Consider the following 55,737-nt stretch of genomic DNA (forward strand, 5'->3'; position numbering starts at 1 on the left):
ACCACTCTTTCCTGCTCCCCCCACCCCCCGCCCCCATCCCCGAGGCCTGGGAAAAGACAGCATATTGAGGCGCGGGGCTCCCAGCATCAGGCCCCGGGATGCTAATGAGGGCGAGCGCGTTCCCACAGCCCGGACATTGTGCGGAGCGGCCCACCTGCTCCTCGGGGAGCGCCCATTGTGCCCGCGCCAATTCACAGGCAATTTAGCGTGCGCTAATGGGCCGGCGCCTTTGTGCGGCCCGCCCGGCCATTGGCCGCCGAGTGTGGGAACGGCCGCGGCGCCCGGGCCCCAGGCGCCTGCCCGCCGCCGCGCCTATATAGGGCCCGCCGGCCCGCCGGCCGCCACTGCCCGCTCGCCCGCCGCCTCTCCGCGCCAGGCATGGCCCCCAGCACCGTGGCCGTGGAGCTGCTCAGCCCCAAAGAGAAAAACCGCGTAAGTGTGCGCCGCCCGCCCCGCGCCCCGCGCCCCGCGCCCCGCGCCCCGCCGCCGGCTGACGCGCGTGTCCCCCGCAGCTCCGCAAGCCCGTGGTGGAGAAGATGCGCCGCGACCGCATCAACAGCAGCATCGAGCAGCTGAAGCTGCTGCTGGAGCAGGAGTTCGCGCGCCACCAGCCCAACTCCAAGCTGGAGAAGGCCGACATCCTGGAGATGGCCGTCAGCTACCTGAAGCACAGCAAAGGTGAGCCGCGCCCCCCGCCGCGCCCCGCCCCCGCGCCCCGCGCCCCGCCCCCGGTCACCGCCGCCGCGTCTCGCCGCAGCCTTCGCCGCCGCCGCCGCCGCCGCCGGCCCCAAGAGCCTGCACCAGGACTACAGCGAGGGCTACTCCTGGTGCCTGCAGGAGGCCGTGCAGTTCCTGACGCTGCACGCGGCCAGCGACACGCAGATGAAGCTGCTCTACCACTTCCAGCGACCCCCCGCCGCGCCCACGGTGCCCACCAAGGAACCCAAGGCCCCGGGCACCGCGCCCCCGCCCGTGCTCACCCCCGCCAAGGCCACCGCCGTCGCAGCGCGCCAGCCCACCTGCGGCCTCTGGCGGCCCTGGTGACCCTGCCGGCCTGGCGGGTGGCCACCCCCGAGGACCGGAGGGCCGGCCAGCCTGCTCCTCTGGCCATCCATCTGTCCCTCCTGGGGCTTGGACAGGCCCCCTTCTCCGGAAGGCTCTCTCTCCAGGCTGGCGGGCCAGCAGGAGGGTCATTCTCAAGAGAATGTGCTTGCAGAGTCCTTGTCACTTAGGACAATCAGGGCCCACCTTCTGCCAAGTGTCTGACTCCATGGGGTTGTTCTGTGTTTGCATTTCAGCAAGTGACTTCTGGGAAGTCCCCGCCGCCTGGGGTTCTATGATATTTGTAAGTGTCAGGGGCTCGGTCAGCCGGTGCCTCCACGTGTAGAAGACTTTCTTCAGGGCCTGCTGCGTCCGGGCCAGGGGCCCTGGCGGGCGGGCCGTGCCGTGGGCACATTTGCCTTTTGTGAAGGCGGAACTCAAGGTGTATCCTCATAGGAACGAGCGTCAGCCTGGACGGGCACGGAAGGGCCACGCGAAGCCGCGGCCACAAGGCCCCTGCGCACACTCGGTGGTCTAGCAGGGGCTCAGAGTGGGCTTTGGGGGTAGGGTGGAGGTCTCCACCATGATCCTCAAAGGGTCCCTGCGTGTGGGTGGGTGCGTGTGGGCAGGATCTGAATTCAGAATTTGAACCGTCGGTCCCGTGGGAGCCCACGGGCCGGCTCTGTGGATTTCCAATAAAACCTGACCAAGCAGCCCTCGGGTCTGTCTCTTGTGCTGTACGTGGGTTCTTGGCAGCGACGGGGGTGGGGGCGGTCTGCAGGGGCGGAGGAGAGCACGCACCGTCATGATCCCCAGCTGTGGGGGGAGGTGTCTCTGCCAGTCACCCTCTGGACAAGGCAGAAGTGCTGGTCCCGGCTGAGGGAAGGCAGGAATGAGGCCAGGAGGTGAGCGAGCAGGGGGGAGGCAGGCTGGAAGAAGAGCAGGCCCCATAGAACCCAGAGCCCCGTGTACAGCAGGAAGGGATGCTGGAGCTTCCGTCACGGGGGCGCCCCTCGCTAGCTCCCTGTAGGTGGGGGACAGGGCAGGGGGGCGCTAAAGTGACAGCTATGGGACTTTCCAGCTCCCTTTGGCTGAGGGGGATGCAGAGATCCTGGCCAGCAGAAAGGGTTCAGCTGGGCCACACCGCACGGGAGACGGTGTTTGCCTCCACCCTGGCCTTCCGGCATGGCCAGCGGCCCCTGCCCTGGAAGAGGTCCTGGGAGCAGCCGCTTGGCTAGTCCCCGGGCGGCTCTCCCGCGCTCCCTGCAGGCCGACTGCTCACCAGGGCTGCAAGAGGCAGGGCTGGTGACAAAGTTGCCAAGGACAGTCCCCCGCCTCGGAAAGGGCACCTATTTTTAGGCAGGGTACTGGACACTGGTTGAGTCCACAAGAGCCTAAAAGGGCGCAGGCTCCCCAAGGGACAAACCCACCCATGTTGGGGGGAGGGGAAGGAGCTGCACATGGGGCCAAAAGCCTTTCACGCGTCACTGGGGCCGTGGGGCCCAGGCCTGGCCGTCCTTTCTCTTCAGCATGCCTTGCCCCACTGCCCTCTGGAATCCTTCTGGCCTCTGGGAGCAGAATCCAAGGCGCCCTCTCCAGGCCAGCCCATCGCCCGCCCCATGGCTTTGCCCTGCATCCCACAGGCTTCCTGCATGTGGGCAGGCACGTCAATGAATGGGGAGGGGGGGTGTGCCTCCTGGCCAGGCCCACACCCCCCCCACACCCCGTGGCCCAGGGTCCTCGAAGCTCCAGGCCTGCGTCCTCTGGGACCAGGCCCTCTGCACTCTTCCCCTCCAGGCGCCCCCACCAGGCGCCCCCACCCCTTCGAAGATACTCGCAAGGCTGCCTCTCCAAGGCTGAAGCTCATGGCTCCCTCCCCCCATCACCCCCTGGAGCTCCCAGTTTCTGCTGCCCCACAGGCCTGTGCTCCGAAGGCCTTGCCAGGCGGCTGGAGACGGGTTCAACAGAGGCTGAGGTCCAGAGACACAAAGTAACCAGCCCAGAGTCACCCGGGAGTCCGTTGCCAAAGCCACCTTAGGGACCCTCTGTCTGCCATCGACACTGTCTGGGCTCTTTCCTAAAGCGCCTAGTGCCCCTGAGGGAGACGCATCCCTCAAGGGTCTCCCAGCCATCAGAAGCTTCCCAGCGACTGGCCCTGAAACCCACCCCGACCACCATCTGTACCCGCACTCCAGCTTCAGAAACCGTTTCAGCTAGTTCTCTGCAAATGCCTGTAGACCCTCCTCTTTGCCCAAAGGCAGCCTCCTCCAGGCAGCCTGCCGTGCTTTCTGCTGCACTCTCTGCAGGCCTCACCATCAGAGTGAGTGTCCTCCCCAGCTGCATGCAGGTGCACCGTCCACCCTGCACTGGTGGCGCCTGGACAGCAGCGTCCCCGACACCCTCATTTCCATGGGGCTCTCGCAGCCCACAATCCTTCGCTCCTAGAGAGCCGGGCTGGTGGGTCACACGCGCCTTGATTACAGCGGTACTCGTGGACAGAGGCAGGTCTCTGGAGCCCCAGGGGCCTCCTCTGCACTAGCTCACAGCACTGGACGCCAGCATCTGGCCAGCTCGCTGAAAGGGCAACAAAGACAACAGTCCAGATGTTTTGTGTTGGGCCAACGGCCTTGGGGACCCTGGCTCAGGCGAGCCCAGCGGCCCTCCAGCCGCCGGGACCACAGGGGCGGGCGGGGAGGGGCAGGCCCGGACGTCTCATTAGCATAATATATGCGCGGAGGGCGTTTAGCAGTCAAATATATGCGCATATATCTCCATAGATGATTAGGTTGGCCGGGCACATTCAAAATGGCGGAGTGTGGAGCGAGCGGCAGCGGGAGCAGCGGGGACAGCCTGGACAAGAGCATCACGCTGCCCCCCGACGAGATCTTCCGCAACCTGGAGAACGCCAAGCGCTTCGCCATTGACATTGGTAGCCGCGGGCGGGCGCCGGGAGCCGGGCGGCGCGCAGCGGGCGTGGGCGCCGGTGGCGGAGCCGGCGGGCCGGGGGCGGTGGCAAGGACGAAGGGCGGGGCGCGGGCCGCCGGCGCGCACAGCCTGTCGGACCTTGTAGTCCGCGGCCCGCCGGCGCCCGCGCTCGCCGTGGCGGCCGGACTACCACTCCCGGCAGGCGCTGCGCGGCCGCAGCGGGGCACGCCGGGCGTCGTAGTCCGGTGCGGAGAGGCCGGCGGCCCGGCAGCCCCTCGGTGGTCCATCTCCGTAGGGTCGGGCGCCGGGCGGGGCCTGTGCGGGCCACGAGAGGGGCCCGGGGCCCGCCGTCTAGGGCCGCGCCGAGGGTGGACAGCGGCCAGGCCTCGGGCCGCGGGAGTCCTCTGCGGGCTGCCCGCCCGGGCCCAGCCCGAGCCCTCCCGCGGCCGCCTCAGCTCCCGGACGGCTGACATTTGGCGGGAGTTTGGAGGACCTGGACGTGGACCTGGGGGCCCTGGCTGGCGGCCTTCAGAAGCCTCCCTGTGCCGCGCGGCCCGCAGCGGTGCCCCAGGGCCCCGCCCAGCCTCCGCCCTACCTTCCTGCGCCGGCCAGCCCCAGACCCGTACCCCGCCCTGGCGCCCCACACCTCCCAGCCGCCCCTGTCACAGCCGACAACGAAGTTGTTTCAGGCCACCGGCTGTGAGCGGCCAGGTGGGCCTGGCTCCCGGGCAGCGCGGCGCTCGGCGGCTCCGCCCGGGTCCACCCAGGGCATGGAAGGCTGTGTCCTGCTGCAGAGGACACCCCGGAGCAGGCCAGGGCGGGCGCAGGCTCAGATCCCTGCGGCGGCCTCAGCTGGCTTGTGCCTGCCAGCGGCCGAGAGTGGGCGCTTGCCGCGGCCCCAGCCACTGGTCACACGCCGACCTGTGGGAGCTGGGCAAGTGTGCTCCTCTCCTGGAACGAGCTGGGGCGTCCTGGCAGCCCCCGGGCGGCCCCTTGGAGCCGCGTGCATGGGAGGCTTTTGCCACCCCCTGCTCCCCAGAGTCGCTCTGCTGTCTGGGACTTGGGTGGGGAGGGCGTCCTCCAGGAGGTGGGAGCCGTGGGAGGTGGGGCTGGATCCCGGGTTCTCAGCCTGCAGACCACCGGGGTGGTGAGCGGCGCTGCTGTGGGGCCCTGACCTGGTGGCAGGTGTGCAAACGAGCCCGTGTGGAGCCCGGCACAGGGGGAGCGTGGGACCCGATGAAACGTCGTGCCCGGGTGCATGCTGGGCTGGCGAGGGGAAGCTTAGAGGCCCGGCGTGGGGGGTCCTCCACACCCAGGCTTCCCAGGAGGCCCCTCGAGGCCCTGCTCTGTGTGTCTTCGGAGACCCGCCCATGCCCTCAGGTGACCGGTCCCTCGGGTGTGCGCCCTCGGGCACCCACCCGGTTTTGCGGCCCGTACACTGGGGTGCTGCTACTGGGGAGCGATCTACACTATTAGCGTTTCTGAGGGGCAGCCAGAATCGGCTGGCCGCGGGGTTTACCTTTGATGTTCTGTGTGGCCCCCAGGGGCCAGCTTGTAGCCACAGGATGTGGCGGGCGGTCCAGGAAGGTGTCCTCCGGTGCCAGCCCAGGCAGGGCTCCTGGGCAGAGGACACGCGGGATATTTTTAGTGTCCGTGTTCATTTCCTCTCTTGGGAGGTTCCCTGGGTCTGGGTCCCATGTCCGTGTTTCTCCAACGGACACGGTCATTGTTCCGAAGGACAGACCTCATGTGCGTTCCCAGGGCTGGTGGGAGGTCACCCTCGGGTGCGGGTCCTCAGCCCTGAGTGCACCCGTCACCGTGCGTGTCTACAGGCTGCTTTAAAAACAGACTTCTCCTGCTTCCCTGGCCTCGCCCAGCCCTCTCGGTCCAGCAAAGCTCGGCTGCTCTGTGCTCTCGGCAGGCCTTTTTCTCTCTCGGACACTCGTGTCAGCCGAGTGGATCCCTCACTTGGAAAGCACTGGGGACATTTGTCAACACAGATTGGGGTGTCCTGCGCTCCTTGTTGCCCAAAATGGAAGGACAGGCCAAGAAGGCGGAGGAGAGGACGGCCCTGAGTCAGGCCCCGTAGGTCTGGATGAGTGGGGATGTCTTGGCTCAGGGGCTGGAGAAGGGGCACAGGGAGGCTGCTCTCACAGTCCGGTGCTCCTGGGCCTGGACTGGGGAGGCCGCAGTGCCCACCAGTGAGCACAGGGCTGCGTGCACTGCCCCCCTTAGGCTTGACGTGCCAGGACCTGTGGCTGGGGGCCGGGTTGGCGCTCACTAAATCCAGGGGATCCTGGGAACAGATGAGCTCTCCTGCTCTGCCTCGCCCCTGCTCCTGTTCGCTCTGTGAGCTCAGTCCAGTTCAGGCTGACGGCCCCGCTCCACACGTCCCCACTCACCTCCCAGACCCCTGACTCTTCCCTCCCCAGGGGGTGTGGGGAGACGTGTCTGGGCTGTTGGGCATTGCCCCGTGGGGGGCGAGTGGCGTGGGGCACACAGACCTGACTTCCCTCCCTCCGAACCCCAACACTCATATTTGCTTGTGATTTAAAGCTCATCCAAAGAACACACAACCTGAAACTGGGTTTCCGTGGCAGGGTGGAGGGGGGCTCATTTAGGGTCACTCTTTGAAAAGTCTCTCAAAGTGTGTCTTCATCCCTTTTCATTGCTGGTCTTTTTAGGAAACAGTAATACAGAGTGAAGGACTCTCTGGGCCAGGTGGGGATTGGGGGCAGGGAGAACAGATAAGGAGGCTTAAGACCAAGTTCTCCCTCTAAAGCCCTCGGTCTAGGGATGAGGGTAAGCCTGTGCCTGGGTGGCCTGAACAGGGCCCGCCAAGGGCAGGTCACCGCCATCCTCGCGGGCCCATCCACACTGCGGCGGGCTCCCAGCGCGTGCTCTCGGCAGCGGGTTTCTCTTCCCTGGACCAGCTTCAGCCCTCAGATGTCTCCCGCCTCACGTGTTTCTTGTATGTTCCCTTGGGATCGTGTCACAAAGCAACAGTCAGAGATGGGCCTCAGCCTCCCCCTCACACAGGGCTCTGCCTCACCTGGGCCAGCCCACCGAGCCGGGCCGGTTTCAAAGCGGCTCTCGGCCCTGAGCCTCCCGCCCCTCCTCCTCCTCGTCATCACCAGCTGCCGTGCGCGGATCCACTGGCCGCCTCACTCCGCACACTCGGAAGTGACCGCCCAGGACGGCTTTTTAAGTGGCCCTGAAACGTGTTTCAGGCAAATAAAGTCTCTTCTGCTTCCCGATACTGGGCTTCCCGGGGTGTTCACAGGGCTGGCTGGGAGGAGGAGGCCCTGCTGCCCCCCGTGTGGCCTCCCCACCCAGAGCCGTGAGAGGGTGGGCTGGTGAGAGCAGCCCCCTCCTCTGCCCGTCCGCTCCGGGACAATACTTCTTTTGTCGCTTTCCCCGTGTCATCACGGCCTGCCGGCTGCCGGTCAGTGAGAGCTGTGTCCTCGCCAGCTTCCTCTGTCAGGTCGTTTTCACGATCAGAGTCTGAAATGGAAGTTTTCTGAACCACTCATGATCGCTGAGGCTTCCCGGAAACAGGACGCTTTCCTTCCCCCCCCCCCCCCCGGGACTGGATGTGGGGGGAGGTGGACAGGCTCAGGCCTGGTGTGGTCTCAAAGACAGCGGAGTGTCGGGTCTCCCAGTTGATGCCCTTCCTCTGCTCGGGGCCCTGCGGAGTTTGGGGCTCAAGTTACACCAAGTGCCTCACGCACAGGGCAGTGTCGCAGAGGAGACCGTGCGCGGAAGAGCCTCGGGCCCTCCCGTCCGTCTCCTGACTTTGCCCGTCTGTGTCTCTGCCAGGGGGCTCGCTGACCAAGCTGGCCTACTACTCCACCGTGCAGCACAAAGTGGCCAGAGTGCGGTCCTTCGACTACTCGGGCAAGGTGAGCCACCTGGCGGGCTGGGTGGGCAGGCGACACGGTGCCCCCGCTGCGCGGTGCTCTCGTGCTCTCCTGGCCCCCACCGCCCCCCCCCCATCAGCTTAGCTTCCTGGATGTTCCTCACCGAAAATCCCTGCCTGCTCCCTCGCTGGGCCCTCCTTCCTCCTTCCATCGGGGACGCCAGCAGGAGCACCTGCTCCCTCCCCGCCCTCCCCGGCTCCGCCTCCCCCCTGAACTGGGCCTGGAGAGCTGTGCCTGTTTAGGGCCCTCCTGTCCGCGTCCTTCCCTCCCCGAGGGCAGCGCGCGCACCCAGACCCCCGCCCTCTACCTGCAGGACGCAGAGCAGGACCACGAGCCGCCCTACGAGGTGTCTGTCCAGGAGGAGGTCACCGCCAGGCTGCACTTCGTCAAGTTCGAGAACACCTACATTGAAGCCTGCCTGGACTTCATCAAAGACCACCTCGTCAACACGGAGACCAAGGTCATCCAGGCCACCGGTGGGGGGGCCTACAAGTTCAAGGACCTCATCGAAGAGAAGCTGCAGCTGAGGTCAGTGGGGCCACGGGCTGGGGGGGCGCAGGGGCCGCTGGCCTTGGGTCTCGGGGTCGGGCTCTGAAGGGGCTAGAGTCTGAGCTGGGCTGGCATCAGGCTTCTGGTGGCCGAAGCCTAGGACGGCCTGGGTGGCCGAGGAGAGAAGGGGGCTCTGCTCCTGCAGCAGTGCTCCCCGTCCTGCTGGGACAGAGGTCCCTGACGTCTTCGCCCGCGTGGGGAGTGAGGCTGGGGCCGTGCATGCAGCAGAGTTCCGGGTCTTCAGGTCGTGCGGCTGGCCCGTCCAAAGCCATTTGCAGGGCAGAGGGGAAGGGGCCGGTCTGAGTTGTGTCCGGTGCGTGTCTGGGAGCCATGCGTCCCTTGCGAGTGGGCGGCTGAGCGAGGCAGGGGGGAGCCCTGGAGGGAGCCCGGGGCTTGCCCAGCCCGAGCCGCCGCGCACAGCGGAGGCGCTGTAGCGCCCAGGCTCTGTCCCTTGCAGAGTGGACAAGGAAGACGTGATGACGTGCTTGATAAAAGGCTGCAACTTCGTGCTGAAGAACATCCCCCACGAGGCCTTTGCGTATCAGAAAGATTCCGACCCCGAGTTCCGATTCCAGACCAATCACCCCAACATCTTCCCATATCTGCTGGTCAACATCGGTTCTGGAGTCTCTATTGTGAAGGTGACGCACGCTGTGGGGGGTCGCGCTTGTGGCAGCCGGGCAGGGGTCGCCGTCTGCCGGAGCCGGCCAGGCGCGGGGGTGTGGCTGCCCGGGGGGCGCCAGCGTGGGCTGTCGGGGGCACGGCAGGCGGCCCGGGTGCGGCCCTGGGAACGGAGCTCCCCGTGTCTGGGGCACCCTGAGCCCCCACGCCCCGTGAGCCGCAGGGTAGGGCCGGGCCCATGCTGACTGGCCTCCCACGCCGTGCGTGCAGGTGGAGACCGAGGACAGATTCGAGTGGATCGGCGGCAGCTCCATTGGGGGCGGCACCTTCTGGGGACTTGGGGCTCTGCTCACCAAAACAAAGGTACTGCAGGGGCTACAGAGAGATGCCGCGGGCTCTGCTCCGGGTCCTGGGTCCCAGACCATCTCAGGAGGGGGGTGACAGCTGCGAGGTCTAAGGCTGGTGGCTGGGGGCCCCGCCAGGGACCCCGGGCCTCGTCCTGGCCATGGTTCTTGGTCGCTGCAGGATGGCCATCCGTACTGCCAGTGTCGCCCAGGGCAGGGGGCGGCCAGTGGAGCCATGACTGCCTCTCCTGCACTCAGCTTGACCCCCTCCCGGACTCAGGAGGGCCTCCTGGCCCGCCTGTGCCGCTCCGCGGGCTGTGGCAACGCCGGCAGTTCACACAGCTCCCCCTTCTGTCCCCCGTCCCCGCAGAAGTTCGACGAGCTGCTGCACTTGGCCTCCAAGGGCCAGCACAGGAACGTGGACATGCTGGTGCAGGACATCTACGGCGGGGCCCACCAGACGCTGGGGCTGGGCGGCAGCCTCATCGCCAGCAGCTTCGGGAAGTCGGCCATGGCCGACAGAGGTACCTGCTCCCCGCAACGCCCTCTGCGTGCCGCCAGCCCCCTCGCGGCCCGGCCCTGCCCAGCAGCGCCCGCCTGTGCCCCCCCAGAGTTCTCCAAGGAGGACATGGCCAAGAGCCTGCTGCACATGATCAGCAATGACATCGGGCAGCTCGCCTGCCTCTACGCCAGGCTGCACGCCCTCGACAGGGTGTACTTCGGCGGCTTCTTCATCCGCGGCCACCCCGTCACCATGCGCACCATCACCTACAGCATTAACTTCTTCTCCAAGGTGACCCCCGCGGGCCCCTGGGGCTGCCGCTCCTCCCGCCTTCCCCGACGCTCACTAGCTCGCCCTCCCGCCTTCCCTGATGCTCTGATGCCAGCCCTCCATGTCCTCGGAACCCGTCGACCAAAGGGCAGGGGTGCCCAGGGCAGGCTTTTCCCAGGCCCCTGCCTCTTTGCCCTGGCAGGTTCCAGCGCCGGGCGCCGTGGCCGTCTCAGAGTTGGTCGCGGTGGCAGCGGTGGGCACGCGGGTGCTGTCTCCCCCGTGGATGAGCTGAGCTCGGAGACGTCCTTCATTCCCCGGGACGCTCTGGACTGGGCCTGCGAGTGGGGTGGTTGGGTGGGTTTGAATTTCGTGGAAAAAGCTGGTCATTCTCTGATTTCTCTAAATGCCAAGCGTTTAACTTCAGCCCTGAATGTGGTTTTGTGGACGAGTGCGTCGCGGACTTTCCGGGAAGCCTCTGCCGCATAGGGAGGTGGACGGCGGGCGGCGGGTCGGTTCAGAGCTGCCCAGACTCCCCTGTGGCGGCGAGGCCGGCTCAGGCAGGGTCTTGGTGTGGCAGGGGGAGGTCCAGGCACTGTTTTTGAGACACGAGGGCTACCTGGGAGCCATCGGAGCGTTTCTTAAAGGAGCAGAACAAGACAGTGAGTCCAGCGGCTGGGGTGATGTCGCGTCCGGGTGGTGCGGGGCCCGTGGGGAGCAAGAGGCTGTGGAGGCTGTAGAAGCGGGTCTCTAACCTTCCCGGGAGGTGCCGGCCCGCCGCCTTCACTCTCCCTCCGGAGTCCAGCGCCTGCGTGGCGGTCTTGGTGGGCCGGGCGGGGGCGGGGGCTGGCCGGGGGGGGGGGGTGGGGGTGGGCGGGCAGGCGGGGGCAGGGGCAGGGGCGGGGGCTGGCCCTCGGCAGCAGTCCTTCCTTCTTCCGAGGGGTCGTCTGTGCGTGACAAGGGCGAGGAACGTGCCTTGGCGGCCTGCCTGTTGAAGTCCACTTGGAGGGTGTGATGGGGAGGGCGGGCAGGCTGCTTTAAGACGCTTGGAAAGGTCCAAGTAATCGTACAAACGTTCAGTACTAGCGAGAGAGACCACGGTGCCACGGCCCCAGGCTCCCTTGGTGTTGTGGGGACCTTCTGTGGCGGTCGGGCCATGCTGGGGTGTGGGCGCAGAATGGTACCCCCGGGGTGACTCCTGGTTTTCCCCTGTCCAGACCCTAACCAGTACAGCTGGGGAGAGAACTACGCAGGCAGCTCCGGACTGATGAGCTCGTCCCCAGAGCTCTGCCCGACGCAGCGGGCCAGGAGCGGCACCGTAAGTGCGGGGTCCTTGGTGGGGTCAGGTTCCAAGATCCCCTGTCCTGGGGCAGACTGGCCACTGACTGACCGTGGACATCCGGACGATAAGAACAGGGGTGCTGGCTTCCCTCCTCAGGCCCCGGCATTTCTGTGTTTTCCAAAAGTTCCATGGGAGCCCCAAGACCGTGCAGTCCAGGCCCCTATTTGCAGGGAGAATACAGTGTGTGCTTCCGCGGGACCGTGGGGCCACTGACAGCAGAACCGGGGTCGGCACCAACCCGGGCCCCTCCCCTTAGACCACGTTCTCTGCCTGATGGTTTCAAACCGGGCGGAAGCACAGAGTCTCTTGCCCTGGGAAGTTTCCTGCCCATTCCTCAACCCCCAGCTGGGGAGACACCTGTGTGACCGGGCAGGGGCGCCTCCATCCTGCTGGGTGGGCACAGAGGGTCTCCCACCAGGACCAGTGTCAGCCAGACGCAGGAGGCTCTTGTAAGTCTCTGAGCACTTAGCAGAGCTCGGGCACCGGGCTGGAGAACTAGCTGGACGAGTCCAGGCGGCCAGTCTGGGCACACGGGTCGGATTGCCTCCTTCAGGACCAGTCTTCTGGCTTTTCGGATGCAAAGCTGGTTTTCAGTTGTAGACGCAGGTTCTCTCGCAAGTCGGCGTAAGCACCGTGAGAACACGGGATCTAATCATGACTTCCCCACGAGAACCCCTCCCAGGGCCCCACGCGCTGGGCCCGGCCGTGCAAGTAGGTGGCATGTGCGGGGTCTCCGTATCTTTGATCCCCGCTTCTGATCTGTGGAGGCGCGACGTGGATTCCTGCCTCAGGGATCGCAAAGCCAAACAGATACGTGAGCGAGGAGCGCGAGTGTCAGAGCTGGCGTGCGTGCCGGCTTGTTCTGTGCCTCACGCATGCGTCCTGCCGGGTCTCCGTGCAGCCTGCAAGGCAGGGGTAGAATCCCCTTCACACATGGGCGTGCAGAGCCTATACAAGGCAAAGCTGAGGTTTGAACTGCGTGTCGGCTGGGCGGGGTGCCCCTGAACACCAGGCTGAGGCCCCAGACATGGGCGATCATCCACTTTCTTTCATCGCCCGGAAATGCACCAGCCATTTCCTGGCTGAGCGCCTTGTCATTCGGGCACCCCGCGAGCCAGGGCGTCCCCAGGTGCGGGCACCACAGCCCAGAGCACGCCTGCCTTCTGCCCTACCAGTTTGCTGGTCTGGCCGCCGGCAGACAAGAGCTGAGTCGGGTGCGCGGCCACAAGCAGGAAGAGGGCTGCCAGGCTCGTGCCGAGTGAGGTGTGAGCACGTCTCTGGGGACCAGGGCTGGTGTGACACCAGCCTTGTCTGGACAACATAAAACTTAAAGCGCCAGGTGGTCGAGGGACGGCTCCTCTGGAAACGACCGGAGCACGTGCTTATGGCTGGTGGTCCCAGGTAGCCTGTCGGGCAGGAAGGGGTTCTACCCCTCAGCGTAGCCGGGGAGTTGGTTCCGGACACGGCATGTGTGGTGGGCACCCATGCTGTGGAGAGAAAGGAGCCAGTGTGGGAGCCTGGACTGCCTGCCCCCACGGGGTCCCCGCGGCCTTGCTGTGGGCACAGTACCACGGGAGTCACAGAACAAGGGCCGGCTGGGCAGAGCGGGGACCACACCCGTGGGGGCTGGAGCGGCAGAGACGGGGCCAGAAGTGCAGCTAGCATGTGTGGGGAGAGCAGCACACGCTGGTGCAGGCGTCCCTGGCCACGGGGCCACCCCGTGGCAGGAACACCAGCAGAGTCACTGGGAGGGAGGTGGCCTCTGTGGGCTTGGGCGGACTCGGGATCCGGGGAGCCTGGCTCTGGGTGCCGAGGCCGGGAAGGGCTGCAAGGTGGGCGGGCAGGGCCTGGGAAGAAGGGGCCTGTCCACCCCGGCTTCGTCCGCCCCCCGAGAAGCTGCTTCTCAGACTGGCACAAGGGGTCTCCGTCTTCCAGAGCCGCTCAGCTGACGTGCACGTCACCTCTTGCCCTCCCAGTTTGACTTGCTGGAGATGGACCGGCTGGAGCGGCCGCTGGTCAACCTGCCCCTCCTTCTGGACCCTTCTTCCTACGTGCCTGACACGGTCGACCTGACGGACGACGCGCCAGCCCGCAAGTACTGGCTCACCTGCTTCGAGGAGGCCCTGGACGGGGTGAGGGCTTCAGGCGGGCCGGGCGCCCCCGGGTACGAGAGACGGGCATCTCTGGAAACCGTGGGGCTCCCAAGGAGCGAGCGACAGGTGTGGGGAGGGGTTGTTCGGTGGCCATGGGATCTGTGTCGGACTTTGAGGGTTGATTCCTGTTCCTTGGGTGTAAGTGCGACCCTAAGGGCTTCGTGTGTCCGCACACGGGACTGTGCCAAGTCGCCGCGCTGGTCCTGTGTTTGGGCAGAGGCACGCGGTTGACATGGGGTGGGGGGCAATGGCGGTGGGACTCTGGGCCCCGGTGGGTTGTTTCTCAGGCCTTCCCGGCCCCTGCGAACGTGCGTCTCTCTTCAGTCCTCACAGGCCTCCAGGCTCTGTCCTCTGAGTGAGGGGCCTCCAGGCCGGGACCTCGCCGTGGCCTCCGAGGATGGTCCCAGGCCACCTGTCCCCCACCCCCACCCCCGGTGCCGCAGGAGCTCTTCCCGGCCGACGTGGCTGAGCCCCGGGTGGGGGCCAGCGGTGACCCCATTCCCACCCCACAGGGGAGAGCCCGGGACCCCGATCACCAGCGTCCGTGGTGTGTGGGGACGTGCTTGGACCACGGCTCTGGCCGCGAGGAGGCCGGGGCCTTGCTAAGCGGCCTGTGCCCGGCAGGTGGTGAAGCGTGCTGTGGCCAGCCAGCCGGGCTCAGCGGACGCGGCCGAGAGGGCTGAGAAGTTCCGGCAGAAGTACTGGGGCAAACTGCAGACATTGCGGCATCAGCCGTTGTGAGTGTCCACGCCAGGCTCCCGAGGGCCGCCCCGGGCACCGTGTGCCTCTGCCTGGCCTCCCCGCGCACCTGTTCCGCGCCCGCTCTGCCGCGAGGACACCCTCTGGGGGCAGAGGCGGCAGTGGGGGGCCGTGTGCTTGGCGGTCGACCCCCTGAGCTGCCTTCTCCTGCCTCTTCCCCAGCGCCTACGGGACCCTGACCGTGCGCAGCCTTTTGGACACGAGGGAGCACTGTTTGAACGAGTTCAACTTCCCAGATCCCTACTCCAAAGTGAGTGCCACCTCCCTGTGCGGGGTTGGTGCCTGCGAGGGGGGCGCGGGCAGCAGGGGGCAGGGACGCGGCCTGGCCTGGCCTGCCTGGTGCGAGTGCGGGGTGGTCTCTCGGTGGGCGGTGCCTGTCTCTGGCCTGGTGGGGTCAGCGTCCGGCCTCAGAGTTGGCGTTTGTGGACACTAGTCCTGCTCTCGCAGGTGACAAGCCCCCTGAGCCCACCAGCCGGCCGAGAGGTACCACCCTCCTTCTTGGACCGTTGTGCCCAGGAGGCCATGTGCCCGGGGATGGCGGCCAGGGCTCTGAGCCAGCACTGCATACCCCGCCTCCTGCCTCCCCTGCCCTCAGACGGAGTGTCTGGGGATGGGGCGTGGGGCGCCTGCGAGGGTCTGAGTCTCCCACCGTGGCCCATCTCTGCCCTGCCTGGGGCCACAGAACGAGCTCCCCGCGGCCGTGTCTGAGTGTGCGCCCTGCGGCCGTGCTGTTCTCAGTCAGTAGATATCAGCATCCGGGTTTGCTGGAGCACCTGTGACAGCATGCTGGAGGCCTGTCCCCTCAGGGCGGCCTCCCTCTGCCTGGTCCGCCGAGGGCCTGAGGGAGGCAGGGCCGTGCCTTCACTCTGACCAGCGACTCGCCTCTCCCCGCAGGTCAAGCAGAAGGAAAACGGAGTCGCGCTGAAGTGTTTCCCGAGGGTGATCCGCTGTCTGGACGCCTTGGGCTGGGAGGAGAGGCAGCTGGCCCTGGTGAAGGGGTTGCTGGCGGGGAACGTCTTCGACTGGGGAGCGAAAGCCGTCTCCGAGTAGGTGCCTGCTGCCTTCGCGGCCCCTCCACGCTTCAGCCCTGCCCCTGCCTGCTCACTCCATCTCGGGCTCAGGGCCACGGCCTGTCCTGTCCCTCTCGGCCACGTGCAGTGCCCCAGCTCGGTCCCCGAGGAGGTGGCAGTGGGACGATGGGGTCCCAGCGCCCTCGCCCCAGGAGTGGGTGGCGGCTCTCCTTCTGGGCTGCCCCGAGCCTGTTCAGAGCAGGCACGCGGAGAGCTGGGCTGTGGGTTTGGGGCGTGACGTTTTCAGACATAGAAACCCAGATCTGGGCTTTGCACGTTACGGTGGGAATCAAACCATACTTAACGGTTGAAATTGGGAGACAGAAGTGCTTTTCGAAGGAGCTCGCAGACTCGGGTGGGAGCAGGTGGCCCCGGGGCCCCGAGGGAGTGGCACCCCCAGCCCAGCCCTGGGTCCCTTCCCTTGCTGGATGCTTGGTCTCCTGCCTGGTGTCCTGTCCTTGCCCTCGCGGGGTCCACGTTGAGAAGAGCCCTCGTGCCCTCCTCACCCTCGTCACTGGCTGTCCCTTTGAGTGGCACGTTGGGGCGTGGGCCGGGCGAGGCTGAGGCTGACCCAGCGCCGGAAGCGGCCACACACTCAGGACCCTCCACCCCTCGCCCCGCCCCCAGCTCCCCACCGCGCCCTGTGTCCTGGAGCGAGCTCGTCCAGACGCCGCTGCTCTGGGGCCTGTGAGGCTTGCGCGCTCCAGATCGTAGCGGGCTCGGCCCGTTCGGGCCCTGCAGCGAGTGCCGGAGGCTGAGGTTGGGTCCCGTGGCTTGTTTTCTCTCCCGTGCAGCGTTCTCGAGTCCGACCCCCAGTTCGGCTTCGAGGAAGCGAAGACGAAGCTGCAAGGTAGGGGCTCCTGCCCTGCAGGGGAGGGAAGGAGCGAGGGCACGGCTGCGGGAAGGGAGCGGGCCTGCCGGGGCCGGGGCGGCTGACTGGCTCCGTGTCCCGCAGAGCGGCCGTGGCTCGTGGACTCCTACAGCAAGTGGCTTCAGAGGCTGAAGGTACACACCGCCGCCCCCGCCTCCGCCCCAGGGCCGGGCCGTGCTCTCGAGGCCCCGGGGGAGGGGGGTGGGCGCGGGAGGTGGCACGGGGCCACTCCAGGGCGGTGCACCGAGGGCCCCCCCGGAGGCGGACACCACGGCCCTGCTCCCCCGGCCACTGCCCCCTGCAGGCTCTGCTGCTTAGGTCGGTGGCCGCGGCTCAGAAGGCGTTGGGGACACAGTTCTGGAAGAGGCACAGGCGCGTCCCGCCCCCCTCCCCCGCACCCCAGCGCCTGCGGGAGCCAGCAGCCCTCGGCCTCGGCCCGCGGGGATCGTGGAGTACAGAGGTGTCGGCAACGCTTGGACGCGCCTGTTCCCGACTGAACGTCCTGGTTTTGTCTTGCAGGGGCCCCCTCACAAATGTGCCTTAATTTTCGCAGATAACAGTGGAGTAGACGTCATTTTGGGAGTCTTCCCCTTTGTCAGGGAGCTTCTCTCTAGAGGGACGGAGGTGAGCGTCCAGGCCGCGGCGGGACCCCTGCCCTGGGCCCTCCACTCGCAGTGGGGTTGGCGCCGTCGTGGCCTCTGTGGGGCAGGTAGGTTCGGGTGAGGCTCCTCGCACCACGGACCTTGGGTCAGCCCGACCACAGTGTTCTGGGGCCGCCTTCGTCCCGACCCAGGAGCCGGCCCTCCTGGAGGCCAGCGAGCAGTGAGAGGTCGTCGGGGTCGTGCCGCTCAGCCGGCAGCCCCAGTGGGTGGGCGGACGAGCGCTGGCTCGGCGCCAGGCGGTGGCTGAGGTCCCTACAAAGCTTGGGGCGTCCCGCCGCAGGTCATCCTGGCGTGCAACTCGGGACCTGCCTTGAACGACGTCACCTACTGCGAGTCCCTCATTGTGGCCGAGCGCATCGCGGCCATGGACCCCGTCGTCCAGTAAGCTAGCTGGGAGCCCGGGGACTGCGTGGAGAGGTGGGGGCACGGGGGGGGGGGGTGCCGACCGGTCCCTGTGCTCTGCAGCTCGGCGCTCAGGGAGGAGAGGCTGCTGCTGACGCAGACGGGCTCCAGCTCCCCGTGTCTGGACCTCAGGTACCCCGAGGCGCCTCCGTACCCGTCCCTGGCCTCCCTGTGTGCCGCAGAAGGCAGCAGCCCCTCGGTGGGGCCCCGGGCGGATGGGCTCGGGACCCGCTGGCTGCACCGTGGGTCGGGTGGGCCCTGTCTGGTGAGAGAGGCAGACGCCCCTGAGGCCCCTTGGCACTGGTGACCGGGTCGCCACACTGGTGTTTCAGACCCTGGGGATCCTAGAGCGGGAGAAGCGGGCATCGGGAGCCGGCTGGAGCCAGAACAATTCTCGGGGCCGACCTCCTCCCTTTCCGGGGCCGCTGTCAACCAGGAAAGGGGATTTCATCACGGAGAGAAGCAGCGTCAGGCCCAGGGGGCGGGGGCTCCCCAGACATCCCTGCCAGTCACTGCCCTTCAAGGACACAGGGCATGGCATCTCCCCAGGGATGCTCAGTGCAGGGGTGAGGTGCCGCCATCCTCCCACTCACGGCCCCCTCCCTCCCCGCAGCCGCCTGGACAAGGGACTGGCCGTGCTGGTCCGGGAGCGAGGCGCGGACCTGGTGGTGATCGAGGGCATGGGCCGTGCCGTCCACACCAACTACCACGCAGCCCTGCGCTGCGAGAGCCTCAAGCTGGCCGTCATCAAGAACTCCTGGCTGGCCGAGCGGCTGGGCGGCCGGCTCTTCAGCGTCATCTTCAAGTACGAGGTCCCGGCCGAGTGAGGCGCCGGCCCCGCCGGGCAGCTCTGCTCGGCGCTTGTCAGGGACATGCTCCGACCGCAGCAGGGAAACCGAGTTCCAAGCAGAGCGTTCGTGTCGCGCACCTGGGACAGGAGCAGGGGCCAGGCGCGCCCGGGCACGAGTGTGTGCTGTCGGGTCTCTGTGATGCTGCCACGTTCATGCTGGGAGACGCGACTTTTGTCCAGTGAGACATGCGTATTGGAATATATTTAACTGTGAAATAATCTTTTATACACACACGTGTACAGATGAAAATCCGCGCTCACGTCTCCGGCAGGCCAGCGGGAGCTCGGGGCGCCCAGGTAGAGCCCGCGGTGACGTCTGGCCGCGCCAGGTGCTCTCAGACAGCGGGCCCCACGAGCCCCTCCCTGGGTGGCCGCGAGCGGGGTCTTCCCTCCACTTACTGCCGGAGCCCCTAGATCGTATGTGGGCTGTGGGCCACGGCCGTCCCGTGGCTCCCCGTGTCCTTGCCTGCCAGCCCTGTCACCAGCACGTCTGTCAGGGAAGGCCATCCTGTGTGTCCGCAGCCCCACTGCACCCAAGACGGATTGGGGGGCCGGGCCAGGCTGGGCCACGCTCCTGACTGGAGGCAGCAGCCACGGGGGTTCTTCAAGGGCTCTTGGGCTTGGTGGCCGCACACACTCCTGCTTGGACCCGACCCGATCATGGGGCCGTGCACCCGAGCCCAGAGCCCTATTCCCGGCCCTCGGAGGGCTGCGCGCTGCCCTTTCCTGCAGGGTGTGGGCCTGAGTGACGGCTGCCGCCGCAGGACTGCCGCCCACGTGCACGCGGATGGGGCTCGGCTGAGTCCCCCGGGAGCCTCAGGAGGCGGCCAGCCCCATCCCCGATGCTGCAGCTCCTGCCAGGGCCCGTGGCCACTCCTGCAGCCTTCCAGGCCCCGGTGAGCCATGCGTGCATCAACCCTAGCCCCACAGGCTCGTGGCTGCTTGGGCCAGGCCGGTTCTGTGCCCCTAGTGGCCGCCATTCTCAGGGCCCCTAGGCCAGGTTGGCCCAGCAGGGGCTCCTCGTGAACCCCCACCACCCACAAGGGTCCCCCTCCCTCAGCCCCACCACAGTCTGGCCTGCATCTCCCCAGCCGACACCCCTGCACAGCTCAGCAGGCTGTGGCCCCCTCTGTGTGGCTTCCCCGGCCCCTTGGCCCGATGACCCTCTGCCCCCTACTTCCTGGTGCAGGGAGAGCCCAGCCTGGATGCCCAGGAGGCCCCAAAAAGTCTGGACGGAGCCTGGCTCAGCCCGACATCCAGACGCCCCCACAGGTCCTCCCGCCTGCCCAGCTTTGCTGTCAGGGGCTGCGGTGCCCCAGCCCTGGCGTCAGCTGGGCAGAGCCTTGCAGCCAAGACCCGCCCTGCTGCCAAGCACCCTCTGGGACAGACCTGGGCTCCCCATGTGATGGCAGGCGGCTCCCAACCGGGGCCGGATGGGAATTGGCTCTGCTTCTCAGCTCCAGGAGCCCCAGCAGCCAGCCTGGCCCAGAGCCCCCTGGCTGATGCCCCCAGGTGCCCCCTTTCAACACACCACAGATTCTAGGGACCCCGGAGGCCAGGCACACCTCCTAAATGCTCTGCTTTGGGGCTCCTCTTGGTCTCGGGGCACTGCTTCCCACGGAAGTGTTCCCCGTACCTGAGAAGGGGCGTGGTGGGTTTGGGGGGGTTGTGGGGCCAGCAGGCACTGTCCACCCGGCCTTTGCTAAGATTGGGCGAGTGGCTGGCACAGGTCCCTGGAGTCTGCAGAGGGGATACCTCGAGGGAGACCGTGCCCGCCCACCAGCACCCAGCCTCGTGTTGGTGCCAGCCTTATCGGGAAGACAGCGGGGCTTATCCTGGTAGTTGGACACGAGACCTCCCTGGCCAGACCCACCACCTGCTGCATAAAGGGCACTCTCGTCGCAGAGGTCTTTGGTGGCCCACATGGCTCCCATGGAGGTCAGATGCCAGAGGCTGGACTGGAGGCCAAGCCCAGACACAGACCCTCTGGTGTCCTGGCTGTCCACTCCAGGGGAGGGGCAGTGTATGCATTTAGCCAGCTGGGGGTCCTCTGGCTTGGGGTCCTTGCCCAGGGCCAAGGTTGCCCCCTCCCCCCCCAACACAGGAGTGGGACCACGAGGCTGGGAGGGAGGGAGCAGGGGCTGCATCTTGGAGGCCGGAGGTGTCCGCCGAGCCTCTGTGGAAAGGGGTCGGGGTGTCCTCACACAGACCCCAGCCCAGGAACGTGTGGCAGGTGGTCACAGGGCGTGTTTATTGGAGTTGTGTCCGCGAGTCTGGAGTCTAAAGTGTCCCGTAAAAAGGGGGCTTTGTGCAGAACAAGCCAAATGCCGTCGGGCAGGGAGTGGGCACGGGACGAGCCCCGGGAGCCGGCGCGCAGCCGTGCACCGCGCTGCTGAAAAGCAGGTACGACAGGGAAAGGACTGGGCACCATTTTAATGTTGTAGAAGCTTTGTCTCTAAAAACTTAAAATACTTGTCATATATATCTTAACATCATGAAAAATCTGCCCCGACCGCGGGCGGGCTCCCTTCCTCCCTGGGGAGAGGTGGGGGCTGAGGGTCGGGGCGTCCACGGGACCACAGTGCAGGGCCAGGGGTCGGGGGGAGGGGCTGGGGGCCTCCCACCCTGGGGAGCCCGTCAGAGTCTGAGCAGGAGGCCAGTGGCAGCAGAGCCCTTGGCGGGGGCAGGCACCTCCCCACAGCCACCTGGGCCCCCGGAGCAGGCACCCTCGGGGGTGCCCCGCTCCTCCCCCGGGGGTCCCCTCGGGCCCTGCAGCCGCTGCTGCCGTTCCTGGGCCTGCCGGGCCCGGCTGGCGATGGCACGCACGCGGCTCTGGCTGCGGGAGGAGGAGCGCCGCAGGAAGCCGGGGGGAGCAGGCGCCCCTTCCCCCGCGGCAGTCAGGCTCGTGGGTGAGGTGATGTCGCCCGCCTGCTGGAAGCCCGTCAGCCAGCGCAGCTGCTCCGTCAGGGCGTCCCGCCGAGCCCCCTGCCCTGCCCGCCCCTCCCTTGCCAGGCCCAGGCTCCAGCCCAGGCTCCCCACTTGGGGGGCAAAGTCGTCAGCAGTCAGGTCCCCCAGGCTCTTGGACTTGGCAGCTGCAGGGCAGTCCCGGAGGCCCGCCAGGGAGAGGCGACCCCAGGGGGACCTGGGGGCCAGGGGACGCGGCGAAAGCTCTTCCGGTGCGGCAGGCAGCTGGCCGGCAGCCCGCAGGTTGGGGCTGGACTTGCTCTTGGTCACGGCCGACAGGTCCAGGCGGGCGGCTGTGGCCGAGCAGGGCCGCAGGGGCAGACGTCCGGCTAGAGCCCCTGAGACGCTCTCACGGCCCAGGCCCAGTCCCAGGCCTGGCAGGGAGAGGTCGATGACCGTGTCGCTGGACGACACACTAGAGGATGAGGACACGCTGTCGCGATGGCCCCCTGGTTCCAGCCGCCGCCACAGCCGGTCTCCGCTCGTGGCATCCGAGTACACGGTGGGGCAGGGCCCAGCCAGGGGCCGCCACCCACCCAGGAGCTCCGAGGGCACCTGCCCCTCACTCATGCCCTTTCTGACCATCTGGCTGCCGGGGGTCCCCTCGCACCCCCCCCCAGGGCCCCCACCATTGTACACCCTCCGCCGGCCTTCCAGGGCTGGCTCCGCGTCCCCTCTGCTCTGGGTCCTGGGCTGGAAGGGCATGGAAGCTCCCAGAGCTCCCGCCGCGGGGCTCGCCACTCTGGCGCCGGGTCCTGAGGCGCGCAGGGCCCCTCCCGGGGAGGGGCTGGAGGGGGCAGCCACCAGAGGTGGGGGGCCAGGGCCCAGGGATGGCTCCTCGGCAATGGTTTCCAGGCCACACAGGGAGGAGCCCGTCCTCTGCACGGAGAAGGGGCGGGTATCTGTGGGTGAGAGGAGAGGAGCGTGTTGGGCACGTCCCCGCGGACGGGGCCCTCCATGCGCACACGGCTGCCCCCACCCTGCCCTCCGGCTCTGCTGCTGCTGGGGCTGGGGGAGCAGAGGGTCTGTGCCCACAGGCAGGGTCCATAGGGCCCCCTGGCAGGCCAGGGCTGGGGACGGCACAGGGCACACGGGCTGGGCCCCATTACCTGGCACGCAGCTGCTCTCAGTCCCTAACTATGGAGGCAGCGTGGGGACAGAAAGGAGAACAGGGTGGTCAGCGTGTGGGTGCGACCGGCAGGTGGACAGACAAACAGCGAGGCTGGGTGGGGTGCAAGGAGGGACCAGGGTCCGGGGGTGGGGACAGGCTCAGCTTCCAGCCCCTCCCAAGGCTGAGGTTCCCTCACAAGGTGCCCTCGGGCTGCTGCCTGTCACAACCGCAGCTCAGCTCAATTCAGACCATAAAGCAACGCCCAGGGCCGAGGGGTGGGTGCTGTCTCCGCCACCCCCTGCAAACGCGGGGGCCCTGGGCACCGTCAGCCGTCTCGGGGCGTCAGGGGCCGCCTTGCAGAGCATCACCGACACACTCCAGGCGTCCCAGAGGACTGCGGTGCAGGGCCAGGGGCCGAACACCTGCGGCCTGGCCCTGGGGGGAAGGGGGGGGCCGGACGCTGCCCCTAGCTCTTAGCAAAAGCATCAGGAGAGGGCGGGGCCGGCCAACAAAGAAGGCGGACTGGGGCTGCTGGCCGGGACGTCAGGTCAGTGCACGCAGCAGCTGGAGTCAGACCTGCCCTCACTTAGGGGCTCGTGGGGAGTCTCTGAGGGCAAGAGGGGGTTGGCACCATCAGCTGGGGAAGGGGTGCTGGGGGCGGCAGGGGACGCCCAGGCAAGCCAGCGGAGCAGCGGAGAAGCAGCCGGGACGAGCACACGGAGGCGGGTTCTGAACACAGAAGCGTAGCGAGGGTGCCCGGCCCAGGCCGTGCCAAGGGCGCGTGGGGGGGGCAGCACAGAGGACGCCGGCCAGGAGCGTCTGGTCTTACCGGTGGACAGCATGGAGGAATTACTCCTAATCTCCTCCAGCTTTTGAACGAACAAGGCATTCATCTCCCTCTGCAGGGCCCCTGCCTGCCTGCGGGCGCCCTCGGGCCAGTGGGGGGCCACCTCAGGACTGCCCAGGCCGCTGGAGTCCGTGGACACAGAGCCGCCTCCCGGACCTTGCCGCGGGGCCCCTCTGCCTCTCCCCGTGCCGGCACAGGGAGCCCCCAGCGAGTCCGCCCTGGCCCGGGGCTGCTGGCTGATGGCCTCGTGCGTGGCCGGGGACCCGGGGCTCGGCAGCCGTCCCCGCCGCAGGCCCTCGGCGTCCTCACCGGCGCAGGAGCCCACCACACACTTCATGCAGGTGGCGGCCATCCCGGCAGGCCCGGGGCCCTCAGGGGCACAAGGGGGCGGCTCCTGGCCCAGATTCTGGGGCATCGGGCTCCTCCCCACCGGCGCCTTACCTCGGGGGCTGCGGCTGCCGGGCTCCTCGGGGGCGGGGGCCTCCAGGGTGGGGCCGGGGCTGGGAGCGGCCATGTCCCGAGCCTCCCCCTCGGAGCCTGTGTCCTGCGTGTCCAGGACCAGCTCCGGGAAGGCCTTGCGGCCCGGCTTCTGGCTCTTGGTCGGGGCGCTGGCCGTGCGCCGCAGGAGCCTCTGGCTAACGGAGGGCCGAGGCGGGGGCCGCCCAGCAGCATGACTGTCCAGTGACCCGGGCTTTGGGCCTCTGAGGAACAGGCCTTTTAGGCCCAGAGCTTGCTTGACCTGCAAGAGAAGGAGCCCACATAGCCGGCAGCCAGGCCCCGGGGACCAGGGACCGCCAGCTCACTGCCACAGCTCAAGGGCCGGCGTGTCGGGCTTGTGCCGCTCACAGCTGCGGGTACGGAAGCAGGTCCCCAGGGCAGCCCTGCCAGGGACAGCAGCAGCTCGGGCCTCGGCACAGACCGGGAATGCTGCCTTCCTTGAATGCAGGGGGAGGGTCTGCGGGCCTCAGGACAGGTGGGCCCTGTGAGGGCTGGAAGGAGGAGGCCCCCCGGGCTTCCCAGACAGGGACCTTGAACCCTGGCTCCTGTGCCCACCAGGTACCCCTCACAGGTTCCCAAAGCCCCCGGCTCTGGGGCTGGCACAGGGTGCCCAGGGGGGTGCTGGCAGGGAGAGGGAGAAGAGAGAAAACCCGGTGAGAGCAGCACTGCCCCGCTCACGCTCACCCTGCCTTCGGGCACACAGGCCGAGGAAGCAAGCAAAGCCGAGCACAGGCCAGTGCGCTGCTCTCCCACATCTCTGCCTGCCCGCTCCCCTGGAGGTGCTGCCTCTTCTGGGAAGCCTTCCCGACTGCTACCGGCCTCACCGTGCTCTCCGTGCAGCAGCCCCAAGGGCAGAGCCCAGGCTGCCTCGGCATTCCCTGAACTGCTGCTGGCCTCGGCCTTCCCGGACAGCCAGGCCTCTCCCCGCCGCCTCCCTGTCTGAGCAGGGCAGCTGGGGGTCCCCGGAACCAGCTGGCAAGGGCCCGGTCACTGCCAGAGAGCCCGACAGCTGCGTCTCCGGAGTGCAGAGGCTAGAAGGGTCCTCGCATGCAGAGGCCCTGACCGCAGCCACGACTGCCCAGGGACACGGGCGTGCTTCTGCGCAGGGCTGTTCACGTGGCCCGCACTTGAATCGGCTTCCCGATTCAAGATCCCAAATCCAGAGCAATTTGGTCAAAGTTGGCGGCAAAGTCATTTAGAAGAAGGTCCAGGATTCAAGCTCAGAGCCCCTGGTCCCTGGGGCCTCCCCACCCCACAGCGGGCGTCATGGGCGCACACAGAGCCAGGGAGCACACAGCGGGGCAGAGGGGCCGAGAGGAAGGGCGAGGGCAGGGAGGGCGAGGAGCGCAGGGGAGCCGGCGGCGCTCTGAGCTAGAGGACAGGACGCGGGGTGGGGGTGGGGGGGGCACGGGGCGTCAGAGAGAGGAGGGACAGAAGGCCAGGAGGGGTCCCCACACAGGAGGCCTCGCCGGAGTCCTGGACCTGCCTCGTAAATGCTGCTCTGTGGCGGGACATGGCCCGAGGGACCCCAGAACCACATCGCGACCATGTCACATGAGCTGACAGTCTCCAAAATGCTACCAGGAATCACAGATGCTAATGGGGTGGCCTGAGCATGCAGGTGGGGGGCGGGCGGGCTCCGCCGCCCTGGCGCTGGGGTACCTTCGAGCTCCTAACGGGACTGTCCTTCTAAAAGTAGACTTTGGACATGGGGAAGGCCACTGCAAGACCAAAGAGACAGAGTGACAGCTGTGAGACGCAGACAGCCGGGCGAGGAGCCCGCGGACACAGGCAGACGCAGGACAGACAGGCAGCTGGACGGTGGGCAAGAGCCGAGCGGCCTACGGCACCGTGCCCGGCAGCACCTTGGGGCCGTGGAGGTGGCAGGAGAGAGACAGTGGGCGCCAGGACCACGCCGGCCCCCTGTGCATGCCTGACACACCACCACACGCTGGCCCCCGCCTGGGCCCGGAGCTCAGAAAGGGGGAGACAGGGGAGGTCCCCCATCCAGGGATGCGGGGGACGGGGAGCAAAGCCAGGCAGACCCCTTCAGAGACGGACGGAGGACTAGGGATCCTGAGACGCAGAAGGACTGGGGAGGCTCGAGAGAGACGGGGAGCGGGGGCTACAGCGGCCACGGGACGTGGAGGTCGGTGCCACCATCACCTGGCCGGTGGAGAAACAGGCCCAGCAAGGTTCCCAGGAGGCCCGGCAGCCCTGGCAGCGTGGCTGGGGTGGGACTGGGGTGGGGCGAGGCCGGGGGTCCTACAGGCGGCTCTCACCTTACCACTGATGTCACTGACAGCCACGTGGACAAAGATAGAGGCTTCTTCCATCCCCTCCAGGTACACGTGCCGGTAGCCTGCAATACCGGTCACCCGCCCACTCTGCTCAAAGGCCCTGAATACGGCCGCGAGCCCAGCTCTGGGGACACCTCCTCCAGGAAGCCCGCTGATATCATGGGCTCCTCCCCTTCCTGGGGACCAGTTGAGGCAGCAGCCTGAGCGCTCCTCCCCTCCCCCATCCTCCAAGCGCCCTTGGCCCCGTACCTTCCTCCTCGGCCCCCACTGTGTCCCTAGACTCACCCCACAGAGCCAACCCACAGAGGGGAGGGCCCTGGTGCCCTCCACTGACCTACGGGAGGCACTGGCCTGTGGTGTGTGGGACACACTGGGTGTGGGGGAGGGACTGCTCTCTGTGGGGTGTGCTGGCCTCTGGGGCAGACGCCTGCCTGAGCAGGGGACGTTGGTCTCTATTATGGGGGATGCTGCCCTCCCCACCCTGCCAGCCCCCGCCTACCTGGCATCATGCTGCTGAAGGCTAGCGTCCTCTGGCCGATGAAGTCACGCCCGATGGGGTCATGGTCCCAGACGAGGAAGCGCACCAGTGCGATCTCAGGCATATGCACGGTGAACACCAGGGTCTCCTCCCACATGGGGTTGAATCCTGGAGGCCACCGGGAGGAGGTGTCCCCTCTCACCACAGTCCCAGCCGGGAGGCCACTTGGGCCCATGCCCTCTTCTGGTGCCTCTGCCTAGGCTGGCCGCCCGGCGGAGAAAACCAGCCCCTGGGGACCAGGTTCCCCCACGGGCTCCTGCGAGGGGGCAGCAGCGGGGTCACAGGCTGGCCCCCCGCCCCGCCCGTCCCCGTGAGCCTCACCGTTGTCGTCCACCACACGCGTCTGCTCCTTGTTGCAGTCCACGGGGAGCCCGATGACCTCCACCTCCACGAAGGGGTCGATGATCTGGGCAGGTAGGGCAGGGGTGGCACCGGGCCTGGCGTGGCGGCCCAGCCCCACCCGCCCCCGCCGGGCCCCTCCTACCTCGCCTCGGTCCCCCAGCATGGAGTCCCGCGGCTTGGGGAGCTGCTGTCCGCTGATGATGCGGAGCACCAGCTGCTTCTTGAGCTGTCCGGGCAGAGGGTCCTCGGAGTTGGGGTTGAAGACACCTGGGGGGGCCAGGGCGCCAGGTGAGGTGTTTGTGGCGGCACAGGGCACTCCGCTGCACCCACTGACCGGCCGGGAGTCCGGGCTGGGGACCGGGACAGAGGAGCGGGGTTCCAGCACGGGCGCCCCAGTGGTCTGCGCGCGGGTCTCCCCTGGGACCGTCCTCACCACCCTCCACACGCTGGGCTCCCCAGCAATGGGGCTCCGCAGGCCCGCGCCCCCAGGCGGTGCCGTGAAGGCGGCCAAGGCCGGCCAGGAGGGCTGGGAAGGGTCCAGGGGAAAACGGGGACAGCTCCGCCCCGCTGCCAGCGGCCGGCAGTGAGAAAGCTGGAGGCTCCGGGAAGGGATTCGGGGGCTCTGACGCTGAGCCCCGTGGGCAGTCGCCCCCGACGCGTCCTGCTGGGGGCCTCGTGGGCGTCAGGCATGCGAAGGGGCTCCCTCGTTCACCCCTGCCGGCCCCTGGTAGCGTGGGGCCCTCTGCCACACCCCACTTCTGGCACCCCTACTTTGGAGGTGAGCCTGTGGCAGCTGCCCCTGCCCGCCCCGCGCCCCGGGCCCCGGGCCTCACCCTGGCACATGCACTCGGGCTTGAGCACGTAGCCACAGTTCCCGTTGGCACTGAACTTGGCCCGGTTCAGCTGCAGCATCCGCCCCTCCGACTGGTAGTTCAGGGCGACTGTGGGGGGCGGACACGAGGTGGCCTGTCAGCGCCCGGCCTGCGCCCCCCTCCACCTCCCCTGCTCAGCTGCCCCCGAGTCCAGTGTTCGCCTACGGGAGCCGGCCCCGGGCTCACCCTCATGCACAACCCAGGCCAGACGTCCCGGCAGAAGGCCCCTGGAGCCCAGCACAGCCAGCCCCCCGCCGTCCCTAGAAGCACGTGGCCGATGTGCCTCAGTCTTTCCCACCTCGGCCCCGGGGTCCCTGGGGCCCCACCCCAGTGCCAGCCACTGGCGGGGTGTGGCAGAGGCTCTCCCAGCCCAGCCTCCTGGAGCGCCAGGCCCTCCCACGTTGCGGTCCCACAAGCGCACCCATCTGGCAGCCGGCGTTCCAGAAGGGCTGGGGGTTGTAGTTGCTGGAGTCCACACGGTAGGGGGAGGGGTAAATGCGGGAGAGCTGGTGCTGGTTGAAGCGGAGGTACTGGGCCGGCTTCTGTTGCAGGATCTGCTGGGCCCTGGTCTCGCTGAAGGACGACACCTGCCAGCTGGACGCCACTGCGGGGCGGGGGGATGGCTTCAGAGGCCCGCCCGGGTGCAGCGCACCCGCTCCCACTCCCGGGGCCCCGTGCCCTCACCCTCTGCCTCCACGTCGTGCATGCCTACAGACTTGGTGTACTTCACCAGGTCCGAAAGGGCCCGGGACAGCTTCATGGTCTTCTTCTGCCGGGCCACCCTGCGGGGAGGATGGGTGATAGCGGTCAGGACCCCAGCGCGGGCGCCCCTGCGGACTCCGGGCAGCTTGGGCAGCACGGTTCATAAGCCAGGCTCCCTGGTCCACACAGAACGTGCACCCAACGCCTACTATGCCCCGGGGCGGGTGCCGGGATGTGCAGGGGACCCTGAGGAAGGGCGCGGGGGAGGGGCAGGTGCGGGTGCCAAGCCCACCCAACCACAACGGGCTCTGGGAGCAGGCACAGGGGTCCGTGCTGGCCCGTCCGGCCCCGCGACCCTGAGGTCCACACGCTGGTCTCCCCCTCGCCCAGCCCACTGTGACTTCATGGGGCCACAGCAGGGCCAGCGCGTCCGGTGTCCACTGTTTCAGGGACACAGGCCTCGGCACTTCCTGCCCCGTCTGTCCAGGGTCCGGGCTGGGGCAGGGCACTGACCCTCGGCTCTGGCTGCCCTGGGAGTCCAGGTCCTCGTCCCCCTCCTCCACGCTGGCCGCCTTCTTTAGCTTGCTGGTCTTCTTCTATGGAGGGAGAGTGGAGTCAGGCCCGATGGAGCCCCCGGATCAGCCACGGCCCTGCACAGGCCGGAGGGTGCAGGAGGCAGGCCTGCCGTCGGGAGACCTGGTACCAGGGCTACCAGACTGGGCCTGCCTGTCCTCTGCAGTGTGCTGGGCGACTTGGGCCCGAGTGAGCCAGGGGCGTTACCTGCTGTGCACCAGGGGGAGGGCCATCGAGGCACCTGCCCCCCGTAGCCCCTGGCAGACGATGTAGCGAGCAACCCAGGGGGGGATTCCGGGAGGCAGGCCGGGGGCCCTGGGGGCTGGAGGGGAGGCCCCAGCCGGCTGGCACAGGGACAGCTGGGCCCGCGGGCAGGTGGAGCACAGAGGGCTCCAGCAAGGTGCCCCCGCCTGGGAGCCCCGCCCGACCTTGCGCTTGGAGAAGCCGCTCATAAGGGTTCGGTTGTTCCGCCGGCCGGTCCCAGCGTCCTCCCCCGATTCCACGTCCTCCTCCGCCTGGGGGAGAGGGAGATGGGGGTAGCGGGGGGAGCCCAGCCTCAGGCCCAGAGCTCCGGGTGTCCTCCCCGGAACAAGCCGGAGGGAGCGGGAGAAAGAGCAGGAGAGGCTGGTGCCACCCCAGGCCCGTGGAAGCCCGGCCCGCCGCCGCCCGCTGGGCTCCGAGGCCGCTGCCCGAGACCGGGCTCCAAGAGGGGCGTGGAGGGCTCAGTGGGCCCCGGATGTGTCGCTCTAGACCCATTCAGGCCCCAGTTCTGCCTTTTTTCCCCACGGAAGGTGAGTGTGTGAGAAACGCTGTTCACGTGTCCGGAAGGTTCCTCGGCCGCGCGAGCTCATGTTAGGTGCGCGCGAGGCTCCCCGCGGCTCTGGTGTCCCGTCCTGCTTCTTGTGGAGACGAACGCCGTCTGCGCCCCCCGAAGCTGCCCTTGTTCACCTCAGGGCTACCGTGAGGCTTCCTCACCGCTGCTTACAGAGCACCTCCCCTGCCCCCGCCCGAGGGGCTCCCCAGGCCCGGTCCTGCACACGCGTCTGCACACCCGTGGACGCGCCTTCCCCACTAAGCGTGCCCCGGCCTGGACCACGGGCCGCAGCCAGGAGGGGAGCAAGGCCCCCTCCGTTGTGGACCCTGGAGCTCAAGGGGGACCCCACTGGACCCCACTATCGGGACAGGGAGCACATGCTGGTCAGCTCCACCCCAGGGACACGGGGGACAAGACCTCATGCTCTGGAGTGGCCCCCAAGAGCCCCCGGAGTGCCTGCCCCCTCGGCCTGAGCACCCCCGTGGCTCACACACAGGAAAAGGAGTGTGTGGCCCGCGACACCGCTGGGCAGCTGCCCCGCCCCCGCCCCCGCTCCAGCTGCTGCCCTGGGCTGCCCACGCCGGCTCAGGGGAGAAGCCTGGGCCCGTGGGCAGTCAGGACACTCCTGTCTCCGCCCTGGGCCTGTCCTGCTCGCGTCCTGCTAGTCCTCGGCTGCGGCTCGGCAGCCACAGAGGAGCGCAGCCTCAGCTAGGGTCCGGTCGCTCTCAGAAGCGTTTCTCTTTCTCTGCCCCGGCCCCAGCAACACCAGCCCTTCTCCCTCCTAATTTACTGATGGCTCCACGGCCCGCTGGCAGAGGCGCAGGGGGCCGTGTGCCTGGTGTGCTGGGAGCCGGGGGAGGCTGACACGCGTCACGGCTCTGCAAACACTGTCTGAAACGGCACGCACACGCGGCTCCAAACCTGGGCGCAGCCAAGGAAGGGCGCACATCACCCCGCGTCCTGGAGGAGCAGCCGCAGCCTCAGCCTCAGCCAGAATCCGCTGTCGCCCCGCCAGCACCCACACGTCCGAGCTTGGCTGGGTCACAGCACGAGCCCGAGCTCCGACCGCCCTCAGGGATGCTGTGGGCAGCAGAGGGCCCGCCCTGGGCCACTCCTGCCCCCCAGACACAGCCTAGTGACCCCAGAGAGCTCAGCAGGGCGGGGTGGGGCGCTCAGGACAGCAGGCGAAGGTGTTTCTGCGCCTTGGACAGAGCACAGATGGCAGGGCCCAGCCCGGCTGGCCCCCTCTGATCAAGACGGTCCAGTCCTGGCCCCTCTAGATGGCGGGGAAGGCGGTCCTGGGTCCCTCCCAGAGAATCGGGCCTGTCCTTGGCCAGCGCAGCCCGCACTAGAGCTGCGCCCAGCACTGCAGACCAGGGTCCCGACTGGGGTCCCCTCCTTGCTCCTCCGGCGGCACCCGGGCCACCTGCCCTCTCCCACACGGGGACCTCCCAAGGGAGGGGGGACCGCAGCCTCGGGCCTCCCAGCAAAGGGGACAGAGAGGTGTGTTGGGGGCATGTGCACGACCCCACTGCCCAGATGTCCCCCTGCCTAGACCCCCCTCAGAGAGCTCTGTGCCCCACACCCCCCCATTGTCCCCCTACCCATGTCCCAGCAGGGGAAGCCCTAGTGCTGCTGGGGACAGGGTGGTTCCCTGATCCCCTCCAAGCTCCACACCCGGCCGCTCAGCCTAAGCAGCTTCTCCTGCTCTTCCTCTTCCCACTCCTCCTCCAGGAAGCCCTCCCTGAGTACCGCCCCCCCCCACGCAGAAAATCACACAGAGGTAAGTTTCCCAGGTCCAAATGGCCATCCTGTGTCCCCAACTCCCCAGGTGCGTGCCCAGACATTGCTTGGTCGAGGGAAAGCAGGGACTTCACGTCGTGTCACCACACCAGACATACTGCCCACCGGCTCACCCACCAGGGCCCAAGGTGCTCTGAGTCCTCCCCACCCAGAAACCCGGGACAGGTTTGGTGGGGGGGTACGCACAGGTGTGCACAGGTGTGCCCTGGCTGGATGCCCCGCGCCCTTCCCTCAGCCGCAGGCTGACCTTGTGGGGTGTGCGACCCTCACCTTTTTGCCCTCTGCCTTGTGCCCAAGCCTTCCAGACGGGGGCAGCGTGGACACGGTGAAGCCACTTGGGTCCTCACAGTCCCGAATCTTCGACTCCTTCATTAACGAGTCTAGTTTCTTCTTGGCAATGTTTTCCACACGCTTCCGATTGGTGGCGACCTGCCAGAGCCAGACGGCCACCCCTGTGCCATCATCCCAGCCCTGCGGCAGCAGCGGTGACGGCCCCCAGGTCCCTGCTGGAGGGGCCTGCTGGAGCTGCGGAGCCCGAGCCCCATCTCGGCTTCTGCCCCTGGCCCCAGCCGCACACTCACTCCTACACAACATTGCTTATCCGCACGCCGCCCCGCCGCAGGGCTGCCCAGCAGGCATGTCATTCGCCCGAGACCCCAGACAGTGGCCAGCAGGCCCTGAACGAAGTCCTCTCTGATTTGAACACCTGCACGTTCAACGCTGCCCGCAGCAGCTCAGCAGGCAGCTTTCCAGGCGTCGGGCTGGTGGGCCTTGCGGGAGGAGGTCAGCGTAGCCGGTGGCCACGCTGGGCTCCAGGAGCCCTAAGCATCTGGGGATGTGGGATCCCACCACTGGCTCCCAGACACCTCAAGGAGTGGGCAGGGGGCAGGGACAGATGGCCGGCTGGCAGCCTCCAGGTGTCCTCCCGGCCTAGAATAGCCCCCGCCCCCTGGTAGCCCTGACACAGGGGAACGCCTCCAGGGCAGGGTCTGGGCCGTGGGCATCCGGGCGCCCCAGGGCCCAGGTCGGAGTCACGCAAGGTAGACGTCAGACAACCTGGGCTCCCAGTCCCCTGGGGCCAGAGAACTGCGCTTCCACATCCAAAGCAGAAGGCACTCCGCTGCTTCAGGGCTTTCTAGAACAATTAGCCTGCGTGGCTGGGAAGCTCCTGCTCAATTATTTTTCCATCTGATGGCCCCTCGGGGAGAAGTAATGCCTTCCTCCCTCACAGCAGTGGCTTAGAACAGTGCCCAGAGGAGAGAAGAAGCTAATCACAGAGCCCCCCGAAGGCCCCCAGAGCCCCCCAGAGCCCCCCAGCCCCGCTCTTTTTCACTCCTCAGCCTCCGTGCGTGGCTCCCCCAGCCCCAGTGCCTCTGGGCGGAGAGCGGGAAGCCCGCTAGCCAGGAGCTCGGGCCGAGCCTCGTGTGAAGGGGCAGGCGGGGAAGGGCAGCCCCTCCGGCCGAGCATACGCCCAGCTGTCGAGCCACTGTGCAAAGCACCCCCGCATCATCCCAGTACCCCCCTCAGCCACCTGCCTCCTCCCAGCAAGGCTGGGAGCTGTTCGGGGCTGCAGCTCCCCTCCTTCCCCAAAAGGGCCTCCCAGCCCCTACTCACATCCCCGTTGAGAAGTTTGCAGTCCTCGTCGATCTCGTCCGCACTGTCTTCATCAGACACCTCGCCCTCCTCAGCATCCTCACTGATGCTGGCAGGAAGCTTCTTGCCCTGGGGGGAGGCGGTGGGCCACGGGGGGCGTCCTGCGGCAAGTGCTGGGAGGCCAGGAGCCGCCCGAGAAGCAGCCCTTCTTAAGCTCGGGGACTTCGGGTCCCGGGGTAGAGGCCAGCCCGGCACCCCCTTGCTGCTGCAGCACGGGAGGGAAACGCTGCACTGTGCACATGGACGTCCCTAGACCGAGGGGCCACCCCGGGGGAGACTGAGGCCAGGTCGGGGGTAGGGCCTCCCCCGACTCCTCAGATCTGCCACCGACCGTGGCAGCCCCTCCTGTCTAGAGCAGGGCAACTGTCTCTCACGGGGCCCCAGCCCACGGTCAGAGGCCCAGCAGAGGACGCCCGCCCGGGGAGGGCAGGCAGGGGCTCACCTTCACCAGAATCTTGCCCTTGAGCATCTGCGGAGAGGGAAGCCTGGTGGCGTCCTCGCCGCTTACTGACGACAAGTCCAGCTTCTCCCCGAGGATGTCAGTCAGGTACCGGGCCATCTTCTTCTGCTGGATGACACTGCAGTGGTTCTCAATGGACAGGATCACCGGGTACCTGGGGGCCCCGACGCGGAAAGAACAGAGTGAAGCCAGGGGAGGGCCAGGCCCCACCTGCCCGAGACCTCAAGTCACCTGCACCGGGGAATGAAAAGATCTTCCCAGCGGCCAGGATAGACGGACCCGCCGGCCGCTCCGGGAAGGGGCCCTCCAGGGGCTTTGAAAAGCAGCTGCGTGGGTGGGAAAGGGGCTGGGACAGGTAAAGAAGCCTACAGTGCATGTCCCAGTACGAAGAAACAAAGGCAATTAGAAACTCCAGGAAACCCAGGGGACACATTCAAGCACGTCAGCAAGTCATGGTTTAAAAACGATGGGCCCAACGGAGGTGCGACGCCGAGCGGTGACCCGACGGAGAGAGACAATCGGGTTGGCCTGGATAGCGGAGACACGGTCCTGCGGACGGCTCCGGGGTCCCAACACTGGCCCCATAAGAAAGGAGACATCAGCTGGGCCCATGCCATGGGGCGGAACATCGGCGTCACCGTGCCGTGCAGAACGGAACGGAATTTTCATTATACGCTCTTCAGCCGCTCCGTTTACTTTTTAACCAAGTGCACATTGTACTTGGATTTTTGCCAACAGGTAACATGATCTTTTTAGAAAACGTAGGTGGCCCCAACCTAGAGGGCATGAGTCAGAGCAAGAGACAAGTCCCGTGCTGTGGAGCGGGCACACAGGGTTTGGGGCAAAAGCATTCATCTCCCCGTGTCTCAGGCGAGAGACAAGCCTGAAGTGCGAGGCGCCGGGGAAGAGCCCCCTCTGCCTGCGAAGATCACGCTGGTGCACAGCACTCGCAAGCCCTGTGCTGAGACCTGGTTCTCCGCACCTCCGGACACCTGTCCGTCCCTGGCCTGACACGCCTCCCCCGCGCGCGGTTCTGGGGCCCGGGCCGCCGCTCCGCACTCCCACCGCCTTCCGGCAGCCCCACACAGGGCGCGGGCAAGCCCTCTCGGGAGGGCCCGTCCATTCTGCTCCCTAAATCAATCTTGCTTCTCCGCCCCGCCCCGCCCTCATTAAATTAGTTCTTTCCTTGCCTGGGAGCCTCGTTTAACCAAGACTCGAAGGTGACTGTGGCTGTGGGGAGGCGGTCTTCTATTTCCAGAAACTAAATTGGATTTTGCTCGACGGTGTCTGGAGCTACAGCTGAGTGACGGCAAATCGAGTTTGGACATAGAGCAGCTTCTGGGGGGCAATTAGTGCCCGAGCTACCAGTGCTGGAGAAGGCTGACCCCGGGGCCCGCAAGTGGGCGCCACAGGGAACGCGAGCGCAGGTAACCCACCGGCCGAAGCTCGTCTGCCCTCAGCAGCTGCCCCCACCACCCTCCTCTCCCCAGACCTGCGGCTCCACTGCCTTCCCTGACCCTCAGCCTCAACGAGAGACCCCAGAACCAGTCCTGTGACCTCTGCAAACATGCCTCCTGAGAGAGGATGTGGGGGAGGGGCAGGAAGAGCCACACGAGCCCCTCCCCCACCCTCCTGCTCCGGGCCCCTTCCCCAGTCCAGCCACTCACTCATTCTTGACAAAAGCGTATTTGTTGATGGTTTCGATGACATCTTTGAAGAGGATCTTGGAGGTCAGAGTGTAGCCGTGGTGCACGATGGGCTCCCCGTCAGGCCCGTCCCAGCAGTCCACTGTGGGCGGGCAGACCTCAGTCAGGCAGGCCCACAGCGCAGGGACCGACCGAACGCGTCCTCCTGCTCAGCAGCGAGCACCAGCAGGAGCCTGTCCCAGCCCCTGCCTGGGAGGAGGGCAGCCACCCTGCTCAGAGCCGCCACGGGCGTGTCCCCAAGAGCAGACGCCGGTCCGCAGCCCAGGCCCGGGCCAGAGTCCCCCGCACGCACCCTCCACGCAGCGGCAGCCGGACTGCAGGACCCAGGCGTACATGTCCGCCCGAGACTGGGACATGAGCTGGTCGCCCACGAGGTAGGTGTTGTGGGACGCGGTGATGAAATAGTGGCTCAGCGGCCGCGTCATGTCCTGGTGCACGCCATGGTGCTCGGGGTTGAAGATGTCGCCGGCGGGACTCCGAGTGTAGTTGGTGAAGCCTGCGTGGGGGGCACGGGGGCTGCTTAGCCCCGAACGCCGATCCCGCCCCGAGGCTCATCTCAGCCCCACCCACCCCTGCGCCACGTAGGACAGGAAGCTGCCCGCTCGGGCCACCTGTCCCACCCTCGCGTTGCCGGCCCGCGCCCCCCATGGGCCCGCCAGGACAGCTAGACCACAGCGACGCCCCACTCACCGTCGATGCCCAGCACCCCCTTACTCTTGTTTTCCGGGCAGGGCTCGAACTGCTGGACGATGTCCCGGCAGCTCTCAAGGGTCACACCCGCCATCTAGGCCAGAGCAGGGGCTTAAGCCCAGGCTGGCCCGTCACTGGCCTGGGCTAGCCTCAGGCAGCAGCCCCTGCCTCCGCCACCACCGCGGCCTCCCCCCTGCCTATCGTCACACCAACACTAACCACGGCGGGGGGAGGCTCAGGCCTCTGTGGTGTGCTTCCTGGACTGGGGGGCACGCTGGCTACCCCCAGTGTCACAAGACTTGGGACTCGGTGGCCAGGGAACTACTGGTGGGTCACACGGCTTCAGAAGAGCTGTCTCCAACTTCAGATCCTTGAAGCCGGGGAAGGGTCTTTGGTTCCATTGGCTGGGCCCCCCCTCACCGCCACCGGGCTAGGCATCTCAGGAGCTATGGACCAGGGCCATCCCGGCAGAAGTCCCCGTGTGGGAGGAGGTACAGGGGAACCAGGACCCAGGCCGACCTTGGAGGGACCCAGGGGCTCAGGGATCCTCCTCTCCCTGCCTCCCCCTGCTGCCTCCCCACATTGCTCACACAGGAAAGCTGCACCACAAAGATGAGCCCAAGACAGCCCTTCACATCAGTGACCCCATGAGCCAGAGGCTGAGTGACCTCCCAGCGCCCTGTGGTGCAGCAGGCCAGGAGCCCCCAGTTCCCAGATGCAGGCCCACCATTCCCAAGGAATGCGGGTGGGGGTGCGTCAGAGCCCAGAGTCCAGAGGCCTGGGTGAGGGCTCAAACGGCCTTCCTGGTAGACAGTTTTTGTCCCAGATATATGTTCTAGAAAGCTTAGGGTGAAGGACAGGGAATAATGAGTCAGAACTGCCCACCCCAGACAGGACCACCCTCCCGCCTCCACCCCCATGCACACCAGCCACCAAGACAGAGAACCCACAGCCTCGCCCCAGGGCTGCCCAGGGTGGCTGGGCTGAGGAGATTAGGGTTAGGGTTAGGGATAGGGTTAGGGTTAGGGGATAGGGTTGGCGTTAGGGGATAAGGATAGGGTTGGGGTTAGGGCTAGGGTTAGAGTTAGGGTTAGGAGATGCCCTGCACATCAGGATCCTGCGAGGCTGGTGCAAGTCTCTCCCGTCCAACCCCAGAGATTCCCCAGCAGTGCGGCCACAAGAACAGAACCCCGTTAATCTGTATATGTTAGGGGAGGTATCCTGGGAGAACTGTCCTAGGCGCAGCCCTCTTTCATGTCCCGGGCTTGAGGCAGCCTTGCAGGGCAAGGTAAGGCCGGATGCCTGCCCAGGACTTAAGGGCTGTTGGTGCCTGTGCGGACACCACGTTGACCCAGCCAGCCTGGGTCTCTCAGCCGTCTCTGCTGATCCAGCCACTGGGTTTTGGGTCCAGCCCAGTGGCCGATACCTATTATCCCTAACCTAGAGTCTGACTCCCTCCCACTCTCTGCCCAAAATGAGGTCCCTGAGGGTTTCAGGAAGTTTCAAGTCTGGAAGTTGATCCTCAAGGTGGCCTCCCACTGGCCCTGAGGTGGGAGCCACAAGCTGTTTGAGCCCTGCCAAAGGAGCGCTCTTTCCCCCAGAAAGAGGGGGCGCAGGGACACCGGCCTTCCCCTCTCCCCCTGCAGGTTCCAGCGTCCTGCCCACCACAGAAAGCAACAGCCAGCTCCTGCCTGGCCCGAGGTCAAGGGGCCCCCGTCCCTGAGCCTCTGGTCACTGCACCCCCCATCTGCAGGGCTATGCCCAGGGAGCCCTCCGCCTCTTCGGATGGGCGGGGGGGCATAGAGTCTGGAGAAAGGGGTGTGCATGCCCCTCGGACACCCAGGGCATCCAGGCATCTGCTGGACAAATGGGCGAATGGCGGCGGCGGTGGGCCTGGAGCTCAGGGGTACAACCTAACCAGACCTGTGGCAGGAACAGGAGGGATGACTGGAGCATAGGACCCCGTTCCACAAGGAGTTCCACGCGAAAGGTGCTGTGGCGAGGCACGAGCTCCCTTCAGGAAGCTCGGGGTGTCTGTGGTCAGGGCTGAGCTGCTCAGAGGCCCAGAGGGGAGAAACCGTGGAACTTCCCCACCTGCTCAGGGTCTCCACGGGACACCCCCTCGAAGAGGCTGGCATGGCCCATGACGGGAACCGAAGCAGGTCCATGGAGTGGGACCCTGAATGCCAGGCTGGCGCCCATCCTTTCACACGGAAGCGTTCTCAGCCACACTCAACCGGTTCAAGGGCCCTGGAAGCCCGAGGGGAGGCCTTGTAGGCTTGGACCCTGCACCTGCTGCCCAGGCCCTCACCTTCTGCTCCACCTCCAGGAAGCGCTGGAGGTCAGTGACGTCCAGGTGGTCCTTGTGGTCGCTGTAGGTCAGCATGAGCAGGTAGAGGTCCCGGCGGGTGGACATCATCTTATAGAAGGCACAGAACTCCTCAAAGCCCAGCGTCCCCTGGTGGTCATCTGTGTCTGCTTCCTGCAAGCCAGAAATCTGTGTCCCCCAGTGTCCCACCCTGATAGCTACCTGGGATCCTTGCAGCAGAGAATTCACTGGGCTCCCCCGCCCCGACTCTCCCACCAAGAAGCCACTGAGTGACCCTTTAACACCGATCTGACCCTTCCCTCCCCTAGTCCCAGACTTTCAAGGTCAACTTACACCTAAACCTGGCACAGTCACCCCACACTGAGAACCAACACCCCACACTGGAATCAAAACTCCACTCTGGGGGTCAGCACCCCGCGTTAGAACCGACACCTCCCTGTGGCAGCTAACAGGCCACTCTGGAGTCAATGCCCACCCCAGGCTCTGAGCCTGTGATGGTACCAGGGTGCCCAGTGGCTAGAAGCGCTCAAGGCCGCAGGGTGTACTGAGTGCCCTGCCGTCAGTCTCCACAGTGGGGAGAGAGCACCTTGCTGCTGTCTCCCTCTTGCCGACAGGGCAGCTCACACAACACCAGCAGGACCCCGCTGGATGCCAGTGAGACCACAGACTCCTTTATGAACCCACCACTTAGGGAGCAACCCCTGAAGCGTCAGACCCTGGGAACACCAAACACCAGAGCCGGGACAGACCCAGAGGACGAGGGACCGGGCAACGGCAGGCTGGAGGAGCACCCAGAGGAGCCTGAGGTGCCCCGGGGCCATGGCGATCCCTGGGAATGGATCAGAAAGGCCCCACAGAAGGTGCCTCTCCAGCCGCGAGTGCTCTGGGATGTGAGCAGGAACCCCCTCAAGGCAGAGGGCACAGCGGGAACGGACGTGGGGTCAGCACCACGGACAGCAGCGCTCCCGGCCCTGCTGCGTCTGGACAGTCTTTCCTGTCCACGGACACAACCTGGGGTGACGGGGGTGGGGCGTGGGCGCCAGGTCCCTGAGGCCCGCTCTGAACTGGGAGCGTCACCAAGGAACCAGGGACCACAGACACCCCCACGTCCCCATGCCCAGGGAGAGTACTCCTCTTGGGAAGGCAGATCTCCGACACCTGCTCCTAGCTGGGCACTGAGATGGGCACAGAGCAGGGCCCCTGAGCCTCAGTCCAGGACCCCAGCACCCATGCCACGGCTGGGACAGGACCAAAGACCACCTGTGTCTGGAGCTGTGTTGGAGGGCAGCCCTGGGTCTGAGAGTCAGCAGGACGGCCAGGTGGGCAGCCGTCCCGGGGTGTGGCTGGATCTGGGCAGGGACGCCCATCGCACTGTGTCTAGCCCACGGGGCGATTTGCCCTCCCACCCAGTTCTGTGCTGGGCTGTACCTCCAGGAGTCCAGGCTGGGGAGGCTGCCTGCCCTCCGTCCCACTGCGAGCCCTCGGGACGAGTGAAAACATGTTCCGAGGATGAGACTCAAAAGCACAGACCAGCCCCTCAGCCCCAGTCCTTCGGCCGCTCCTTCTGCCCACAGTCACGGGCCGGCCAAGGCCCACTCCGGCTGGAGCCACTCTGCTGGGCGCCCAAGGGCCACGCAGGGCCTAGCCACACTGCTGTTACCTCAGACTTCATGAAACTATGTTCAAGGTGCCCTTTGCCCTATACAGATCTCTCCTTTATCAGGCACTTCTAGGTGTTGGAAATAATCATGAAATTTCTTGACAACCAAGTGGACTCTAGTGATCAGAGCTGCTTGGCCTGGTGGGAAGTCAGTGCTCCTGTTCTGGGCTCCAGAGCACTGGGAGGGAGGCCGTGAAGATGGCCTGGGAGGCCCGGGGACTTGGGGACTACCGTGGACACGGTGGAGGGGCACAGGCACTGGGGTCCACAGCTCTAGGCCAGCGTCCACCCCACACCCTTGTTGCGTACTTCCCTCTGGAGCTAGCCCAGAGCCGCCACCACACACACACACACACACACACACACACACACACACACACCCGTAGGCTCCAGGCTGCAGGGTCTCCCACTGCTCTGGGCTTCCTCGAGGGGATCTGGCCAGAGCCCGGACTCAGCCAAGCCAGGGGCAGGTCAGAGGGCTCTGCGGGGAGTCCCTGTGTCTGAAGCCTGCCTGAGAGGCCCCATGTCCCTACAGGATCGGGTGGGCACGGGCTCCCCAGGGCTCCCAGCCTGGGCACATCTTCAAGCCAGGACTTTGTGCATGACCTTCAGGCCCTGGGAGCCTGCGCACACTCATGCCCCATTCTGGGAGGGGACGATGCTCTCCTCGAGCCTCAGAGGACAGGCTGGACCCTAAGGTCTGAGCCAGCCTCTTGCCCCAGAGTGGTCCCCGGAAGCAGCGTCGGCAGGGTACAGGTGGGGAGCTGATCTGCAGGCCTGAGCCGTCTGCCACTCCTCACTACCCAGGCAGGCTCTGTCCACGTGGGGGCCCCCAGGAGGGGCCCTGGGAGCCTCCTAGTCCTTGGCCAGCAGCCCAAGGGCATCCCACTGGCCCCTTCATTCACGCTCTCCTTGCTCAGCCCAGCGCCAGCACCTGTCTGTCACGAGAGCGCAGGGTAAGCCCCAGAGGCGTGCCCCGTGGAGCAGCTGGCTCTGTGTGTGTGAGAGATACAGAGTCAGAGGGACCGAGAGACAGAGAATCATCTTTCCAGGCTGCATCCTAGGAGCTGGGCTTGCCTGCCCTTCAACCCCACAAAGCAGGGACCCACTAATGCCACCTTTCTCCGCACCACACCAGCTGGGGTTTGGAAGGAGAGACACTAACTACGGACTGTAAAGCCTGCGTCTCCGCCCACAGATGCATTTTCCGAACTCCTAACGCCGGGCCCACTGAACCAGGAGGCGGCCCCGGGCGGGGCCCCAGAGCTGCTGCCCACAGGACGGGCCAGTGCCGGACGCTCTGGGGGAGAACGAGGAAAGGGGGTGCAGCCTGCTTTGGGTGGCTTCCCTTGGGGACCTGACTGGGCCCGAATGCCCCCTAGCGAGGGAGGGCCCCCAGGAGCGGCTGCCACCATGCCCCGGGCTTGAGCCGCCTCCGCTCCACCGACGTGAGTTGTCCCCACCCCCGTCCCCCGCAGGCCCAGCCGGGACTTCCTGCAGCTCCAGCTGCGGCTCCCGGGGACGCACCTGCACCGGCCCCGCCTCACCTTGAACATCTGCTTCACCCTCTGCCGCGGCAGGTTCACGTTCAGCTTGTGCAGCAGCTGTAGGACCTCGCCGATGCTCAGGCTCCCGTCCCCGTTCTTGTCGGCCTCGTCAAACGTCTGCTTCAGCCACTTCAGGGCCGAGTTACGGAGCAACACGGTCCAGCAGGGCCAGCCGCGCCCCCAGGCCATGGGCCGGGAGGAGTGGAAGGACCCCAGCCCCAGCGCCCCTTCCCTGCTCCTCCTCCCCAGATGTGTGAGCCCCCCCCAGGACGCTAGCCCTTCCCTGACGCCTGCCCCCCAGACCAAGGATATTGGTCCCTGGTACGCTGGCGGCGGGCCAGGCTGTCCTCGTCGCTGATGCCGGCCATGAGGTAGCGCAGGCCGGTGACCCAGGTGCGCGCCTCATCCCCACTGGGCGACACCAGGTCCAGTGACTCTCGGTGGCTGCCGTGGTAGATGCTGAAGCAGCAGTTGGGGTCGAAAACGCCATCGGGGTGACGCTGGAAGACCTCAGACCGCCGCCCCTCACTCACCTCCTGGATGGAGTCGATGGAGACTGTGGGGGGCAGGGGCACCGGTCACAGCCCGCCTGGTGCTGGGGGCCCCCGCCTGCCGCAGCGGCTCAGCACAAAGGGGCAGGAGAGGCGAGGCTGGGGACAGCCGGCGAAGGGGCATGTCAAGGGACCCTCGAAAATACGGACGGGCTCAGGCTGGGGAGCCCACCCCTCCCCGCTCTGCTCTGACCGTAAGGTCTGCTCCCCGCTTCCTTCGGGTGTGAAAGAAAGAGGTTCACACACTCCCCCGGAGGAAGGGGGCCGCCTCCCCCGCATTAGTAATCCCAGGCATGTGGCCTCTGCCCCAAGCCCAAGGATGCAGAGCAAGAGAGCCCGGACAAGCCCCTTCTGTCCAGCTCCGGCCAGCTCGTGTCCCCGCCCAGATGCCAGCCTGATGCAGGGCTGTCCCCCTGGTGAGCGCTGGCCCCGCAGGTGGTGGAACCAGGGGTGCAGCGGGGTCCCACTCTGTGTGCCCCAGCCCAGGTGCCCCCAAAGGTTTCCTTACTGGACTCAGCCCCCGGAGCTCCAGAGCCTCCACGCAAGACCTGAAGAATGCCGAGCCGACGCCCAGCCGACGAGCTCAAGAAGGCGTCTCTAGGCTCAGTCCCCGCACGTGTGGCAGGGCCCCTCACAGCGGGTGTGCAGGGCACAGGCAGCCAAGGCCCCCTCTGGGAGCCAGGCACCCGGGGCTGGCCCCCCAGCTCTGTGCCCTCCATCCAGCTCTCACTGCCTCCCGTTACTGCCGGCCATTTCTGCTGCTCTGCCCGGCGGGCGCTATGCCCTTCTGGGGGGGGGGGTCATCCTGCCCAGGGCAAGGATGGTGGGGCAGCCCCATCAGTGCAGTGAGGGGTGGGCTCACCCCTCTGTCCTCTGCTCCCACTCCCTGAGCTCCCAGGCATGCCGAGCCCACCTACCTGGGGGAGCTGCCTACTTCCCTTCTCCAGCTCCCTCGGTGCGTGCATGTGCCTGGCAGGGGTGGGGGGTTCTGAGCCCCTGGACTGGGAGGGGGACAGTCAGGGAACAGCTGCCCCCCATTCCTCCTGGAGGCCTTCCAAGGCCAGAGACAGCTCTAAACAGTGCACTCGGCCTCCCCTCCAATCCTGGCCAGTCTCTGCCCTGTCACCTCTCCCCTCGAGGGACCTCTGTGACCCCATCTACTGGTCCCCTCTCTCTCCATCCTCTGTGTTTTCTTCCGTGCTCGGCTGGACATGAAGTTGCCCTATTGTGAGGTGACTGCCCACCTCGCACTCGAACCCAGTACAGGGAACAGTGCTGCGTGCAAGGAGGAGCCCCGGCTGAGCACTGCGTCTCCACCCCTCGGGGCCCAGAGGGCAGTGCCAGCCCTCTCCTCCAGGGTGCCCTCCAGGGGCCTCCGCAGCCCGGCTCTCTCCCAGGCCCCACGGCAGCGACGGTGCCCTTGGCAACTGCGGGGCTGAGGCCTGGCCCTGGCTCCCCTGGGTCTCTCCCGGCCTGTGTGGGCTCTAACGTGTCCCTTCCTGCCATGCCACGTTCAAAGATCAACTATGCCCTCCCCTCCCCTGCACAAACCCTCCCAGCTCAGGACCGCTCCTGGCCCCAGGCTGCCTGAGCTAGCCCCGGGCACAGACGCCTGGCCCTTGGTGTGCCCAGCTGGAGGCTCTCTCTCTGTATTTCTGGGAGGACTTGTCCCTCAGCTCGACGGAAGCTCCTTTTGCCCCTCAGCCCATCCCAGATCCCACCCAGGAAAGGGCAGCTGGTCCCCAGAGTCCTGGAGGGCTCTGCCGGGCAGGAACAAGACCAGGGCCCTGAAGGGCTCCGACCCCTCCCTGCCTGGCATCCAAGGTCCCCTCAAAGCTCCAAGTCCACTGGACCCATGTGCCAGGCCCAGAGCCCCCAACCTTGCTGCCCTCCCAGCCGCCCGCAGCTGCCCCCCACCCCGTGCCCTCCCCCCAGCGCCGCCCGCTCACTCTTGGCCTTCTCATTTTTGCGCGACGGCCGCCAACGGATGCAGGAGCGATGCTCGTCCAGGAAGTAGAAGCGGACCAGGCCCTTGGAGCTGCCACGGAGCTTGACCATCTGGGTTCCCGCCTGCATGGCGCTCATGCACCTTTCCACTGGGCGTCCGTGGATATGGCAGACAGACGGGCAACACGGAGAGAGACGGATGTGGCAGACAGACGGAGGACGCAGAGATAGACGGGGCACTGTGAATGCTGGGACCCCCACGAGCTTCGGGGGTGCAGAGACCACCCACACGCCCACCTCCGGGCCCACGGAGCCCACCTGAGAGACCGGGGCTGCCCAGCCTGGAGGCTGCCACCTTCCCTCATGAGCCTGGGCCAGGTGCGGTCCCAGGCAGGGCCCAGGGCTGCCACGGCTGTGCTTTCCTTTGCTCTGGCCATTTGCCCACCCTCTGCCAGCCCCAGGGACACCACAACCTGCCCCAAAGTCTACGACGCCCTCTCCGAGGCTGCTACGCAGTGTGGCCTCTGTGCCTGGCACAGGGAGGTCCCTGGCGGGCAGCTGGCAGGCGGGGGGTTCTCCTGAGAGCCTGTACCCCCCTCCTGTGGCCTTCAGGAAAGCCGCCCTCCTCCAGGAGGCAGGGGTGACTCGGCGCAGTCGACCCCTGGGGGTCCAGAGGGGACCCTGTGAGGCCAAGTCTTGCACTGGGTGCGGAGAGACAGCACCAGACTTCAGCTCCAGAACGCAAACCCATCCCCCAGCGCCCCTCCTCTGCCTGCCTGGCCTCCTGCTGCAGCCTGCATGTCTCTCCATCCCAGGGTGGAGGGGTCGCTCCCGGCCAGGCCAGCAGCCCCATGTTGCCCCCAGCCCCCAGCCCCCGGCCCCTTCACACCTGCTTACAGAAAGCCAGGCCTCAGAAGCCGCCATCTCTTTAAGCACCAAGGAATTACCCCCACGAGACCCACCCAGTGAGGGACCCTCCGCTGGCGTGTTGTGGAGACGCCGCCTGCCAGGGGAGCCCAGTCGGGCAGGACCCCCTGGAGGAAGCCAATCCCTGACCCCGCACTGCAGGGTGGTGGGAGACGGCCCACGGGGAGGCCGGGCTCCATGGGGGCCTCGGGGAGGTGAGGACACAGGTGGTGCTGGTGTGCGGGCAGCGGAGTGGAGAGACGAGGCAGGGCCTGGGGGCTGGGCGGCCCGGAGGCCCAGAACAGGTTCTAGAAGCCCCTGAGCCAGGCCCCATCCTCCGGCTGGAGCAGAGACCCGGGGGGACACAGAGCCCACATGGGGCCGTCCACGGGCCAGCCCCGTCAAAACAGACAAGCAATCTTCCCGTCACGGCCAGGCAGGCTCGACCCCCACACAGCTGAGTCCCACATCGCGAAGGGTGCCCCTGCCCCGCCGGCGGCTCGTGTCCCGCACGTGGGGCTTCTACCCCACTGGGGCTGAAGGTGCACTGCCCCCCGAGTGCCAGGGACCCCCCCGAGCAAAAGCTGCAGAGCCGCCGGAGTGCCCAGCCAGGGTCCTGCCCCCAGGTCCCCCCACCCCTGACCCCTCACCCTCCCCACTGCCCGCTTGGACTGCAGCCTCTGGGCCCCGGGGCGGGGGTAGGGGTGGGCGGGGTGGGCAGACCAGGGCACTGCGGGAGTCTCCCAGAGGGAGACCCGAGGGGCAGGAGGCTACCGTTCACACCCCCGGGAGCGGCCCCCACCATCCTGATCCCAGGGGCTGGGGGGCTGGGGGGGGCTCGCTGGGCAAGCACCCCACGGCCAAGCAGGGCTGCCCCCTTACCTAGTGGGCCAAGCTGCCACGGTGGGGACACAGTCACACTCAGTCCGACCCAGAGGAGGGCCTCCGCCAGGCAGGCCACAGCTCCCCCGGGCCGGCTGGGCTCCGACGGCCCAGGGACCGACATGCCGGGACAACAGCCAGGGCGGCTCCTGGAGGCCAGAGAGGGCCCGCGTCCCCTACCCCACCTCAGCAGCAGGTCAGGGAGTGGCAGGGGTCACAGAGGCCCCACGGTCCCCCTCCTCTCTTCTGCCTCCTCCTCCTGACAGCCCTTCCTTCAAGGCCCCCAGGGGCTGCTCCCGGACACCTCTGGCATTGGCCCAACTATCCCCCACGGTCCTATGGGGCCCCTAGGCCAGACTGCCCGCCCCGTGGGGCCACAAAAGGATCCCCGAAGAAGCAGCGCCTGGAGTCTGAGGGCAGGGGAGCCGCTGCACCTCTGCCCACCCCGCCCAGCCTCTGCCCAATCCCCTGTGCTAATCCAGCCTGGGTCCAGCCCAGCTGGCCAGAGGATTTAGGCCAAGGGAACTCCCAGCTGGAGACCAGGAGGGCACTAGGCAGCTGGCAGCGTCAACAAGGGCCCAGGCCACCAGCCCCCACATCCTGGCCAAACAGTGACAGCCAAGACAGAGGTGGTCACCCTGGGGACCCGAAGAACACGGCTGTAAGGCCTGGGGTGACTGTCCTCATGGGACCACCCACCGTTGCTCACCATCCTCCCCATGCTGAACGCAAAGGCTGCTGTCCCTGCCCCATTCTGGCCTGAGCCCCGGGAGAGGACCCTACTCCCAACCCCACATGTCTTGCACTTGCCAGGGACTCTGAGGGGTTCCCACAGTCCCCAGGGGGAGGGGGTAAATGGGACAGGAGGAGCAACATGCCCCCCAGCCCCCAGCCCTCTGTGGACTGATCCAGAGCTGAGCGTGAAGGGAGGGTGGGAGTGCCCGGGCCTGGATCTAGCGCTCCCACTCCCGCTCCCTCACCCAGCTCCAGGCCCCTGGGTGGGCAGCCTCAGTTCCCAAGGACCAGCCCCAAGGCCTGACCCCGCTGGGCCGCGGCGGCCCACTGCCCTGGGTGCATTCATCACGGAATCCAGCCCAGAGGCTGGGCTGCTCTGGGCCTCCTCATGACAGACCCGGCCTTGGGGAGAAGAACCCAGCCCAGGGAAGACCCGCTCGCCCATGTGCCGACCAGATACAAGGCCCAGACGAGGACAGTCCCCCTGCCACCTGCTTGTCCTACGTCACTGCCCCATTCCATCTATCAGCTGTCCCTCCCCGACACGGGCCACTCCCTCCTGCCTCCGAGCCTACAGCTCTTCGAACCCAGGCTACCCCTGCTCCGCCCGGCTCCTCTCTCCCCCCCCATGCCTGGCCCCACTCTGGGGGAGGGGGTCCCACCTCCTCGCCGCCCCCACCCCGAGCCGGCCACACCTGTCATCCTAGGTCACGCCCCCGAGCTCTCAGCCACCAGCCGATCAGTGGTCTCCTGCCATCAGCCAGGGGAGCTCCTGATCTGCCCGTGTAGAGGTGCGCTTGGGGGCATAGGTTGAGAGGGTCCAGCCCCTGCACCCCAGACACCCTAGGTCCTCCTCAACACCGCCAAGGGCGTGGTCCTCCGCTGCCCAGCCAGAGGAAGGTCCCGCTAACCCAGCCTGACGCAGGGCTCTGCCAGAGAAGGCCGTCCGGCACCCGGAGGCCCCGGTCACCCCACCCCCGCTCTGAGACTCCGTGAGGCGGTGGACGCAGAGCCGGGGTCCTCCGGGGCCATAGGACACCGTGAGGTAGCTCCCGGCTCTGGGGGTGCCCATGTTACCCTACAGTGTAGCTGAGCACGCTGATTGCGTGCGAAGGCCAGGCCCCCGGGTGACTGCCAGGCTGAGCTTGAACCCAAGACAGGCCCTGAGCCCTGACGGCCCCATCCGCTGATCAGGAGCAAGGTCCCTCCCACAGCAAGAGCTGAGAACGTGCTCTCAAAGGGAAGGGGCAGCAGCACCCAGGAGAACCAAGCACAGGGCAGGGGGGCCACACCAACCCCCAAGTCTATGTATGACCCCTGAGCCAGCCCCCACCTGCTCCCTCAGGGTCCCCTGAGAAAACCCCTGGGAACGGACTTGGACCCACACCCAGGGGGACAAGAGCCCAGCCCACCCCAACAAGGAGGCCACAGCGGGGCCCAGGATGGACTCACTCTCCACCCGGCACCTGGCCCGGCTCCCACCCTGCCTGCCCCTGCGAGCACCGGCCGCCCCAAGTACCCTGACCCCAGCCTCGGTCCATGCCCGTGCTCAGTCCCAGTCACCAGCCCCCGCAGGGCCAGCAGATGTGGCCTCCGGGCCCTCGAGCCAGCGCACACCTGTCTGACAGGCACAAGCCGGGGCAGCGGGGGCAGCTGGGGGCCAGTAGCCCTGGCCAGGAAGGGGCGGCAGGGCTCCCTCACGGCCTTTCCTCCTCAGGCCCGCCCCACACACCTCTCCATGGGTTCTCAGTCCCGGAAGCTCAGCCGTTCCCTCCGGGATCCTCACGGCTGCCTGATAAGACCCCACACGCTGATCGGCGTGCCCCCAAGCCCCCAGGGCCCTCTGGGGCGGGACCACCCTGTCCTGTCCTTCTCTGTCCCTGTGCTACCTGGGGCAGGTCCCCATCAGACCCTCAAAAGTGGGCGGCTGGGCCCCCCGTGCCAAGACCACCAAGCCAGCCCCAGGGGGTGACAGGAGGCAGCACCTGGCATGGCCGTGCTGCGGTCTCGGGCTTGGCCACCCCCGGCAGAGCTGGCACCTGCGGTGGCGGTCCTTGTGGAGGCTGGTGCAGCGGTGTGCCCAATCCAGATGGAGGAACAGGCAGGCCACCTCCCCAGGGGCCTCTGGGCCACCTCCCCAGGGGCCTCCGGCCCACAGTGACACTCCAGACCACAGGGGCCCATGGCTGAACCGCTGACCTGGATGCCTACCCTGGGCAGTCGCCAGGAAGTGGACTCTGAGGGCAGCCCCTGTCTCCGTGCCTCAGTCTCCCTATCTGGCAGCAGATCCCCTCATCCCCTCCCTCCTCTCTTCCTCCAGTGGCCACAGGACCCTGGCTGCAGCTGCTCCAAGGGAAGAGCATCCCCGGCTGAGGTGGGACACCACTGGCTTGGCTGTAAGCTCAGACGCTGACCCGTCCTCACACAGGAGCTAGCAAGAGGCGGGGGGTGGTCAGCGTCTCCGCCTCCTCCCTGGGAAGGCTGGAAAATCAGCGCACCCTCCCAACAAAGCCCACAGACGACGCTCGAAGTCTTCCCCGAGCGAGCGCGCGCACAGGCGGACGGTTGAGGTGCTGCGGGCCCCTTGCACGGCGGGGGGGTGCAGACACCGGCCCGGGCCTTGCTCGCCTGCCCCCACCTCGAGCAAACGCACCCGGGGGCCGGGGCGCGGGGGGCACGCCTCGCACCTCCCGAGCCCCCCGGACAGCCCCCCTGCCTGGGCAGCCACGCCCTCCGCGGGGTCCTCAGCCCCCTTCGGGCGCCCTGAGCTGCACGTCTGCTCTCTGCGGGGCACCTCCACGTGCAGGAGGTGCTCAACCGTGCGCGCGGGCAGGGGACAGGAAGAGGTCAGCGGGCCCCAGCCGCCGCGCCCGGCGCCCGCGTGCACCCACGGGGACCGGCCCCAGCGCTGGCCAGCGCCCGACAGGAGGGAGGGACAGGCCCACACACATATGGTGGAGATTATTTAAACGTCTGAGGAGCAGCTCGTGCCCCCTCCCCCTGCGCGTCTGGGCGCCTCCTCCCGACTATTTTTATTTTATCAGGCACCGGGAGTCGGCTCCCTCAAGCCCCCCCCCCCCCCGCCCCGGCAGGACTCCAGGATGACGGCGCCCGGTGCCCAGGGCCACGGAGCCAGTGCCGGCCCGGGGGACCCCGGGGGACGGTCAGCCAGGTTGGCAAGGCCGTGGGCAGTCCCCAGACAAGCCTGGAGGAGGGCTCGGGGCCAGGGGCGGCGGAGAAGCAGAGGGGGAGGTCCGTGCCAGACACTACCCCCCGCCACCACGACGTGCCTTTCTTCCCTCCCGCAGCACCCTCCCCGTGGGGCAGGCACTTGGCCTTCCGGCAGGAGCCTGAGAGCTTTGTGGGCGGGGGGTCCGGACCCACAGCATCACCAAGCTCAGAAGCGAGGAGGGCCGGAGGGAGTCCTGGGGGCAGACTGGTCCGAAGTCGCTCTGCCCCTTTGGACTGCTTCTGGCCGACCCCACCCTCTCCGGCCCTGGGATGCAGACCCCGGGGAGCCAGGGCAGCGAGCGTGCGGGCGGTGGGGGGGGGTGTGTGCGGGAGATGTGCTCCAGCGGCCCCCGGGCCCCCTCCACCACACCGACTGACCAGCCCCAGGCCTGGGCCTTCCGCCCTCAGAGGCCCTTGGAAGCTCATGCTTCCGGGCAGGGACAGCAGCCGCATGGCCCCTTCCTAGCTGGTGACACGAGCTCCTTCGGGGACCAGGCCTGAGGGAGGGCCAGCGGGGACTTCCTGTGGGATGGACGAGCCGTCCACAGACGGCCCGGGCTCCCGCGGCCGTGGGCACAGCGGACAAGACAGAGTCTGGTGCCCAGCGCCCTCCCACCAGAGAAGCCCCTGGCCACGCACTGCACCGCCACGCTGTCACTGAGGCTGCCGAGCACCGTGGGGACCCGGGTCTTCAGCACAGTGGGGTTCCAACATCCCGCTTTCCTCTGCCTGCCCGGCAGAGCCCAGGACCCGCTCACACCAGCCTCACGGAGGGTCCTTCTCAGAGTCCTGCCCCCTCCCGTCTCGGCAGCCCCCAGCTCAGCTGCAAAGGTGGCCTTAATCACGCGGGAGAGTCGTGTGTAGAGGGGACTCTATAAATAGCCAGTCCACAGCGTCCTGCCTTCCCAGGTGCCCTGGCTTGTGTGTTCCCCAGCCCCAACCTTCAGTGCCTGTGCCCTGACCTGGCCAGGGGCTGGGAGGGGGCATCTGGCCATACACACCCCCCTCGGCCAGGGCTCCCCGGAGGCAGGCACCCAGCTTTGTGGGCTTTGTCTGAGGGATCGGCCCTGGGGAGCCCCCGGCGATGGCCGGGGTAGGAGAGACAGACTCGCAGCGGCTCTGGGGGTGGGGGCATGTTCCTGAAAAGTCACCAGATGGAACTGGGCCCACCTGCTGGGAGGAGAGGAAACTCCTGCAGGTTGGGGGAGGGGTCCCCCCCCTGCATTGGCCGGCAGGCCCCGTCCCCACCCCACCCACCTGGGCCTGCGCGGGAGGCAGGTGGCAGCTGGCGGGGCTGGACGGCCGCCGGAGGAGCAGGCACAGAGCCACGGGAGCCGACAGGAAACAGAAGAGGCCTGAGCCTGCGGACTCCTCCCCGGGCCCGGTGGCTCCTCCTGGCCAGGGCGGCTTCCTCGACAGCCCAGGGGCCTCGGGCACCTTGAGGACTGTTGGGAAACAGCCGGGCTCTCCCAATGGGACTTCCTACAGTCCCCCCTATCTTGTGCAGGACCCCCAGCCCACTCCCCTGCGTGGGCTGGACCAGTGCCCCTGCGGGGCCTCCCTGAGCATCACCCTGACTCCCCTTGGCTGTGCTCCCCAACATGCCCACCATGGACCTGGGAGGGAGCTCAGCCAGGGCCACCTGCACCCGCCCCGAGGTCAGATCCACTCACGGCTTGAACCACATGGGAGTTTCCAAAGGTCAGCAGCTCCGCTGACTGGGGCCTGCCCGGGCCAGGGTGACTTCCGGTCCGTGTGGACAGAGACCGCCGGGACTCATGTGGACTCACAGCGGCTTCCTTCTCGCTGTAATTGACTGTCGGGCGCACGAAGCCCCATCCCGGGTCCTGCAGGGCAGGCTGCCCCTGGCTGGTTTGGAGGCCCACTGGAGTCTCCCCAGTGGGCAGCTTCCTTCCCCTCCAGCTCTCCGAGAGCCAGAAAAAATACATCCTGTCCTGGAAAGGGTGTCTGTCTCCCTGCCCGAGGGGCCTGCGCCCACTGGCCTTTCCCACACAGGAAGTCCATGCGGCCGGCAGAAGCCCACGTCTGCTGGAGGCAAAGGCCCAGGAAGGAAAAGATACTTCTGACTACTCATCCCTTCTTGAGGCCTCTACCCCCGAGAGCCCTCACGGAGCGTGGAGCTGGCCTCTGCACCCGAGAGGGCCCTCTGCACCCCCCTCACAGACCCCTGCCTCAGGAGAGGGTGCCTCCCCGCAGGGCCCATCCACTGGCTTTCCAGGAGAAGGTGCCAGGAGCGAGGAAGCCACGCCCCCGGCTCATTAGCTGGACAGATGGAGAGCCGGACCCAAGACTCCCGCCCATCTGCTTTGTCCTCAGCTGTTCATTTGAGACTGTTCTCTCCGCGGGGGGGGGGGGGGGGGGGCAGCACACTCACCCCAACAGACGATGGCCATGCCACACATCTCCCCCTCCCAGACGGGGGACACGAAGGGTGGGCTCACATCTGCTCCTGCGGCTGCCGCCCTACTCCCCCCCAAGACCAGGGCCCCTCCCTTGCTGGCTGCACCCTGAGTGTGTCCGGCCCCCCTGGGCCCTGGGAGAGGCCAGTCCCAACCCTGACAGCAGGCAGGCATCCTGCACGCCGGGGTTCTGACCAAGGCCGGGTGCTGATTCCACAGAACTCTCTACAGGTCAGGTAGGCAGGAATGTGCTGGGCCGGCCTCTCCCCAGGGACCATCCACCACGGAAGCCCTGCCCCACACTGGCATGGGGGTCTGCGGTCATCAGGTGGGTGCACCTATGAGCGACCCAAGCACACAGTCCCGTCTCTACCTGCCATCCTGTCCTCCGTTCACAGAAGGCATCTCGGGGAGGGAGGGGGGTGTGGTGGGGACAGGCATTCCAAAGCATCCACACAGACTGGACGTACTCTGCCCGCAGCCACCCTACGAAGCCACCTCCATGCTGTCCCTCTCTTGCACAAGAGACTCAGAGAGGGTCGGTGCCTTGCCTGTGGCCACACAGCTCACCGAAGCCCCCTGTAGGAGATGTGCCCTCAGTCCAGCCAGCAGTGATGTCCCTGCTCCCACATATGCTCTCCAGGGCCATGCAGTCCCTCCCCTATGTCCACACCAACCAGAGGGCAAGACACACTGGGTCCAGAACAACCGGGACCCAGCCAGCCAGAAGGCAAGCGGTACTCCCCTTGGGGTCTCAGCCCTTAATCAGGAAGTTCCTCTGCATCTGCCTGGGCTCGCTCCAGCTACAGCTGTGGCTCTGACCCCCTTCCCTCTCTGCTTCTCCCCACTCCTGGCCCCGAGCAAGTGCTGCCCTGGGGCGGACTGACAGCTGGCCCCCAGAAGCCCTGCCCCATCTGGTCCCCACAAGGACAGGGCCTGACCAGGTGCAACCAAGTGCCCTGGTGATGGCAGCTCCGGGCTGTGTCCCCTGTGGATCCCCGCTGTCCGCCCAAAGTAGTGCCGGGCCCCCAGGTCAGGACAGAGTGTCAGATCTCAGCAAGAAACTCCCACTGGGGTGCCAAGGCAGGAACCCTGAGGGCCCCACGGAAGGGAAGGCGGAAACGCGCGCCGGCCCCTCCGGGAACAGACGCCAAAAAGACGCCGCTGACCTGTCCATGGTGCTGACGAGGTTCAGGGCCGCCCTGCTGCCCTGGATGAGTGGGGCGGGAGGGGGCTGGACCAGGCGAGCCCCCAGGGCCCCACAGGTCAGAATACCCCAGATTGGACACCCCCCCCCCACTGAGGCTGGTATCCCATAGGGGCAGACTGAGGTCAGGAGACTGTCAGCTGGGCTGGGGCTCCTCCTCCCCCCGTCCATCGTCCATCGGGATTGTCTCTACTTTTGGCAGAGAAGCCAGCCCGGTGGGGGAGGATGGGGGGGGGCAGGGGGATGTGCAGGTGTTGTGGGAATGGGAGTGTTCCGGAGGCCCCTGGGGGAGGGGGTCAAGGCCTGCTCTAGTGGGCGCAGTGGGTCACCGATGGGCAGTTCCGCACCTGACCCTGGCTGCCTGCAGGGTCGTCTCAGCCTCCTTCCTTGAGTCCCTGCTGCTCCCTCTTACCTTCGTCCTGGCTGAGCCCACCGGGGTCCCCGGGCTCTTCCATGGCCCACAGGTACCACCCCCACCGATACCGGCGTGGCCCAAGGGGGCGCAGGTGGTGTACTGGCCCCGAGTGTCCCTGCGCCTGAGCGGGCGCCCATGGCCGATCAGCGAGCGCTGAGCCCGCCGCTGCTGCCAGGACCGCCCCTCCTGCCGGAGCCCCGCCCTCCTTAACCCTTCACTGCCCAGCCCAGCGGTGGGCAAGGGAGGAAGTAGGAGCTGGGGTGGGGTTGGGTGTCTCAGCGGGTTCAGTGGCTGGGGGTGGGGTGGGGGGCGGGAGGGGCTCTGGAGACACCCTCAGACCTCCTACCAGAGAGGGCAACAGCCCTCTCCCCTCAGGAACAAAATGCCCTCTGGTTGGCGGCCCAAGACCACAGGGTCCCTCAGATCACTACGGACAGCCTCCCCTAGACCCCAAGGGCTAGTTCTCTCCAAGGAGGGTCTCCAAGAATGTCCACGGCTTCAAGGATGGTGAGGGAGACACTTCCCGGGCTGCCGGGTCCAGGTCCGCGTGCGGGATGGATGACAACCTTGAGGGTCCAGGTCCCAGCCCCAGCCCCTTGGCATCCAAACCCCTCTATGCTCCTTCTCTGCCTCCCCCCGCACGTCCTCAGTGAGGGTCCTGCAGAAGATCCTGGGGCCCAGGGTCCTGCCTAGGCCAAGCAGGGAGCATTCCGGGGGCAGGGCGTGTGCTGAGCGGCCCCCACCTGAACCTGAACGGGCACCCGCCTGCCTGATTCAACCTGCTACATCCAGTGCCCAGGAGAAAGATCGTTTCCCACATCAACAGAAGAGACTGTCCCTCGGCTGTCCCTCGTCCCTCGGGTGCTGTATTGAAAGCTGCCGCTTCTACCCAGAGCCATGAGGGTGGCCTGGGGAGCTTTATGGAGATCTGGGAGACTGGGTTGGGGCGGCCTCAGGCAACAGGCCAGAGCAGGAGGACGGGGGCTCCTCGGAGCTCCCTGAGCTCCCGCCGCCCCAGGGTGTGACTCTCCCCTGCAAAGCCAGGCCCCCAGGTGTGCAGGGGTGAGACACACGAGCTTCACCACCAGCACTGGGTCCTGGCCAGGGAAGGCCACGGGGCTGCTGTGGGCTCCCTTAAAGGGGCAGCCTTTCTTCCTCTGCTGCTACCAGTGGAACCCTAGCCTTCCAGGCGAAGAGGCCACTGCCTGGGCTCTGGGGAGCTGCCTTCCTGAACTCGACAGGGTGACCCTCATGGCCACATGAGCCACATGTTCCCTGAGCACAGCCAGGGTCCCTGGGCCTGGGGCCACTGGGCTGGCACAGACCCCAAAGGGAGAGGCAGCGTCCTCCCTCTGGCACCACGTGTGATTGGGGTTCTCTGCTGGCCGCAGTGGGAGGAGGCCCTACAGCTGAGTGGGAAAGGCTGAGGTGGGGTCCGTCCGGCTAAGAGGAGGGGGCCAGGCCAAGCCATGGCGCCAGAGGTGGCCTGAGGTCAGGGAGCAAAGGAGGGAGGGGCCAGTCCAGCACGCCCGCACCCGGGCTTTGCAAATCCCCTCACGCAGTGCCCCCTGGAGACGGGCCTGCAGCCCCAAAGTCTCAGAAGAGGGGAAACTGAGGCAGGAAGAGACAGAAGGGAGAGTGGGTGATGGAGAGGAGTATACAGACACAGGGTCCCCGGGAAGGGGCCAGCTCCCAGGAGCGGACAGAAGGAGGTTCTGGTTCAAGCTCAGGTTCCGATGAATAATCCATCGGCTTG

The 55,737-nt window shown here is 67.0% G+C and overlaps 3 protein-coding genes across 6 annotated transcripts; 2 read left to right on the forward strand and 1 right to left on the reverse strand.

Annotated features, from left to right (window-relative positions):
* Positions 1-378: 378 nt before the first annotated feature.
* HES5 (hes family bHLH transcription factor 5) lies at positions 379-1,044 on the forward strand (the record flags this gene model as incomplete). Its single annotated transcript, XM_080802512.1, has 3 exons — positions 379-432; positions 513-678; positions 758-1,044. The coding sequence occupies 3 exons, from the start codon at positions 379-381 to the stop codon at positions 1,042-1,044; spliced, it is 507 nt and encodes a 168-aa protein (XP_080658638.1).
* Positions 1,045-3,788: 2,744 nt separating this feature from the next.
* PANK4 (pantothenate kinase 4 (inactive)) lies at positions 3,789-18,508 on the forward strand. Of its 4 annotated transcripts, none has more exons than XM_080802407.1 (20): positions 3,789-3,970; positions 7,786-7,868; positions 8,200-8,414; positions 8,893-9,076; positions 9,327-9,419; positions 9,771-9,924; positions 10,012-10,193; positions 10,750-10,831; positions 11,387-11,487; positions 13,488-13,643; positions 14,289-14,401; positions 14,586-14,673; positions 14,871-14,906; positions 15,318-15,469; positions 16,288-16,343; positions 16,449-16,498; positions 16,884-17,073; positions 17,307-17,407; positions 17,492-17,560; positions 18,042-18,508. In XM_080802407.1, the coding sequence occupies exons 1-20, from the start codon at positions 3,847-3,849 to the stop codon at positions 18,459-18,461; spliced, it is 2,649 nt and encodes an 882-aa protein (XP_080658533.1). In that variant the 5' UTR covers positions 3,789-3,846; the 3' UTR covers positions 18,462-18,508. The 4 variants fall into 4 exon arrangements, with proteins under 4 accessions (XP_080658533.1, XP_080658535.1, XP_080658534.1 ...); XM_080802409.1 differs by having other exon boundaries at positions 16,884-16,988; XM_080802408.1 differs by lacking the exon at positions 14,871-14,906.
* A 2,407-nt stretch (positions 18,509-20,915) lies between these two features.
* On the reverse strand, positions 20,916-54,021 carry PLCH2 (phospholipase C eta 2; the record flags this gene model as incomplete). The annotated part of the gene is made up of 22 exons (XM_080801749.1): positions 20,916-22,144; positions 23,183-23,939; positions 25,981-26,060; positions 26,498-26,644; positions 26,858-26,942; positions 27,021-27,145; positions 27,712-27,819; positions 28,172-28,354; positions 28,435-28,532; positions 28,966-29,048; positions 29,454-29,540; positions 31,913-32,071; positions 33,257-33,364; positions 33,738-33,909; positions 35,423-35,543; positions 35,754-35,957; positions 36,152-36,245; positions 38,463-38,633; positions 41,688-41,816; positions 41,999-42,243; positions 44,188-44,334; positions 53,979-54,021. 22 exons carry the CDS (start codon positions 54,019-54,021, stop codon positions 20,916-20,918), a joined length of 4,575 nt encoding a protein of 1,524 aa, XP_080657875.1.
* Positions 54,022-55,737: the final 1,716 nt, after the last annotated feature.

Source organism: Martes martes, assembly GCF_963455335.1.
Source record: "Martes martes genome assembly, chromosome: 4".
NCBI lineage: Eukaryota > Metazoa > Chordata > Mammalia > Carnivora > Mustelidae > Martes > Martes martes.

What these genes read in the sequence shown, in the direction of transcription:
- PANK4 (XM_080802407.1), top strand. Translation starts at nt 3,847, where the DNA reads ATGGCGGAGTGTGGAGCGAGCGGCAGCGGGAGCAGCGGGGACAGCCTG. An exon ending in AGCGGGCCAGGAGCGGCACC is followed by an intron (nt 11,488 to 13,487) that starts GTAAGTGCGGGG and finishes TTGCCCTCCCAG; the next exon opens with TTTGACTTGCTGGAGATGGA. An exon ending in ACATTGCGGCATCAGCCGTT is followed by an intron (nt 14,402 to 14,585) that starts GTGAGTGTCCAC and finishes CCTCTTCCCCAG; the next exon opens with CGCCTACGGGACCCTGACCG.